Source organism: Saccopteryx bilineata, chromosome 6 (genome assembly GCF_036850765.1).
Source record: "Saccopteryx bilineata isolate mSacBil1 chromosome 6, mSacBil1_pri_phased_curated, whole genome shotgun sequence".
Classification (NCBI taxonomy): Eukaryota; Metazoa; Chordata; class Mammalia; order Chiroptera; family Emballonuridae; genus Saccopteryx; species Saccopteryx bilineata.
Genome location: NC_089495.1, coordinates 117,915,599 through 117,987,398, shown reverse-complemented (window position 1 = coordinate 117,987,398; position 71,800 = coordinate 117,915,599). Strand labels below are relative to the sequence as shown.

Here is a 71,800-nt window from a genome sequence, read left to right as displayed (position 1 = left end):
TCCCCCCGCAGAGATAGCGGACCCTCTTGGTTTATGGCAGGCTGGTATAAACCATCAGCATGCAATTCTGCCTCTTAGCTGTACAAGGTGCCCTAACAGAACTGCGGTTTGGGACTCAACACTCACTTCGGCCCTGTGGGAGAGAGTCGGAACCCTCTCCTGGTGTCTGTCTCATTCACTCCGCACTCACTCTCTTTCATACAACCTCCCCACCCCTGTGGAGGGTGATGAGTCACCACTCCTAACCTGTCCTGTGGAGAGTGATCAGTCAACACTCCTAACCTGTGGAGGATGATCAGTCACTACTCCTGAGGGTGATCAGGCCTCCCTTCTGCCCAGTGGGGCAGGACCTCAGCTAGCTACCCTGTGCCCAGTATGCCTTACCGTGGCTCTGACATGTTCTCAGTTTCTCATTCCTCTGTTGTCTGGTTGTTGCTGGGGCCAGCAGATGGGGTTTCCCCATTCCATCCTATGAGGTATCCACACAGGGAAATCTCTGGTGTGCACTCAGCAAGCACATCTACAGGGCAATTTGGGGGCTCCCAGTGGGGTATTTGAAGTCTGTCAAACGCAGGCGTTATTCCTCCTTGCTTCCCAGCCAATGCACCAGAAATCTGTTGCAGGAAAATGACCCCAATGGAGGAGACAATCAGGCAGCTTAATTAATAGAGGAAAGAGAGTTTATTAATAGCCAGCAGAGCATCGTGGGGCCAGTAGCACCATAGCATGAGCTCCCCAAATTAGGTTTTCTTATGGGTTATATTAAGGTGGCCAACTTTTTTACAATGAAAAGGAGGACAAAAATAAGTGGAAGAAAACAATATTGTAAATAAAAGAAACATTTTATTCATTGCAACAATAATATACTATAATATGATAAATGCATGATAAAAACGTTTGTAATATTTTATGTTGTAATTATGCTTACCTGCCTATTAATTTTTAATAATAATTGTAAGAAAAAAGTACTCATTTAGATACAAGTATGTCACATCACACGCAATGGATCGACTCTGCATCAATCAAATATGGACATTAACAGATTAGTCTTCCATTATCAAAAAGGAGGACCTGTAGGAGGACACTTTTCATGGGAGGGCAGAACTTACAAAAGAAGGACTGTCCTCCCTACAGGAGGACGATTGGTCACCTTAGTTTTATACCTTTACAGTACCTAAGCAATGGGCACGTGATTCCTTTGTTTAAAGCAGGGGTCCCCAAACAGCCTGCGGGCCGCATGCGGCCCCCTGAGGCCATTTATCCGGCCCCGCCACACTTCCAGAAGGGGCACCTCTTTCATTGGTGGTCAGCGAGAGGAGCATAGTTCCCATTGAAATACTGGTCAGTTTGTTTATTTAAATTTACTTGTTATTTTAAATATTGTATTTGTTCCTGTTTGTTTTTTTTTACTTTAAAATAAGATATGTGCAGTGTGCATAGGGATTTGTTCATAGTTTTTTTTATAGTCCGGCCTTCCAACGGTCTGAGGGACAGTGAACTGGCCCCCTGTGTAAAAAGTTTGGGGACCCCTGGTTTAAGGTTTCCCAGGACTCAAGGAGAGGGGAGGGGAGTTTCAATGGGGTCAGCGAGGAGGAAGGGGTTTCCAGATCACTGGCCGTGGCTACATACAGATCCTTTTCTTGCTTTGTGTTGCAAGCGGCTCCAAGCAACCATTTAGATAACTATGGGATGTAGTTAATTTATAACTGGCTGACTCAGTTAACCCTGCTGGCTCCTTTCCCTCGTATTCTTCTGGTTTCTCCCCTCTCAAGGGAGAAGGGAAGTATGTTCTCTCCTCAGGAGAGTAATTCAGATGAACTGATATTTATATTTTATTTATTCATTTTTATTTTATTAATGAGAGCGTGTAAGGCCAGTGGCCGCTGCCATTGTGAATATGCAGGTTCTCATTGGATTTGAGCAGATGGTAAAGAAGCTATGGAACCAGAAAATGGTGGGCCATTCCGTTTATTAGAGTCTCATAATGGCGGGTGAGCAAACAGGCAGGGAAGATCGCTTCCGTCTCACTCAGGGCTCCTAAAGCCCTGACTGATTCTCTGGACTCTCCCTCTGGACTCCTAGGCTCCCCCTACCAGCCTCAGCAGTCCTTAGTCAGACAGGCTGGGCTGAAATACCAGGGCTCCCAAACCCCTCAGCGCTCGCTCTCTCTGTTCTCTCTGCTCTCTCTCTCTCTGCACTCTCCAAACAGGCTGGGGGAACCCCTTCTCCAGCAAATAATAGCAAACAATGGCCCCTCCCAAGTAAGAAGGCAGTCACAATTTGCAATCTGCTACCCTGAGGGCAAGCACCTGCAGCCTTCTACAGACTACACACACACACACACACACACACACACACACACACGGCGCTGACCAGGCCAATGCAAAATATATATATATATAAGCGAGCAAATTTAAACATGCTTGTTTCATACTTGAAACACATTTTTGCCCAACAGAGCAAGAGAAGAACACTGACAAAAACCAAATGGTTAGTAGCCATAAGGTAGAGCAGGCTGTCATCCAATAAGTCCAGAGAAAGTTCTGGTTAAAACCCAGTTACATTTTCAGTTAAGGAAATCAGGAAAGATTTTCTTGCAGTTTTTGCATTTACCCTTGAAATTTAGATTCAGTTTTAATAGGCAGGGTTTGGGAATATTTTAGGAAGAGAAAACTGCATGAGTCAAGACACAGAAGGAAACTGTAAAACATGCTCTAAGGCACAGTTTTCCAACTGCCTGTCTGCAAACTGATGTGCTCTGCCAGAAATCTTGTGCCAGTCTGCTAAAGAGTTAAGCACTCTGATGACGTCAGGAAAACCCATGAAGAATAAAAGATCAACAGCTTTCTATCTACTGTTTCAAAATCCCACTCTTTCATCCAAGGAGCCCTCTTCCAGGACCATAAGCCTCTTGAAGTCAGGGACTGCGTCTTCAATGTTGTAAGCTCATTGTCTAGCATAGTAGGTACTTAATAAAAGCTGACTGAACCTGACCAGGTGGTGGCGCAGTGGATAGAGCATTGGACTGGGATGCAGAGGACCCAGGTTCAAAACCCTGAGGTTGCCAGCTTGAGCACAGGCTCATCTGGTTTGAGCAAGGCTCACCAGCTTGAGCCTAAGGTCACTGGATTCAGCGAGGGGTCACTTGGTCTGTTGTAAACCCCCTGGTCAAGGCACATATGAGAAAGCAATCAATGAACAACTAAGGTGCTGCAACAAATTGATGCTTCTCATCTCTCCCTTCCTGTCTGTCCCTGTTTGTCCCTCTCTCTGTCTCTGTCACACACACACACACACACACACACACACACACAAACTGACTGAATTATAGGATGTAACTTATACTTGTGACAAAGGAGCCAAAGATGGCCCTGTACATTGGCCCTATACTGTTCACTTCTCATGTGGGCCAGGACCATTATCTCAAAAGCTTATCGGTACCAAACTTAAATTCTGCCATATCCAATTGTTTTAAATATAGCTCAGGCCCTGGAGAGTTGGCTCAGTGGTAGAGCGTCAGCCCAGTATGTGGATGTCCTGGGTTTGATTCCCAGTCAGGGCACACAGTAGAAGCAGCCATCTGCTTCTCCACCCTTCCCCTTTCCCCTTCTCTCTCTCTCTCTCTCTCTCTCTCTCTCTGTCCCTCCCACAGCCATGGCTCTATTGGTTTGAGTGCATTGGCCCCAGGTGCTGAGGATGGCTCTGTGGAGGCTCCATCTCAGGCACTAAAAATAGCTCAGTTATGAGTATGGCCCAGATGGGCAGAGTATCAGCCCCAGACAGGGTTGTCAGGAGGATCCTGGTTGGGGCACATGCAGGAGTCTGTCTCTCACTTGAGGGAAAAAAAGAAAAGAAAAACATATGTATAAAATCTCAAATAAGGATACTTTTTAGAGCCTGCCTGCTTTGCATATCCCACAAATGTACACCCAACATGAGTTAGCCTTAGATAAACAAACCTGAGACTATAAAACCACAAGTCACTGCTGCCTTCAGAGTTTTTCTGACCCAGAGACTCCCCAGCATGCTGCAGAGTGACATCACCTCTCTCTCCCCAAAAGTTCCTTGGCATGCTTTCTATTTGGGGTGGTGTCCCCATACCATTGTCTCTGGAAGTTCTCATGGTTAGAGATTACTTTCCATCCATCTCTCCACATCTCAGGGCAAATTTCTCAAAACACCACCCAAATAAATCTCATTGTGTGCTATTGCCACCTTGTGGTCATATCATTTCCCTGATCAGCTCCCAAATCCCTGAACTCGCTGTAATACTTAACCATATCTGTGCCAGAGAGGAAGCATACCGATTCGTTAAAATCGCTTTCTCAAGTCAATGTTTCTTTTCCTTTTTTTAGTTTTTAATTTTTTTCAATTGCAGTTTACATTCAATGTTATTTTTGTATTAGTTTCAGGTGTACAGCATGGTGGTTAGGCAATTTATACTTTACAAAGTGTTCCCCGATATTTCCAGTTATCCAGCTGGCCCATCCATGGTTATTAAAATATTATCACTTGTATTTCCAGTGCTGCACTTTACACTCCAATGTCTATTTTGTAGCTACAAATCTGTACTTCTCTATCCATCTTTTTCACCCAGTCCTCCAACACCCTCCCATCTAGGAACTTTCAGCTGTTCTCTACACTTTGTTCATTTATATTGTTCTTTAGATTCCACATATAAGTGAAATTATATGGTATTTACTTTCTCTGACTTATTTCACTTAGCATAATGCCATCTAGGTCCATCCATGCTGCCACAAGATTTCATTTTTTCTGGCTGAGTAGTATTCCATTGTGTAAATGTACCACAGATTTTTTTATTCACTTATCTACTGATGGACATCCGAGCTGCTTCCAAACCTTGGTTATTATAAATAACATTGCAAAGAGCATAGGGGTGCATGTATTCTTTCAGAGTACTGTTTTGGGTTTCTTTGGATATATTCCTAGAAGTAGAATCACTGGGTCAAATTTTCATTTTTAATTTTTTTGAGAAAACTCCATACTGTTTTCCATAGCAGCTACACCAATCTGCATCCTTGCCAACATGTATGTTATTTGTGTGTTTATTGATAATAGCCATTAAGATGGGTGTGAGGTGATATCTCCTTGTGGTTTTAATTTGCATCTCCCTGATAATTAGTGTGACATTGAGCATCTTTCATATGTCTATTGGCCATCATATGTCCTCTTTGGAGAAATGTCTATTCAGGTCCTTTGCCCATTTTTGTTTTCATTTTTGTTTTTTGGGGGTTTTTTTGTTTGGTTGGTTTTTTGTTTTTTACAGAGACAGAGAGAGAGTCAGAGAGAAAGATAGATAGGGACAGACAGACAAGAACAGAGAGAGATGAAAAGCATCAATCATCAGTTTTTCATTGCGACACCTTAGTTGTTCATTGATTGCTTTCTCATATGTGCCTTGACCGTGGGCCTTCAGCAGACTGAGTAACCCCTTGCTCAAGCCAGCGACCTTGGGTCCAAGCTGGTGAGCTTTGCTCAAACCAGAGAGCCCACATTCAAGCTGGCGACCTTGGGGTCTTGAACCTGGGTCCTCCGCATCCCAGTCCGATGCTCTATCCCAGGGGTCGGGAACCTATGGCTCGCGAGCCCGATGTGGCTCTTTTGATGGCTGCATCTGGCTCGCAGACAAATCTTTAATTAAAAAAATAATGTTAAAAATATAAAACATTCTCATGTATTAGAATCCATTCATTCCCTACCGCTCATGTTTATGGTTGCGGGTGGCTGGAGCCAATCACAGCTGTCCTCCGGGACAACACTAAATTTTTATTGGATAATGTGTAACGTACACGGTCCTTGTATGGCTCTCATGGAATTACATTTAAAATATGTGGCATTCATGGCTCTTTCAGCCAAAAAGACCCCTGCTCTTTCCACTGCGCCACCACCTGGTCAGGCCCTTTGCCCAGGTTTTAAATTGGATTGTCTTCCTGTTGTTCAGATTTATAAGTTCTATTTTGGATATTAACCCTTTATCAGATATATTGGCGAATATATTCTCCCATTTAATGGATTGTTTTTACATTGTGTTGATTGGGATTTTTTTTGAGTGTTTTTTTTTTTCCTGTACAAAAGCTTTTTAGTTTGATATAGTCATTTGTTTATTTTTTCTTTGTTTCTCTTGCCTGAATATGTATATCAGCAAAAATGTTGCTATGAGTGATGTCTGAGATTTTGCTGCCTCTGTTTTCTTCTAGGGTTTTTATGGTTTTGCAATTTAAATTTAAGTCTTTTATCCAATTTGAGTTTATTCTTGTATATGGTATAAGTTGGTAGTTTAGTTTCATTTTTTTGCTTGTACTTGTCCAATTTTTTCAACATCATTTATTGAAGAGACTGTCTTTACCCATTATATATATTCTTGCCTCCTTAGTCAAATATCAATTGGCCATAAAAATTTGGTTTATTTCTAGGCTCTTTGTTCTGTTCTATTGATTATTATGACTGCTCTTATGCCAGTATCAGACTGTTTTGATTGCAATGGCATGGTAGTATACCTTGTTCTTTCTCAAGATTGCTGAGGCTATTTGGGTTCTTTTTTTGGTTCCATATAAATTTTTGGAATATTTGTTCTAGATCTGTGATATATGGCTTTGGTATTTAATAGGAATTTTAATTTGAATCTATAAGTTGTTTTGGGTAAGGTGGACATTTTAATGATCTTAATTCTTCTAATCCACAAACACAGTATATGCTCCTACTTATTTGTATTGTTCTCAATTTCTTTCATCAATGTCCTATAGTTTTCAGAGCATAGGTCTTTTACCTCGTTGGTTAAATTTATTCCTAGGTACCTTATTTTTTCTGTTGTTGTTCAATAGTAAATGAGATTGTTTCCTTACTTTCTCTCTGCAATAGTTTCTTATTGGTGTATAGAAATGCCACCAATTTCTGCATATTAATATTTTATCTTGCTACTTCATTGATTAGATTTAGTAAGTTTTGGGTGGAGTCTTTAGGGTTTTCTATGTATTAATATAATATCATGTCATCTGCAAATAACGAGAGTTTTACTTCCTCCTCTCCAATTTGGATGCTTTTTATTTCTTCTTCTTGTCAGATTTCTGTGGCTAGGACTTCCAGTACTATGTTGAATAAGAGTGGTGATAGCAGACATCCCTCTTGTTCCTGATAGGGGAGACACTTTTACTTTCCGTCCATTGAGTATGCTGTTGGCTAGAGGTCTGTCACATATGGCTTTTACTATGTTGAGATATGATCCCTGTGTTCCCACTTTACTGAATATGTTTAACCTAAATGAGTACTGTATTTTATCTAATGATTTTTCTGCATCTATTGATATAATCATATGATTTTTATCCTTCATATTATTTATGTGATGAATCATATTTATTGTTTGCAGATATTATACCAATCTTGCATCACTGGAATAAATCCTACTTGGTCATGGTGTATGATCTGTTTAATGTATTGCTTGATCCAGTTTGCTAATATTTTGTTGAGAAATTTAGCATCTATGTTCATAAGAGATATTGGCCTATAGTTTTCTTTCTTTATAGTGTCTTTTTCTGGTTTTGGAATTAGGATAATGCTGGTCTCATAAAATGAACTTGGAAGTTTTCCCTCCTCTTGAATTATTTTTTAAAATAGTTTGAGAAGGATAAGTACTAATTCCTCTTTGAATATTTGGTAAAATTTGACTGTATGGCCACCTGGTCCAGGACTTTTGTTTGCTGGGGATTTTTTAATTACTGCTTCAATTTCATTAGTTATAATCAGTCTATTCTGGTTTTCTGGTTCTTTCAGATTCAGTTTTGGGAGATTGTGTGTATCTAGGAATTTATGCATTTTGCCTAGGTTGTCCAATTTGTTGGAATATAGTTCTTCATAGTATTTTCTCACAATCCTTTTTATTTCTCTGATGTCAGTTATTGCTTCTCTTCCTTCATTTCTGATTTTATTTGGTCCTCTCTTTATCTGATGGGTCTGTTTAAAGGTTCATCAATTTTGTTTATTGTTTCAGAGAACCAGATCTTGGTTTCATTGACTTTTTGTATTGTTTTCTTAATCTCTGTGACATTAATATACACTGACCTTTATTATTTCCTTCCTTCTACTTACTCTTAGCTTTGTTTGTTGTTTGTTTTCTCATTCTCTGAAGTGTAGGGTTAGATTTTTTATTTGAGATTATTCTTGCTTATTTAAGTAGGCTGACAAAGCTATGAATTTCCCTCTCAGGACTGCTTTTGCTGTGTCCCATAAATTTTGGGTTGTTGTGTGTTTGAACTATGCTCTTTATAATCTATTAAGTAACACTTTCATATGGTTCTACCTAATATTTGCACTATAGCAAATCAAAAAATGAATGTCCATTTCCTCTGGTGGTGCTTGTCTCTGAAAACTTCATGGGTTGTTCTATGATTAAGAACTTGTTTCTTTTTTGTTGGAGAGTTCAGATACTACCCTTCACAAATTCTTTTGACCCTTTGAAGTTCTGTTTGGTATAACACATTTTGAGTTTGAGATAATACAGATAGCATACATTATTCAGAAGGTTGGAATAGAAACATATACTTTGATTCGCTTCAATTTGGAACCAATTATATAGTAACAACAAAATCGATATAGACAATGTTACTAGGTTAATATGCAATATTGGTACACCATGAGTTTTAGCTCCATAATACTATGTCTGTGCCTAATGTCGGTATTAGAGCCAATCGCATCAAGTCAGGATAGTAAGACGCTAGATTTCTTTGGCAAGTAGAATGGGGAAACTGAGACAAATAACTGAACAAACTGGCCAAGAAATTTCCAGCCCTATACAGAAGCTCACCTCCCTAGAGATCACATCTAGGCCTCAGTTGTATTTTAGTGCAAGGCCTAGAAAGCAGCAAAACCAGGTAGGTGATCCCAGGACCAGCTGCAATGACTGGTCAGCAGAGATCACAATCCTAAAAGGGCACACCTCGAAAAGCAGATGAATACTCTATTTAAATCCTTCCCTAAACTCTCAGTCTTTAAAAACCCTCAAAACAAAGGACCCAACACAAATTCCATCCCAGGGCCATGCCTGGTGCCTTTCCCTACCCATGTTCCTCCCCCACAGGTGAGTATCTCCTAAACTCAAAGGGTCCCCATGAGACTTGCAACCAGAAGAGCAATGGGCAGCAGCAGTTCATCCTGGGCTGACCCCCTGAACGCGTCTCCAAGGTTCCCTTTGCTCTGACTTCCCAGTGTAGGTTCATTTCTTTCTGGTAAAATTTCTGAGGAGTTGGGGCAGCCACACCTAGGCTCTCTTCTGTTGTTTTCCTCTATTCTAGGCCCTTCCTTGTTTCTCTGTCCCCAGCTTTGATAAATTTACTTTCAAAATCATCTGGACTCATGTTGTGAAATTTTTCCTGCGTGAAGTCAAGAACCCACACACTACCAGCTGACCCTAGGCCAACCCAAAGGGCTAGGTCCCCTTTCTGGTAACACCATGATATTTCTGGACAGAGTAATCTATTATAGATCTCCAAGTTATTTCCAAGGAACCTTTAGAGCCTGCATGGCATCTCAAAAGGTTGTCTGTGGATGTCTTAAAAGACTAGAGGGGCCTGACCAGGTGGTGGCACAGTTAATAGAGCGTCAGACTAGAAGGTAGGGGACCCAGGTTCGAAACCCCGAGGTCGCTGGCTTGAGTGCGGTCTCATCTGGTTTGAGCAAGGCTTACCAGCTTGAACCCAAGATCGCTGGTTTGAGCAAGGGGTCAGTCGGTCTGCTGTAGCCCCCCGGTCAAGGCACATATGAGAAAGCAATCAATGAACTACTAAGGTACTGCAACAAAGAATTGATGCTTCTCATCTCTCTCCCTTTCTGTCTGTCCCTACTTCTTCGTCTCTCTGTCTCTGTCACACACACACACACACACACACACACACACACACACGGAATAAGGGCTGCTTTGGGTTGAAAGTGATGACTACTCTAACACACCAATATAAATATTGATGTAAATTCATTTAAGGGCAGAGGGAGGGGGTGGGATAGAAAAATTTTACGCAAAAAATTTTATTTGACCAGTTGATCACTTGCCTATGTAGTACAACACACTTCATTTCAGATCTGTTTTACAGATCTGTAAGACAGAGTTATACCCATAGGGAGGTTCTGAGAGTGAAGTGAGGGAATATGTACACCCAGTCCTTACTTAGGGCAATGCTTGATACCTGGGAGATACAAATCAATTGTTAGTTCCCTTTCTCCCCCTTTCCTCATATGTGTAATCCTTCTTTACTGTCCCCCATCTCAGTAAATAGTCCCCAGAGGCACATCTGACTCATTGCTTAACCCCCAAATTTAAAAGACATTTTTTGAGGGGAGGGGAGAGAGAGAGAGAGAAACAGACAGGGACAGACAGACAGGAAAGGAGAGAGATGAGAAGCATCAACTCATAGTTGCAGCACCTTAATTGTTTGTTGATTGCTTTTTCATATATGCCTTGACCAGGGGTTCCAGCCGAGCCAGTGACCCCTTGCTCAAGCCAGCGACTTTGGGCTTCAAGCCAGCGACCATGGTGTCATGTCTGTGATCCCACACTTACGTGCTCAAGCCAGCAACCTCAGGGTTTCAAACCTGGGTCCTCTGCTTCCCAGGCTGATGCTCTGTTGACTGCACCACTACCTGGTCAGAACTTTTATTTTAAAGAATCAATGTACAATAAAACAATTTGCATCCCTTGCAACTACGTAAGTCAGATTAAAATGTTTGATTAAGCTAAAAATGAGGAAGACAGTACACAGTCACAATTTTTCAGAATTCTTTTAGGGGGTGTAAGAGCAAATTCATTTGAAACTTCTGTATTAATGCATACTTCCCTAACAGGTTTTACTCTTTGGGATGACCTTTGTGAGATTTGTGGCAACTCCCAAATGACCCCTAATTCTACATTTAAAAGCCTCCCCCAGTAGCCATTCAACAGTTCGAATCATTAATTTTGATTCAGAGGAGTAATGCTTCACTTGGAATTAAGTTCAACAAGTCACATAGCTAGTCTTAAATGCTCAAGGCAGTGAACATATATTACATACATACATATACAAATATTGATCAACTTATGACCTATGCAACTTATGACCATTCGACTTTATGACCACAATCGCTAGCCATGACTGCTCCGCGTCTGACAGCAAGCGTTGCCCAGCTGGGCATACGACAGTTAGGACCAGCTTCCGGCAGCACTACCATCTCCGCGTGCACCATTTCAACTGTTATCCCAGACTCAGTATAGCAATTTGTGTTTTGTGTCTTGGATATTTTTCATCAAACCCTTCCCACGATGTCTACCAAGAGGAAATTGTCTTTGCAAATATTAAACCAGTTGTACTGGTAATGCAGTGTTTTACTTAAACCTGAGGAATGTAAAAATAAGAAACAAAATGGTGTAGAGATGATACAAATGGCATAAAATGAACAAAGAAAATTATGATATATAAAAATAATGAAAGAAAATTATGATAAAATATGACTTAAAGATTTTTTTTTTTTTTTGTATTTTTCTGAAGCTGGAAACGGGGAGAGATAGTCAGACAGACTCCCGCATGCGCCCAACCGGGATCCACCCGGCACGCCCACCAGGGGCGATGTTCTGCCCACCAGGGGGCGATGCTCTGCCCCTCCGGGGCATCGCTTTGCAGCGACCAGAGCCACTCTAGCGCCTGGGGCAGAGGCCAAGGAGCCATCCCCAGCGCCCTGGCCATCTTTGCTCCAATGGAGCCTTGGCTGCGGGAGGGGAAGAGAGAGACAGAGAGGAAGGAGAGGGGGAGGGGGTGGAGAAGCAAATGGGCACTTCTCCTATGTGCCCTGGCCAGAATCGAACCCCCCACACACACACACACACCAGGCCGACGCTCTACCGCTGAGCCAACCGGCCAGGGCCTGACTTAAAGATTTTTATAACATCATTTCACAGTACTGTACATATAGCCTACTCAACCTACGACCAAATCGTGTTATGACTGGTCTGTTGGAGCCAATCGTGGTCGTAAGTTGAGCACTAGCTATACGTAAAGGCAGGTCTATTTCAAGAGTATAAGGCCTGTCACCTATAGTATTTTCCTAATTTCAAAGAAAGATAAGAGTATGTTCACTCTGATTTCCCCCTTTCAGCCTTCAGTTAATCATCAATGGTATTAGCATAACTGCTACTTATCCTTAGGAGTGAGGAATTTAAGTTTTTACCTTATCGCTGCAGACTTTTAGCGCGCGCGCGCACACACTCGCACGAGCACGCGCACGAGCACGCACGCACACACGCGCACGAGCGCGCACGCACACACGCACGCACACACGCACGCACGCACACACGCGCACGCACACCCTTACTGAGACTTCTACCGGTGTATGTGGGCTCTTGGAACTAAGTGTCCTCTTTGGGTGCAGGAGTCACAAAGGTCAGGTTCCAGGACACTTGAGGTACTTGGCCTTTGTTCCCCCACGTGCCCTGTGCCCAGGGTACCCTCCAGCCGCCCCAGTTCAGTGCCCACTACCCGCCTTGTCCCTCCAGCGGTCCCTGCTCCGCTCGGCAGAGAGATTGCGCAAGCGCGGGGGCCACGGACGGGTCCACACTGAGCCGCTGGCTCACGTGGGCTGTCTGGGCCTTTCGTCCCCGCTGCTTTCCTGCCCCCACGGTTCGGGTGGTGACTCCAGGACTGACGGCTTCCCACTCACGACGTACAAGGCCAAGGTATACCGGACTTAGGCTGGCCCGGCTGTTGCCAGTCTGCGGGATAATCGCCCTACGACCTGGGCCGTGACGCGGGCCACAGCGGGCGGGGCTGCCGCGACGTGCGCGCTCGGGAGGCCACAGCGGGGAATGCTTTGTGAGCCCGCCCGGCTCAGGCGGCGGTGGAGAACCCCGGGCCGGTGGGGCAGGGCCTCGCAGCAGCGCTGCCTCCGAGGAAGCCGGGCTTTGGCCTCGGGACCCGCAGGTAGCTCTCCAGCGGCGCGGAAGCGCCCAAGGTCGGAAGGCGCAGGTGGGCGGTGGCCGGGGGTGCCTGCGCTGTGCGCCCGCCTGGGACAGGGCGGTGGGGGGGGGGGGGCGGCGTGAGCGCGCGGGGCCCGTGGCCTGGCTAGGCCGACGGAGGGGGGCCTCCGTCCCAGCCACGCCTGGGAGGAAGGCCGAGCGCTTTTGTCCGGGGCGTGGACGTGGACCTGTGAACCTGGCAGCGAAGGCAGCAGTTTGGAGAGACAGCAGTTAGAGAAAGTTGCTCTTAGCAAACCCTCATCTCGTATTTATGGAACCTCGGCGCGCCGTGCCCGCCTCCTCCCCGCGTGGCTAGGATGGGCAGCCCTGCGTGTATATCTGCGGAGTCGCGTCCCCTCAAGCAGAGCTGTTGACACAGCGGGCTGCCCCGCCCCCACTGCTTGTTCTGGCTTCGAAATTCGCCTCGATTATTCCCTCTCCCCAGAGCTCGCTGCTTGGTGAAAGGTGGGGACCCTTTCTTTACAGAAAGGTAGGCGGGCACAGAAGGGACACTGGGAAGGGACAGCGCCACGTTACTCTCCCGAGTGCGTTTGTCCCCGCCGGGTATGGGTTAGCGCCGCGGGGAAGCGGCCCTATGCCTTTCTAGTTGTAGGGAGCGCTGGTCCTGGAACGCGCTTTGGAATGCGTGCAGGTCGTGAGGCGGCGGCCCCTGCGCTGCGGGGGGCCGGGCCACCTGGCGGTGCTGGCTCACCCTGCCTCCTGAACCATGGAAGTTGGCTTTATTGTGTTGTAATGTAATCGGTTTGCGTGGAAGATTGTTACCTCTGAAATGCGGCCTTAAAATATTTAAGAACTAGACTTTTCTTTGAAATTTCCGAACGCATTAGCAAAACGTAATAGAAGAATTGCCCCAATTGTAAAGAGCGATGTTTTAAATTCCCTCTACTTTTCTAACTACCGATCTCATTTATATGAAACTTGTTTGAAACTGGAACCTGTCTCTTAAAGTGCGTTGCTTCTCGCCTGTGGCACTTTCTGAAATGTCACTATGTGTAGCTTCCCTAACCAGCCAGAAGGGGGTGGTGAGCCGAGGAAAGGATTGCATAGCAGGGGTCCCCAAACTTTTTACACAGGGGGCCAGTTTACTGTCCCTCAGACCGTTGGAGGGCCGGACTATAAAAAAAAACTATGAACAAATCCCTATGCACACTGCACATATCTTATTTTAAAGTAAAAAACAAACAAATAAAAAACAACAACAAAAAGAAACGGGAACAAATACAATATTTAAAATAAAGAACAAGTAAATTTAAATCAACAAACTGACCAGTATTTCAATGGGAACTATGGGCCTCCTTTTGGCTAATGAGATGGTCAATGTGCTCCTCTCACTGACCACCAATGAAAGAGGTGCCCCTTCCAGAAGTGCAGCAGCGGCCGGATAAATGGCCTCAGGGGGCCGCAGTTTGGGGACTCCTGGGCCATAAAGCTATTTGTTAGAGTTCCTTCTTTTTTTTTGAAAAGATCCAGATAGGGCGTTAGAGCAACTTCTGCTGCTTTCTGTAGGGAGATAAATGCCATATTATTAAAGAGTACTTGTGACGTTGACCTTTTAGATAGGTTATTTTTTCATTGTTGTGGGATTGAATTAAGTTGCCAGCTTATTAGTTCAGAATTTTACTTTTGCTCCTGAATTTTAAAACACACACACAGAAACACAAGTTTGAAGCAGACATTATACTTCTTTTATTAGGACGTTAAAAAAAAATGTTCCACTGGTATCTGGGACCAGGTTTTGGTTAATGACTTAAGACAGTTATGTTAGTGTAGGTTTTTGGGTTTTTTTTAATGCTTCTATCTAAATGGAGTTCCTTTGTTAAGACTTCTTTCTGCCTTCAAGTGCTACCTATTAAGGCTTAGGCCAAATTCCTTTCTACCATAAACACCCCAAGTTTCATTCACCCTTTCCTCACTCTGTTCATTTGTAAGCTTAGGAACAACTTTAGCTTTGGAACTAGACGTTTTATTATACTACTTTCCTGTCAAATAGTTGTGGTCCCTGATTCTTTGAATATCTCCTCATTTTACTAGCTTTGCCCTTGGGCAAGCTGCTCAGTATTTATGACATTTTCTACGTCAGATGTTAACATCCAAGGATTTAAAAATTAAATGACTCTTGGAACAGTGCCAAGTACATCCAAAGAGTTTAATAAACTTAGTAAATTATGGTGCTTCCTAGGGCCAGAGACCGTGTGCACCTTATGTTTGCAGTTGTAAAGAGATAGTAGTGACTGGTTTTAGAGCCATGCTTTTAATTTGCTTGTGAACTCCCAGGATGATTTTTGTAAAATTGTCCCCTTCCACACGTTTAGGTTGATTTATTACCTATGTAGTTACAAAGGATGCATTTCCCCACATGATATTGATGTTTGTATAGCATAAAACTATATCAGCAATTTAAAACATGATATTTTACTTGGTCCCTTTTTCCTGAAATTGTACTTTGATTTTTTTTATTTATTTTTATTTTTTTTTTACTTTTTTTACATAGAGAGTCAGAGAGAGGGATAGATAGGGACAGAGACAGGAATGGAGAGAGAGATAAGCATCAATCATCAGTTTTTCGTTGCGACACCTTAGTTGTTCATTGATTGCCTTCTCATATGTGCCTTGACCGCAGGCCTTCAGCAGACTGAGTAACCCCTTGTGTTGGGGTTACCTTGGGTCCAAGCTGGTGAACTTTGCTCAGCCAGATGAGCCCGCGCTCAAGCTGGCGACCTCGGGGTCTCAAACCTGGGTCCTTCCGCATCCCAGTCCGACTCTCTATTCACTGTGCCACCACCGGGTCAGGCTGTACTTTGATTTTTAATGCCCCAGAAAATTATCTTAATGTAATTTCTTTTTTTTTTTTAATTAATTTTAACGGGATGACATTGATAAATCAGAGTACATATGTTCAGAGAAAACATCTCCAGGTTATTTTGACATTTGATTGTACTGCCTTCCCATCACCCAAAGTCCAATTGTCTTCTGTCACCTTCTAACTGGTTTTCTTTGTGCCCCTCCCCTCCCCCAACTCCCTTCCTCTCCTCCCCCCTACCCGGTAACCACCACACTCTTGTCTTTGTCTCTGAGTCTAATTTTTATGTCCCACCTATGTATGGAATCATATAGTTCTTAGTTTTCTCTGATTTACTTATTTCTCTCAGTGTAATGTTATCAAGGTCCATCCATGTTGTTGTAAATGATCCGATGTCATAATTTCTTATGGCTGAGTAGTATTCCATAGTATATATGTACCAAAGCTTTTTAATCCACTCGTCCACTGACGGACACTTGGGCTATTTCCAGATCTTGGCTATTGTGAACAATGCTGCCGTAAACATGGGGGTGCATTTCTTCTTTTCATACAGTGCTATGGTGTTCTTGGGATATATTCCTAAAAGTGGGATGGCTGGGTCAAAAGGCAGTTCAATTTTTAATTTCTTGAGGAATCTCCATACTGTTTTCCACAGTGGCTGCACCAGTCTGCATTCCCACCAGCAGTGCAGGAGGGTTCCCTTTTCTCCACATCCTCGTCAGCACTTATTCTGTGTTTTGTTGATGAGCGCCATTCTGACTGGTGTGAGGTGATAATTTCATTGTGGTTTTAATTTGCATTTCAGTAATAATTAGTGATGTAGAGCATTTTTTCATATGCCTATTGGCCATCTCTATGCCCTCTTTGGAGTAGTGTCTATTCATTTCTTTCGCCTCTTTTTTGGATTGGATTGTTTGTCTTCCTGGTATTAAGTTTTACGAGTTCTTTATAAATTTTGGTTATTAACCCCTTATTAGACGTATTGTCAAATATGTTTTCCCATTGTGTAGTTTGTCTTTTTATACTGTTCTTATTGTCTTTAGCTGTGCAAAAACTTTTTAGTTTGATATAGTCCCATTTGTTTATCCTGTCTTTTATTTCACTGCCCGTGGAGATAAATCGGCAAATAGTATATTGCTGCGAGAGATATCAGAGAGCTTACTGCCTATGTTTTCTTCTAAGATGCTTATGGTTTTACGGCTTACATTTAAATCTTTTATCCATTTTGAGTAGTTTATTTTTGTGAATGGTGTAAGTTGGTGGTCTAGTTTCATTTTTTTGCAGGTAGCTATCCAATTTTCCCAACACCATTTGTTGAAGAGGCTGTCTTTACTCCATTGTATGCTCCTACCTCCTTTGTCAAATATCAGTTATCCATAAAAGTGTGGGGTATTTTCTGGGTTCTCTGTTCTGTTCCATTGATCTATATGCCTATTCTTATGCCAATACCAGGCTGTTCTGAGTACAATGGCCTTGTAGTATAACTTGATATCTGGAAGTGTGATACCTCCCACTTTATTCTTCCTTTTCAAGATTGCTGAGGCTATTCGTGTTCTCTCTTGGTTCCATATAAATTTGTGGAATATGTGTTCTATATCTTTGAAGTAAGTCATTGGTATTTTAATCGGTATTGCATTGAATTTATAAATTGCTTTGGGTAATATAGACATTTTAATGATGTTTATTCTTCCTAACCATGAGCACGGTATATGCTTCCACTTGTTTGTATCTTCCCTGATTTCTTGTATCAATGTTTTATAATTTTCCGAGTACAAGTCTTTAATCTCCCTGGTTAGATTTATTCCTAGGTACTTTATTTTTTTGGTTGCAATGGTAAAGGGGATTGCTTCCTTAATTTCTCTTTCTGACAGTTCATTGTTAGTGTATAAAAATGCCTCTGATTTCTGAGTATTAATTTTATATCCTTCCACCTTGATGAATTCATTGATGTCCCAGTAGACAGTAGAGCCCAAGCTCTATGTTGATCAGGCCTCCCTGATTCGACTTCCCCATGCAGTTGTACACTCCTGCTTATCAGCAGGGCTGGCAGCCTCTTCGAGACTACTCTTGAGGCGGCTATGAGGATGCTACTGTTAAATGCCACCGGAGGAAAGATACGACCGACATACAAATTAGTTGCAATAATCACACAGGCAATTTAGCACTCACAAATCCTTTTGGCGTGCCTGGGTACAGCTTAAGGGGGCCCTGTCGACAAGCTCCTCTCGGCTGGCTTTGGTCAGAGCTCAGAGTGGCGTGGAGACAGTCCACAACAACGTTGGAGTCTGGGCAACTACTGCAGCACCGGGGGGCTCAGCTTTAGTACTCTTTCTGGCTAGCACCTCCTAACAGGTGTCAATCTACAGGATTATCACCTCAAACCACCTTTTGGGAGTTCCTCACAGGGAACCCCCTTTATGTCAATCTACTGAAATGTTTACATTAAACCACTTTTTAAGATGTTCTTATTTTCATTAATTTACAAAGTTAATGTAAATAACACCAAGCCACTTCTTATCTATGTATAACTTCACACACACATACTAACTGGGCTCAGCTTGAAAGTCAGAATCTGTTTATCACATTACAGAGTTATGGCACTAAGCCACTATATTAATTCCTATCCAATTGGCATAACTTTACTTAATTTTAATAATTATTTTTAATAATATCCTTTTAATTACTTTTATATATCTTCCATATTTTTATATCTTTCTATATTTAATTACTATAACCTTATATTACTACAACATTTGATCAGGTCCAGTAGTTTTTTGACTGAGACTGTAGGGTTTTCTATATACAATATCATATCATCTGCAAATAATGATAGTTTTACTTCTTCTTTTCCAATTTGGGTGCCTTTTATTTCTTTTTCTTGTCTGATTGCTGTGGCTAGGACTTCCAGAACTATGTTGAATAAGAGTGGTGAAAGGGGGCACCCCTGCCTTGTTCCTGATCTTAAGGGGATTGCTTTTAATTTTCGCCCATTGAGTATGATGTTGGCTGTGGGTTTGTCATAGATGACCTTTATCATGTTGAGGTATGTTCCCTGTATTCCCACTTTGCTGAGAGTTTTGATCATAAATGGTTGTTGGATTTTATCAAATGTTTTTTCTGCATCTATTGAAAGTATCATGTGGATTTTCTCCTTCCTTTTGTTTATGTGATGAATCACATTGATTGATTTATAAATATTGTACCAGCCTTGCCTCCCAAGAATAAATCCCACTTGATCATGGTGTATGATTTTTTTCATATATTGCTGGATTCGGTTTGCTAATATTTTGTTGAGGATTTTAGCATCTAAATTCCTCAGAGATATTGGCCTATAATTTTCTTTCTTTATGTTGTCTTTGCCTGGTTTTGGAATCAGAATTATGCTCACTTCATAAAAGGAGCTTGGAAGTCTTCCTTCCTCATGAATTTTTTGAAATAGCTTGAGAAGGATAGGAGTTAATTCTTGTTTGAATATTTGGTAGAATTCACTTGTGAAGCCATCAGGCCCAGGACTTTTCTTTTTGGGGAGTTTTTTTTATAACTGTTTCAATCTCATTTGTTGTAATCGGTTTGTGTAGGTGTTGGGGACCGAAATATAAACAGGGTGTTTTTATATCCAGGGGACAGGTGCTGGGCCTAACCACCCATCTCACCTGCCCAGTTAACAAAGAGCTATACCTGATTATTGCTTATCCCACCCATGTTCTCCGGAAGAGGCTGGAAGCTAGTTTCTTATTGGTGCAAAGTTAGATCTAAATGGTATGGTGGGGGTTGTCTTTGAGTTGTCTTGGAAACAGTTGAATTTCTAATGGACCACGTTTTTTTCCCAGCATAAAGATAGACAGATGAGCTTCTAGGGGCAGCCATTGCATCGGCTTAGGAGCAGTAGAGACTGCTCGCTGTGTGGTCCTCCCAAACCCATCTTTATGTATGTATCTTTAATTCTCTGTCTGTCATTTATTTAATTCCATACCTTTTCCCATTCGAGGACCCCAGAACAGACTTGTCATGGCTGGACTGTGACATTTAGGTTTTCTGATTCTTCCAGATTAATTTTTGGAAGATTATATGTTTCAAGGAATTTGTCCATTTCATCTAGGTTGTCTAATTTTTTTGGCATACAGTTCTTCATAGTATTTTCTTACAATACAGTTTTGTATTTCTGTTGTGTCAGTTGTTATTTCTCCACTCTCATTTCTAATTTTATTTATTTGAGTCCTCCTCTCTCTTTTTTTCTTGGTGAATCTGGTTAAAGGTTAATTGTTCCTGTTTACGTTTTCAAAGAACCAGCTCTTGGTTTCATTGATTCTCTGTATTGTTTCTTTAGCCTCTATGTCATTTATTTCTGCTATGATCTTTATTATTTCCTTCCTTCTACTAGCTCTGGGCTTTACTTGCTGTTCATTTTTTAGTTCTTTTAGATGCAGGGTCAAGTTGTTTATTTGAGCTTTTTCTAGCTTTTTAAGGTATGCCTGTAATACTATGAACTTCCCTCTCAGGACTGCTTTTGCTGTGTCCCATAAATTTTGAGTTGATGTATGCTCATTATTGTTCGTTTCTAGGAATTTTTTTATGTCTTCTTTGATCTCATTGTTAACCCATTTGTTATTTAATAACATGCTATTTAGTTTCCAAGTGTTTGAGTATTTTTCAGTTTTTCTGTTGTGGTTGATTTCTATTTTCATGCCATTGTGATCAGAGAAAGTGCTCGATATGATTTCAATCTTCTTAAATTTGTTGAGGCCGCTTTTGTGCCCTAACATGTGGTCTATCCTAGAGAATGTACCATGAGCACTTGAAAAGATTGTATATTCTGCTGCTTTAGGGTGAAAGGTTCTGAAGATATCTATTAAATCAAGTTGATCTAGTATGCCCTTTAAGTCGGCTGTTTCTTTGTTAATTTTCTTTCTTGAGGATCTATCTAGTGATGTTAGTGGGGTATTGAAATTGCCTATTATAGTATTGCTGTTGGTCTCGCCCTTTAAATCCATCCAAGTCTGCTTTATATATTTAGGTGCTCCTGTATTAGGTGCGTAGATATTTATAATGGTTATATCTTCCTGTTGTATTGCTCCCTTTATCATTATGTAGTGACCTTCTTTATCTCTTACTATAGTCTTTGTTTTAAAGTCCATTTTGTCTGATATAAGTATTGCTACCCCAGCTTTTTTTTCATTTCCATGTGTGTGAAATATTTTTTTCCATTCTTTTATCTTCAGTCTATGTGCATGTTTTGTTTTAAGGTGTGTCTCTTGTAGACAGCATATGTATGGGTCCTGTTTTCTTATCTACACAGCTACCCTATGTCTTTTGATCAGATCATTTAATCCATTTATATTTAAGGTTATTATTGATATGTAATTGTTTATTGCCATTTTATTCTTTAAAACTGTATTTCTCTTTTGCTATATTCTTTTTCTCCTTTGATCTGTTTACAACAGGCCCCTTAGCATTTCTTGCAGCATTGGTTTGGTTGTAGTGAATTCCTTGAGTTTTTTTTTTTTTTTTTTTTTTGTCTGGAAAGCTTTTTATTTCTCCTTCAATTTTAAACGATAGCCTTGTTGGATAAAGTAGTCTTGGTTGTAGGCTCTTGTTTGCATTACTTTGAATATTTCTTGCTATTCCCTTCTGGCCTCAAGTGTTTCTGTTGAGAAGTTGGAAATCATCCTTATGGGGGCTCCTTTGTAGGTGACAGTCTTTTTTTTTTTCCAGCAGCTTTTAATATTTTCTCTTTATCATTTAGCTTTGGTATTTTAATTATGATGTGTCTTGGTGTAGATTTCTCTGGGTTTCTCTTTAATGGAGTTCTCTGTGCTTCTTGAACTTGTGAGATGATTTCCTGCCTTAATTTAGGGAAGTTTTCAGCTATGATATGTTTGAACAAAGTCTCTATCCCTTGTTCTTTCTCTGCTTCTTCAGGAACCCCTATGATGCGGATGTTATTTCTCTTCATGTTGTCACAGAGCTCTCTTAGAGTTTCCTCAGACTGTTTGAGTCTCTTTTCTTTTTTCTGCTCTGCTTTCGTGCCATCATTTATCTTGTCCTCTAACTTGCTGATCTGATTCTCAGCTTCATCTATCTTGCTTTTAATTCCTTCCATTGTGTTCTTCATTTCTGATATTGTATTTGTCATTTCTGACTGATTCTTTTTTATTTTTTCAATGTCCTTTTTATATTTGCTATCTCCATATTTAGGTGTTTGTAATGACCATCTATTGTTGTTCTAAGATCTTTGAGCATCCTACCAATCATTATTTTAAACTCTACATCTGGTAATTTGGTTATATCTGACTCATTCAGGTCCTTTTCTGGGGATTTCTCTTGATTCATTTGTGTTGCATTTCTCTGCCTTCTCATTTTGTCTGTGTAAAAGAAGGTTTTGGCCACTGGAGTCCACTGGGTGTGGCCTCTGTGTTCCCTAGGTATGGTCTGTCTGCAGGCCTGCCATCCCCTCTGCTGCTGCTGCCTAGGGCATTTGGGTCTTAATGTAATTTCTTTATGCTTGAAAGTTTTTTATTGTCATACATATTTTAATAATAGTTTTTAAGTTGAAACATTTTAGAAATTTCTTCTGACTTTAACTCCAAAAGTTATTTTCATCTAGGTTGAGTTATTAGAGGTAGTAATAGCTGGTCAGAAAATTAGAATGCCTGATGGGTTTTGATATAATAATTAAATATGAAAAGGAGACATTTAGTGGAAATTTGTCATAATGAGATGGATAATTAAAGTCTTCTAAATTAAAATCAACAACATTATTAACAGAAAGAGTTCATTCACCTGGAGGTAGCAGAGCCAAACACCAAGCACTGCAGTGGAGAAGGGTGCCACTCAGGAGAATGGGAAACTAGTGCTCAAAATCCCAAACTCCCCTATGGCCTATATGTAGGTTACAGATTATACAGGGCAAAGTTACAAGACACATTGGTATGGATTAGGGGGTTGGAGGTCATGCTGGGAGTTCATTGGTCAGAGGTTAAAGGTAATAATTTCTTTAGGTCTTGAGGATAGTTCTGACATCCCTCTGTCTGGTTTCATGGGAAAGTAGCCAGGGGGTTGTTCTACCTTATGAGTTAGGAGCTGAAACACAACTTAGGTCAACTATCTTTAGCTTGCCATAGGTTTCCACTGTGGGATCTTTACTTTGTCTTCTACTTCTTGCTGCCTTCTGCCTCCGGCTTGCTGATGAGCCAAGGGGAGAGACTAGGACCAGACCGGGCACGGGGGGTTTCTAGAGTTTAGATTTAAAGCTAAATTTAATCAAAGTCTTAAATACCTTTGATTTCAGTACCTTTGACTTTTTTTGTGTGTGCAGTTCCACCTAGGGAGCTTTCTATCCTGGGATAATGAACCATAGTAAAAATAGGAATGTATGTGAGGTATGACTGTTTTGTGAAGTGGGAAGGTTGTGAATGGATCTTGGGAGAGAGAAAAAAAATCAGCATGGTAATGAGGCTGCAGTCCCCACACTCAAGCTAGGCAGGTCATGGTTAGTGAGGTTTACCAAATGGGAGCTGAGGAATCTGGAAGCTTTTTTCTTAAAAGTTTTCAGATGCTTCAGGGGTACACATTCCGGTTTGAGCAGTGGTTATCAGCAAGGATGGTTTTGCTGCCCAGGGTACATTTGACTAAGTTCAGAGAGTTTTCCATTGTCATAGGGTATCAAGTAGATAGAGATAAGTGTGCCTCCTTGAACAAAGTCTTTTTTTTTGACAGAGAGAGACAGAGAGAGGGACAGATAGGGACAGACAGACAGGAAGGGAGAGAGATTCATTGCTTTTATTCTCATATGTGCCTTGACCAGGGGGCACAGCAGAGCAAGTGACCACTTGCTCAAGCCAGCGACCTTTGGGCTTAAGTCAGTGACCCATGCTCAAGCCAGCAACCCCAAGCTCAAGCTGGTGAGCCCATGCTCAAACCAATGAGCCTACACTCAATCCGGCGACCTTGGGGTTTCGAACCTGAGTCCTCCGCATCCCAGTCTGACGCTCTTATCCAGCCCAAAATGCCAATTATACCAAAGTTGAGAAACTCTGATCTAGATGATTAGTTTTGGAATCAGACTAACTCTGTAGGGGGATGGCTTAGTAACATTTTTTTTGTAATGTTTCAGGTAAATATTTTAGACGTCGTGAGCCATATATGATCTATGTTGTACATTTGTTTTTTGTTTTTTGGGCTTTTTTTGTATTTTTCTGAAGCTGGAAATGGGGAGACAGTCAGACAGACTCCCGCATGCGCCTGACCGGGATCCACCCGGCACGCCCACCAAGGGGCGATGCTCTGCCCATCCGGGGCGTTGCTCTGCCGTGACCAGAGCCACTCTAGCACCTGAGGCAGAGACCACAGAGCCATCCCCAGTGCCCGGGCCATCTTTGCTCCAGTGGAGCCTCGGCTGCAGGAGGGGAAGAGAGAGACAGAGAGGAAGGAGAGGGGAGGGGTGGAGAAGCAGATGGGCGCTTCTCCTGTGTGCCCTGGCTGGGAATCGAGCCCGGGACTTCTGCACGCTAGGCCGATGCTCTACCACTGAGCAAACCGGCCAGGGCCAATCATCAGCAGTTTCAACCGTCCATTACTTCATTGGAATTGTGACATCAGACATTCCTTTGTGGTTGGTCACCTGCCGCAAGCTTGAAACGAAACTTGTGTTGGCAGGGTTAAAGAAATGAAACCTAAGAGTTCATATTTGAATTTTCCTTGCGTATTCAATGGAAAATATCTTCAGCCATGTGCAATTTATATTTCTCCCATAACATTGAAATGGAATCGTAAAATATTTAGTAGTGTGTTGCTTTTATGTCCAACAGATGGCACTGTTTTTCAAAAACATGTTTTTACCTGTCACAGGTGTGAAATCTATATAATAGTAGGTATATAAAAACATAAAAACACATGCATATTCGAATGCAATGTTGTGCCAAAATTTCAAAGCAATCGGTGAAGAACTTTCAGAGATATAAGATTTTGAACAAACGAACATTTACGTTTTTATTTATATAGATTATACAGTAGTTTTGCCTACTTTTAAACTTTAATTGTATAGAATTATTCATATATTGTGTAGTCTTAACATGCAGTCTTTCTTGTTTGGCTTCTTTAGCTCTCAAGAATTGGTGAGATTTGTCGGTGTTGTAGGCGTTGGTTTGTTTATTTATTTTTTAGTTCCTGTGCATTATTGCATTGTAAAAACATACTACCGTTTCTCCCTTCTCCCGTGGGTTGGTGTATGAGTTGTTTCAAATTTTTGGCTTTTGTGAATGAAGCTGCTATCAATATTATCATACATGTTTTTGGTGTGCATGTTCATTCATTTCTCTTGGTTATGTACAAATGAGGGGAATTGCTGGGCCATAGAGCAGGTGGATGTTTAGCTTTAGTAGAAATTGCCAGTTTTCTGTCGTGTTTGTAGTACCATTTTTCACTTACATCAGCAAAGTTTGAGAATTCCATTTGCTGTCTTCTCTAACACTTGTCAGTCTTTGCAATTTTAACTGTGTGGTAAGGTAAGCGTGTGGTCACACTGACCTGGATTTTGGATTTATTTCCCTGAGGGAACAATGTGTTGAATACTTTTTGTGTGCCATTTGAATGTTCTTTTGTGAAGTGTTTGTTCATGCCTTTTTCTCATTAAAAAGAACGGTTATGCCTTTTTAATGATCTTCTTAGAGATTTTAATGGAGTTTTGGGAGGGAGCTAACTGCATGTGAGTAGCCTGCCAGCTTTAAATGGAAGTGGGGTTACTTTAAAGCTTCATCCAGCTATTTTTTTTTCATTTCTGTCATCTCCAATGTATGGTTCAACCTCATTTATATTATAATGAATTTTAGAATGACACTTTGGTTTCAAGCTTAAAGATAAGTGATTAAGACATTTATTTTTTACAAGAAACTGGAACAAGAAAATTATTCAGTAGGTGTATTCTGCCTTATTCCTCTTCTGTTTTTATTTAAAATGATATTTAGGACCAAGTGCATTGTTTATCCATTCAACGATTGCATACAGAGTGCTTTCTCTATGTCAGATCTAACAGTAGGCTTAGGGAATAAGCAGTGAACAAGACAAACAAGGCTCGGGTCCTCTTGAAGTAGATTTAGGTAGAAGAAAATAATAAGTACACAAACAGCTAAGTAAGATAATTGAAGATAATTTCCTGTTTTGCAGAAATGGAGCAAGAGCCACAGAATGGAGAACCTGCCGAAATTAAGGTCATCAAGGAAGCATATCAGAAGGCCTTTTTATTTGTCAATAAAGGACTGAATACAGATGAGTTAGGTCAGAAGGAAGAAGCAAAGAACTACTATAAGCAAGGAATAGGACACCTGCTCAGGGGAATCAGCATCTCATCCACAGACCCAGAGCACGCAGGTCCCGGGTGGGAATCCGCTAGGCAGATGCAGCAGAAGATGAAGGAGACGCTGCAGAACGTGCGCACCAGGTTGGAGATTCTAGAGAAGGGTCTGGCCACCTCTCTGCGGAACGACCTTCAGGAGGTGCCAAAGTTATACCCAGAATTTCCCCCTAAAGACCTGTCTGGAAAGTTACCGGAGCCTCAGTCCTTGAGTTCCCCTCAGCACGCGGAGGTAGATGGCAGCACCTCGGCGGCCAGCCCCGGGGCGGCGTGCACCCCTGCTGCTCTGTGCTCGCAGCCTCAGAGCAGTCCCGCCGAGGCCCCGCCTGCTTACACGCCCCAGGCTGCCGAGGGGCACTACACCGTGTCCTACGGGACGGAATCTGGGGAGTTTGCCTCCGTGGGAGAAGACTTTTACAGGAACCATTCCCAGCCACCTCCTCTTGAGACCTTAGGGCTGGATGCAGATGAGTTGATTTTGATACCAAACGGAGTGCAGATTTTTTTTGTAAACCCTGCAGGGGAGGTTAGTGCACCTTCATATCCTGGGTACCTTCGGATCGTGAGATTCTTGGATAATTCCCTTGATACATTCCTAAACCGTCCTCCAGGGTTTCTTCAGGTAAGCCAAAGAGAGATGTAAGCATAATTTGAAATATGTGCAAAAATAACATTTTTGTTTGTTAACATTTATAATGGGTACAGGCAATAAGTGCAAAAGGAAAAGATCGTTGTAAAGCCTAGTTCCATTTAAATACATGAAATTTATGAGCTTTGAATGCCTGTTTGTGTTTGATAGGCTTTTTTTTAACACACAAGGTTTTGTTTTAGTATTAAATTTGTTATTCAGGTCTTCAATTTTTAATTCTTTAGAGAAGAAACCTAATCTAATAACTTTAAGTTTAAACAGGATTTATGTTGATATATAACTGTAAATTCCCACAGATGGGGCCATGCTCCAGCTGAGGGGCTGAACTGGGCTAACCCTGGCTGTTGGGCAAACAAGTATGTTAGGCTTGCTCCCTTGTACTTTGCCTCATTGGTGCATAAGCACGGGGCAGCACCACGTGTCTGGGTCAGGCTGGCATTGTAGATTGACTGCCGCCATTGGGAGATGCCACTTTTTGCTGTTGTCTGCCCAAGAAGGGGTCCCCTACCATCGGCCTGTTTGCCCCTCAGCCCTGAGAGAGGGAAGCAGTTTTCCCTGCCTGCTTGCTCATTCACAGTTGCAAGACTAATAAATGGAATGGCCCACCATCCTCTGGTTCCACAGTTCCTTTACCATCTGCCCAAATCCAGTGTGAACTGCATGGCTGTGACCACCAGCCTTATACTGGTCCAGAGTCTAGAAGAGTGGATCTCACCCAGGGATGATCTCCCCTCCCCTGGGACATTTTGACAACCCTGAAAACAATTTTCACTGTCATAACTGGGAGGAGGGAGTATGCTGCTGCTATTGGCATATGATAGATGGAGGTCAGGGGTGCCACCAAACATCTAAATCAGATATCTTCCAATCACAAAAAATTATCCAACCCAAAATATCAGTCATGCCAAGGCTGAGAATCCTGGTCTAGAAGATGAGGCTGTGATGATAATTTAGAATACAGTTTTAACATTCTGAGCAGATCAGTTTACCTGGATGTCCTTGGTCTGAGAGCAAGGGCTGATAAGTAAAGGCTTTGTTAGGGCATTGTTGTGGATTACTGAGGTGTTCTGAAGGTGGCAGGACAGTAACATGTTTTTAAAAGCGGGGACATTGGTACAGGTGGATAGGTTCTAGAAATGAGGACTCGGTATACATTGGGTGGAACAAAGGTGTTTACGGGGATGGGAGATTATTTGAGCAAGGCAGGTAGGTGCTTTTGTCCACAGCCCAGATGTGGTTTACTCACATCACTGGTTGTCTGAGTTCATTTTCTTTTTTGGTTTATTCTCTTTTTAATTTTTACACAGCTTTTACATGGAGTCAACTTGAATGTTGTATAAAGGTAGTTTGATAATTACTAGGAATATGTGAAGAACATATTTTGGGGCATTGTTGAAAGCAAGACTTAATACTAGACAGAAAGAATATTGTGAAATCTGTAGGCTATTATATGAAAGAAGTCTTGAGGTGAAAAAGAGTAGGGTTAGCCTGCAGGCGGTGGCGCAATGGATAGAGCATCAGATTGGGACCCAGAGGACCCAGGTTTGAAACCGCAAGGTCTCCGGCTTGAGTGTGGGCTCATCCGGCTTGAGCACGGCTCACCAGCTTGAGCGTGGGGTTACTGGCTTGAGCTTAGAATCATAGACATGACCCCATGGTCGCTGGCTTCAGCCAAGGTTGCTGGTTTCAGCCCAAGGTTGCTGGCTTCAGCCCAAGGTTGCTGGCTTGAGCAAGGGGTCACTGGCTCTGCTGTAGCCACCGGTCAAGACACATGTGAGAAAGCAATCAATGAACAACGAAGGTGCCTCAATGAAAAGTTGATGCTTTTCATCCCTTTTCCTTCCTGTCTCTTTCTTTCTCTGTCTCTCTCTCTGTCACACACACACACACACACATACAAATCTCAAAAAGGGTCGGATTATTTACTAGGGTTTACGAGGAGGCTTTTAAGAGCTTCTAGTTTCTGCTGATCTGATAATGGAGCTGCATTGCAGCAGAGGAGCTCCTGGAGCTGTGGGAAATGAACACCAGAAACACCGTACCTGGTTACATGAGATTAGCCTTTAAAATGACTCGGTGTCCAGTAAAATTTGTCTTATTTTAGTGCTTTAAATTTTGTTTTTAATTATTTTGTTATCTCCTATTTTTGGTCCTAAATAAAAAAGTAAAATTACACCAAAAATTTAATTTGTCTCTTTAAGGGGCTCTTATTGTTGTCTTTAGATATTTGTAGTATTCTAAAAAGCAATTGATATTTGCATGTTTTAAAAAAAACAAGCACTAAACCAACTAGGTATTAGAAGTTGAATATATAACTTCTAAGGCTGCAAAAATTACTATTGGCCTAGTTAGGAAATTGGAAAATAATTTGCTTTTAAGTAGACAGACTTAGAATTTTAGGGCTTCTAAGAACTATTTTGCTCTTGGTTTTAGTTTCAATACACTTTTTAAACCTATTAAGTTTGTAGTCAATTCACATAGAACGTGGACACGAGGGTGCCGTCTGAAAGTGGAACTGGGCAAAATCAGCCAGTGGTAGATGTGCTCATCAGCCTGTAGGAACCTGCTGTGAGGAGTGCCTGGAACATCTTACTCGAGATTTCGGGATACTCCAGTTTAACCAAGCTGATAAGAAGGGAGTTAATAGTAGAGTTATCAAGGCATAGTAAAAACACCTCTCCGAAACTTTCCAACTTGAGTTATTTAAGTGTAACTTTACCATTTTTTAGTCAAATCCATATCTCTGCAATTACTTTAATATTTTTATTCAGATGTCTCGTTTGTTAAATTTATCCTAAACAGTAACAACTGTGAAATTGAGGGAAAGATGTATTTTTTCCTGATGCACATTAAAATACATAACTACTCAAGTTTAGTTAGTATACTTGAAGTTATTTCACATTCCACAGATGGTTATATATCATACTTTGGAAAATGCAGTATACAGTTTTATTGTAACTTGCCTGAAATTTGACTTTTTTTAAAAGATCGAGATTGACTTTTGAGATAACTAGAAAACAGAGAATCTGTGAAAAGAAAAAGAATTTCCAGATGTTTACTAAGCACTTTCCAGGAAAGAGACCTGAGTACTCTGATCCCTGACCATTCATTCTGTTGGACAGAGATGATGGTAGTATGAGAATTTTCCATCTGTTCATATGAAATCTTTTGTGTTCCTTATGTTCACCACACAGTATTTTGGTAACAGATTGTTCTAGCAAGTTCCTTCCTTCCTTCTTTCCTTTTTTCCTCCCTCCTACCTGCCCGCCTGCCTGCCTGCAGGGAGAGAGAGACAGGAACATGGAGCAGCTGCTTCTGCATATGTGCCCTGACTGGGAATCGAACCAGCAACCTCCGGCATCAACTGACCAAGCTGTCCAGCCAGGGCGTGCAGGTTTTTTAGTGTTAGGAAGAGCAGTGTCCTCGGTGAGGGGCACACTTATGTTCAGGTCACTCAAAGAATGGTATCTCAATGGAAGTGAATACATTTGGCTATTCCAATTTAAACTTAGTTTCTTCTGAATTTAGATCTCTAGGAAGAGAGCTTAAGTCTCAGTTCTCAGTGTACTGACAATGTGACCCTCCCAGGTGACTTTGCAGGGCAGCTTTGTGTCATTTTGACTTAACTTCGCAGCAATTGACAGGGTCAGCCAAACATTGTTGGCCAATAGGAATCCCCAGTTTGGGGTGCAGTGAAGAAGAAAATTGTATTCAGTGCACATAGCTCAATTGTGACACAGCAAACGCTGTGAAAATAGCACTGCTGTTAGGTGGCCTTACAGCCAGTCCCCTCTCAGGGTAGACAGAGCTGCTCTGCCTAGTGCTGGCCTGCTCTGCTTTTCAGTCTGTGGCGAAATGGGAAGGGCATTCCCAGAGCCAGGGGGAGCTGACTGATATAGACCCAAGTTCCCATGGGTCCCTGGTTGGTTTGCCCTCATGCAAATGACTATTTCAAATGAAACTTTCAATTTGATTGGACCAAATACTATCCTGATTTGTCAGAATAGAGCCACTTTGGTTGGTTGGAGCTGCAGCTCCAATTGGATGGGGGAAGCCTCAGTCCTCTGGGTTGAAACAGGACTCCAGGGACTCCTCTATAAAGCCTGGCTCAGGTGCCAGGAACACAGTGCCGGCAGGGGGTGCAGTGCAGGCTTCTCCCTGAAGCGCAGCTTCTGTGAGAGGCTCCTGTGCAGTAATGGCTGCCAGGCTCTGTTTCTTAAAATGTGAGCCCAGTTAGCCACCAGCAACTGTTCTTAGTCTTCTTTCCAGAGTCCCCAGTAGTAATGTGACTCAGTGTTTTATTCTAGCCTCTGTCACGGTAGGTTAAATTAATTGTTTCTAATTAAACAATACTAACCAACTTCATGGAATTTTGAGGATTGTATCAGTAAGTACATGTAGAGTACTTGAAAACAGTTTGATGTTATTTATTTCCACAAAGGGATGCCTAATTTGCATGATAAAGAAAACTTGCATTTACTTTGTCCATAATTTATTTAAAGCTATGCTCATTATCAGTTACTAGTTTAACAGTGGTCTATTTAAAGCCACCAGTTTTACATAGTGGAGCAATAACATTTTTATCACAGTTCTTCTGATTTTAAAATTTTTTATTTATTGATTTGAGAGAACGAGAAGGTGGGAGGGAGGTGGGAAGCATCAACTCATAGTACTATAGTTGCTTCTCATGGGTTTCTTGACCGGGCAAGCCCAGGGATTCAAACTGGGGTCCCAGTGTTCCAGGTCAACGCCTTATCCACTGCACCTCCACAAGTCAGGTTGAACTACAGTTCTTGTGACTGGTTTGCTGGAAAAATCACACTAGTAAATTGCTATTTTTTATTGGGGGCTTGTTGATGCTGGTGGTTCTATTAAGCCTTGTAAAATGCGTTTCAAACTTTGAAACGTGTATTTTCTGGTATAACAATTTAAAAACCTTAGTGAAAACATAGTTTCCTTCATTGATTTTTTTTTTTAAACTAATCCTTTTAGGTTTGTGACTGGCTGTACCCTCTGATTCCGGATAGATCTCCAGTTCTTAAATGCACTGTGGGAGCCTACATGTTTCCTGATACAATGTTACAAGCGTCAGGATGCTTTGTGGGGGTAGTCCTGTCTTCTGAATTACCAGAAGATGATAGAGAACTCTTCGAGGATCTGTTAAGACAAATGTCTGACCTTCGGCTCCAGGTAACATGTGGTTGTCTTCAAGATGAAAACCTACTTTAGGCGCTGGCTGGTTGGCTCAGTGGTAGAGCGTCAGCCTGGCGTGCAGGAGTCCCGGGTTCAATTCCTGGCCAGGGCACACAGGAGAAGCACCCATCTGCTTCTCCACCCCTCCCCCTCTCCTTCCTCTCTGTCTCTCTCTTGCCCTCCTGCAGCCAAGGCTCCATTGGAGCAAAGTTTGCCCGGACGCTGAGGATGGCTCTGTGGCCTCTGCCTCAGGTGCTAGAATGGCTCTTGTTCCAACAGAGTAATGCCCCAGATGGGGCAGAGCATTGCCCCCTGGTGGGCGTGCCGGGTGGATCCTGGTCAGGCGCATGCGAGAGTCTGTCTGACTGCCTCCCTGTTTCCAACTTTAGGAAAAAAAAAAAGAGAAAACCTACTTTAACATAAGCCCAGGTGGTTTCAATCCAGAGTTCACAATCTTCATCACTATTTACAGCAAATTCCAAACTTGTATTTCTGAACACACAAGCAAATTAGTATGCAATACATTGGGAGGAGATAAGAGCTATAGAAGAAAATGCAAAGCAGGATAACAGGAAACACAGGAGTCCTGGTGTGGGTGGGCCCTATAGATTTATATTTTTGTCATTATTTTTAACTTTGGTGTGTGTGTATGCTTATAGCAATATATATCCCTTAATTTGCCTTTGTATTTACACGTGATCTTCCTACTTTTGCCTTTCGCGTTGGGTGATCACTGCTTTTATAATGTGTTTGCCTTTGTCAGTGAGAATTTTTCCTTTGTGATATTTTCTTATTCATATTTACATTTTTAAGAAGACTTTTAGTACTGGTTTGGTGGTAATGAACTCATTCAGGTTTTTCTTGTTTGAGAAACTCTTTATCTCTCCTTTGATTCTAAATTAAAGCCTTGCTGGATAGAGTAGTCTTGGTTGTAGGTTCTTGCTTTTCATCATTTTGAATATTTCATGTGAATCTCTTCTGGCATGCAAAATTTCTGTTGAAAAATCAGCTGAAAGTCTGTAAATGAGAGTAGAGGAGACAGGCTCCTGCATATGCACTGACCAGGATACCCCTGGCAACCCCCATCTGGGGCTGATGCTTGAATCAGCTGAGCTAGTTTTAGTGCCTGAGGCCAACACTGGACCAGCTGAGCCATTGGCTATAGGAGGGGAAGAAGGAGAGAAGGGGGACTGTGAGGGGGACAAAAGCAGATGGTTGCCTCTCCTGTGTGACCTAACTGGGACTTGAACCCAGGATGTTCATATACCAGGCTGATGCTCTCTCCACTGAGACAACCAGCCTGGGCCAATGAGCTGAAAGTCTTAAGGGAGCTCCCTTGTACATAACTAGTGGCTTTTCTCTTAATGCTTTTAAGATTCTCCGGTTTTATCTTTGCCATTTTAATTAGGTTGTGTCTTGTGTCAGTCTCTTTGGGTTCATCTTGTTTGGGATTCTGTACTTCCTGGGCTTGTATGTCTAATTCCTTCACCAAGTTCAGCAAGTGTTCCATCAGTATTTCTTCACATAGGTTAATTCCTTGCTGTCTTTCTTCTTATGCAGCCCATATGATGATGTGAATGTTGTTATGCTGATGTTGTCCCAGAGGTCCCTTAAACTATCCTCGTATTTCTGGATTTATTTTCTTTTTGCTGTTCCAGTTGGGTGTTTTTCACACATTGTCTTCTAAATCCTATTCGGTTTTCTGCTTCAACTAATCTGCTGTTGATTCCACCTAATATACTCTTCATTTTAGTTATTATAGTCTTCGTTTCTGACTGGTTCTGGTTCTTTTTATGAGTCCTTTTTTTTTTTTTTTTTTTTTGAGGTGGGGGAAGGAAGAAAAAGAGCAAGGAGAAAGAAGCATCAACTCATTGTTCCACTTAGTTGTACACACATAGATTGCTTCTCATATGTGTCCTAACTCATATGTGTCCTAATTCAGTGGTCCCCAACCCTCGGCGCGGACCAGTACCGTTCCGTGGGCCATTTGGTACTGGTCCGCAAGAGAAAGAATAAATAACTTACATTATTTCTGTTTTATTTATATTTAAGTCTGAACAATGTTTTATTTTTAAAAAATGACCAGATTCCCTCTGTTCTGTTCGTCTAAGATTCACTCTTGATGCTTGTCTTGGTCACGTGATACATTTATTCGTCCCACCCTAAAGGCCAGTCTGTGAAAATATTTTCTGACATTAAATTGGTCTGTGGCCCAAAAAAGGTTGGGGACCACTTAATTGGTCTCAAACTGGCAACCTCAGCACTCTAGGATGGTGCTGTATCCACTGTGCCACTGGCCTGGGCTTTTTTATGATTTCTATCTCCTTTTTATTTATTACTTTATTATTTATTTATTGTATTTTTTCCAAAGTGAGAAGTAGGGAGGCAGACAGACAGACTCCCGCATGCGCCCGACCGGGATCCACCTGGCATGCTCACTAGGGGGCGATGCTCTGCCCATCTGGGGCGTCGCTCTGTTGCAACCAGAGCCATTCTAGCACCTGAGGCGGAGGCCATGGAACCATCCTCAGTGCCTGGGCCAACTTTGGTCCAGTGGAGTCCTGGCTGCGAGAGGGGAAGAGAGAGACAGAGAGGAAGGAGAGAAGAAGAGTGGAGAAGCAGGTGGGCGCTTCTCCTGTGTGCCCTGACTGGGAATCTACCCCAGCATTTCTACACGCTGGGCCAATACTCTACCACTGAGCCAACTGGCCAGGGCCTCTATATCCTTTTTAATGTTTTCTTGTCTTTTGTTGAAGTTCTCAGAGATTATTTCTACTCTCCCCATAAGTTCATTGAGTATCCTTATAATCAGTGTTTAGAACTCTGCATCTAGTTGGTTGGTTGCCTCTGTTTTATTTCGTTCTTTTTCTGGAGTTTTGTCCTATTGCATTTGGGGCATGTTTCTTTGTCTCCTCATTGCTGCTACCTTTCTATGTTTGGTTCTATGTATTAGGTAGAGCTGCTACATCTCTGGTCTTTCAGAGTGGCCTTTTATAGTAGGTATCCTCTAGGACTCAGTGGGATAGTTTCCATGTTCACCTGAGCCAGGTGCTACAATGGGCGTGTCCCTTGTGTGGGTTGTGTGTGCTCTCCTGTTATAGTTGAGCCTTTATTACTATTAGCACGTCAGAGGGTCGGATTGACCACAGGCTACTGTAAATAGAGCAGAAGAGCTTTTGTGTGGGAGGATGACCCTACAGAGCAGGATTCACTGTATCTGGTTTCTGGGATTGGCAAATCCAAGCACCTTTGGGTGCTTGAGTGTATGGTGTGTGTGGCTGATTGGGTAGTGCTCTGGTGTGGTTCTGGGTCCTCTTGGAGGGGACTCTGGTACTTGCCAAGTCAGCTGATTCTTTGTGCTCAGTCCTGGGCTCATTGGTAGGAGCTATATACTGTTATCTGCTGTTGGTAGCTGCTTGTGCTGGACTTGGAGGGGCCTAGGAGAGGCTATGTTGCGAACTAAGGCCAGCTGCCACCATTACCAGGCTTGGAACTACTTTGCAAGAAGTACAGGGCATGCTGAGGCCATTTGCTGCTTGTTTGGGATTTGTGGACCTTTGAAAGATTTTAGGGAAGTCTGCAGTGTGGGCAGAGGACAGCCACTTGTGAGGAATAGCTGCTGAAAGAGGTTCAGGAGGTGCCTGAGTTGGGTTGGGCAGGATCTCAGAGAATCCTGAGGGTGGGGCAAGAAAAGTATTACTCAGGATAATAGAGACTTAGATATGGTACCCAGTGGGGGGGAAGGGCTAAAATAAGGAACTGAGGCACCTGCCAGCACTTCTGTCTGGGAGAAAGCTGCCCCTCCAGCCCTTGCCCTCAAGCCAGACAATTCAGTTCCTCCCTGTTTGTCCCTGGTGTTTTTTCAAGCTGTTGTCCCTTTGTTGGAGCTGAGGGCAAATACCTGTGAGTGTACAAAGACCCTTTAAGAGCATCCCTGGGTCTACTTCAGTGCTTTGTCTCACCTGCAGGGAACCACCACTGATTTTCACAGCCAGCTATTGTGGGGACCCCTTGCTCCTCAGAGCCTCCACACCCAAGATATTCTCCTGTTCCCATCCTCAACATGTGGATGTGGGAGCATTCCCATCCTCAACATGTGGATGTGGGAGCAGTTCATTCCACATCTCCACCCCTCCTACCATTCTTAACCTGTCTTCTTTTCTTTATATTCTTAGTTATAGAAGTTCTGTTCAGATAGTCTTCAAGTGGTTCCCAAGGGTTATTCTATAATTTAGTTGTAAATTTGATGTGGGCATGGAAGGGTGCAAATACAGTGTTTTACCAGCTCTATCATCTTGACCAGAAGTACATTTACAGTATTTTTTTTTTTAGCAAGAGAGAGACTGAGACAGAGAGAGGGACAGATAGTGACAGATAGACAGGAAGGAAGAGAGATTAGAAGCATCAGTTCTTCATTGCAGCACCTTTGTTGTTTATTGATTGCTTTCTCATGTGTCTTGACCTGGGGAGCTCCAGCTGAACCAGTGACCCTTTGCTCAAGCCAGCAATCTTGGACTCAAGCCAGTGACCTTTGGGCTCAAGCCAGTGACCATGCGGTCATGTCTATGATCCCCCATTCAAGCCAGCGACCTCGTACTCAAACTGGTGAGGCTGCACTCAAGCTGGATGAGCCCATGCTCAAGCCAGCGACCTCAGGGTTTTAAACCTGAGTCCTCTGTGTCCTAAGGCGATGCTCTGTCTACTGTGCTACCGCCTGGTCAGGCTACATTTACAGTATTTATTGAAGAAAATGCACATGTAAGTGAACTCACCAGACGAAACCTATGTTAAGAGTCAACTATAGTTTCCTTTGATTTCGGTTCTGAAAGATTATTCCTGTCTTCTTAAAAAGTAGAATATGCTCTGAATCTACATCAATATTTAAATATCAAAGGTGATGGGAGCACATCACCAGCTGAGTGAAAGGTCATCGTTGTCTCAGCATCAAGTTGTGTGAACTATGTATATGAACGACCTATTCAGTGATCAACATATAGCATAGTCCGTGCTAAACATTTAATCTGTGTTGACAGAACACATGATCCCCATACAGAAGTGTGTACAGCCTGTGTGCTCATAAGAGGAGGTAGGAACATGGTGAAATGGATGTGGGTATAAGTCTCAGCTTTGCTGTTTAGCAGTAGAATGGAGTGACAGTCTTGCATACCCCAGATCTAACACTCAGCTGCTTTTCCCTTCGCTCCTGCACTCATTGAACTGGTATTATTAGGCTTTAGGAAAGAAATTAAACTTTTAGGTTATATGTTTGCATACTTCTTTGTTGAGTTTCATGTTTTGGTTGCATGCTGTTTTTACTTTGCTCTGTTGTCCCAAAGCTCCAACTGTAAACAAAAGTTAGTTACTAGCAATAATTTTGACCAGTCTCTTTCACTCTTAAGTAATCATTCAGCAAAGTGCATACCCGCAGACCCCCTTTAGTATTAAGTGCAAAAAAAGGTCATCCATCAGCTTTCTAGCAATGCAGAGTGGTTAAACTAGACAGAGTTTGGTTCATTGCCTTTATACTTAAGCTTACATAGGTTTCTGAAAATGTATTGTTATATAATTAAATTCAGATGTAGCTGCATCTGATTTAATGATAGCTTAGACCTGGTATAAATTTTTTATTCTTTGTCTTTTGAAATCTGGTTTAGGTCATATGCTGTGCACTAACAAACTCACAAGTTTGAGGTTTGGTGATTGGATAGAGGAACACAAACAAAAGTACTTGTATTTGAAATAAGACTATCAAACCCTGACATTTAACCAGATGTGTTATTAGCATAGAGGAAAGTCAGTAAAGTTAGTCCTCTACTTCGTAGGCCAACTGGAACCAGGCTGAAGGAGAAAATGAATTCCAGATCCCTGGCAGAGCAAGACTGCCCCCTGACCACCTGAAGGAAGCCAGTAGCTCCGAAGTGAGACAGCCGGGCCCTTCAGTGGACCCAGGCGGTAAGGACGTGCCTCATAAAGGAAAGCGGGGTAAAAAGGTAAGGGGAGAGCAAGGAGGTGCGGGGGGAGTGTACGTTTCACCAGTTTCCATTATGTCTGAGATCTTGTCCCTATTTACTAAAGAAAACCACTCTTGGAGTCACAGAGTGATTACTGGTAAACATCATCAGTTTTAGTATTTCCCTTCCTAAGTGTTTGTTACTTAAGTATTTTAAAAGACATTCCATGTTTTGAGGGATAGCTTTTGTTTTGCAACTACTTGAAGAATATTTATATTTTCATGAATGATGTACGTACATTTTTAGTTTGAGTTGTTCCTCACCTTCCTATGTATACCAGGATCTTGGGACTAGGTGTGCTTTTTCTCAGACTGCCATTTTTATTCAGTTCCTTATGCGTGGGTGGTCAGCAGGACACAGAGTGGGTTATTTAAAACATTTGGTAGATATTTAGTAGCTTCTTATTTCATTTCTTAGATTCTGAGTATATGATATGCTGTAAATGGTAAATCTGGATCAGAGTTAGTGAATATTTATTAAGTGCTAGAATGCTGAGCATAGTGGGAAAAATTTTAATTTTTCACCTCAAGGAATTGACTCTCCAGTGGGGAGGACAGATTAGCAAAGAGATCATCTCCGTCCAGTGTGATTATTAGATGAAGGCACATAGACCGTGGAGAAAGCCGGGTTGTACTTTTTGTTTGATGTACAACTAGCCTCATAACTACGAGAGGGCGTGTGGCTGTGGCGGGAAGCAGCCAGGAGGCTCCCCCTGAGGGCACGGCAGCTCTGATCAGTCCTGACAGGTGAAGAGTTGGTCAGACAGAGAGCAGGTCGCAGGTTATTCTAGGCAGAAGTAGTAATATACACAAAATGTATAAAGAAAGAAAGCATTGTGTGAGGATTGTTTACTATTGTATTGCTACTGTTAGTGCTCAGTAATTAATTATCTTTGAATTAATGACTATCGGATGACTATTCTACATTTACTTGTAAAGTGCCACTGTGGTTTGCATTGAATGTCTTAGACGAGCTTTATGAGGACATTGGGAGTCCTAAATGGTCCCAAGAAATTTATTTTTTTTTAAATTTAAGTTAATGCCCACTAAACACAAATTCAAAATGAACAAAAAACGTATATGGTGAAAAGTAAGTTTGCTTCCCATCCCTGTCCCCCAGCCCCTAGCTCCCAGCTCTGCACTGCTGTTAGCTTCCCATCCCTGTCCCCCGGCCCCTAGCTCCCAGCTCTGCACTGCTGTTAGCTTCCCATCCCTGTCCCCCAGGCCCCTAGCTCCCAGCTCTGCACTGCTGTTAGCTTCCCATCCCTGTCCCCGGGCCCCTAGCTCCCAGCTCTGTACTGCTGTTAGCTTCCCATCCCTGTCCCTGGGCCCCTAGCTCCCAGCTCTGCACTGTTGTTAGCTTCCCATCCCTGTCCCCGGGCCCCTAGCTCCCAGCTCTGTACTGCTGTTAGCTTCCCATCCCTGTCCCCGGGCCCCTAGCTCCCAGCTCTGTACTGCTGTTAGCTTCCCATCCCTGTCCCCGGGCCCCTAGCTCCCAGCTCTGCACTGCTGTTAGCTTCCCATCCCTGTCCCCCAGGCCCCTAGCTCCCAGCTCTGCACTGCTGTTAGCTTCCCATCCCTGTCCCCGGGCCCCTAGCTCCCAGCTCTGTACTGCTGTTAGCTTCCCATCCCTGTCCCCGGGCCCCTAGCTCCCAGCTCTGCACTGCTGTTAGCTTCCCATCCCTGTCCTCCAGCCCCTAGCTCCCAGCTCTGCACTGCTGTTAGCTTCCCATCCTTGTCCCCCAGCCCCTAGCTCCCAGCTCTGCACTGCTGTTAGCTTCCCATCCCTGTCCCCCGGCCTCTAGCTCCCAGCTCTGCACTGCTGTTAGCTTCCCATCCCTGTCCCCAGGCCCCTAGCTCCCAGCTCTGCACTGCTGCTGTTAGCTTCCCATCCCTTTCCCCGGGCCCCTAGCTCCCAGCTCTGCACTGCTGTTAGCTTCCCATCCCTGTCCTCCGGCCCCTAGCTCCCAGCTCTGCACTGCTGTTAGCTTCCCATCCCTGTCCTCCAGCCCCTAGCTCCCAGCTCTGCACTGCTGTTAGCTTCCCATCCCTGTCCTCCAGCCCCTAGCTCCCAGCTCTGCACTGCTGTTAGCTTCCCATCCCTGTCCTCCAGCCCCTAGCTCCCAGCTCTGCACTGCTGTTAGCTTCCCATCCCTGTCCCCCGGCCCCTAGCTCCCAGCTATGCACTGCTGCTGTTAGCTTCCCATCCCTGTCCCCAGGCCCCTAGCTCCCAGCTCTGCACTGCTGTTAGCTTCCTATCCCTGTCCCCGGGCCCCTAGCTCCCAGCTCTGCACTGCTGCTGTTAGTGTCCCAGTGTTCTTGCAGGTGTGATTTATGCATATTAATACATATTCAACACATATTCATTTTGTGAGGATATTTATGTACATACACATTTGTAGAATTTCAAACACAAATGGCAGTATGTAAGACATACTATTTTGTTCCTTGCTTTTTACTTCAGTATATTTATAAATTTTTTCCATATCACTTAGGACTTCATTTTTTAAAATTTAATATCTGGTTTAAAAATGAAATCATATGGGCCCTGGCCAGTTGGCTCAGTGATAGAGCATAGGCCGGGCATGTGGAAGTCCCAGGTTTGATTCCCAACCAGGGCACACAGGGGAAGTGCCCATCTGCTTCTCCACCTCAGTCGCTAGAATGGCTCTGGTTGCAACAGAGCAATGCCTCAAAGGGGCTGAGCATCGCCCTCTGGTGGGCATACCGGGTGGATCCTGGTCGGGCGCATGCGGGAGTCTGTCTGTCTGCCCCCCCCTCCGTTTCTCACTTCAGAAAAATACAAAAAAAAAAAGAAAACCATATGAAAGGGAATACGCACACACACACACACATACATTGAAAAGCTTTATTCCCACCCTTGTTCATGTTTACAACATTGCCCTGACCCTCTGTAGGTAATCGCATTTCTCTTCTCTTTACAAAAGGTAACATCATATAGTGTCCTGTGTTTATTTTTTTATTTAATAAAAAATTGGGGCATTCTTTCCATGTCAATAACTGCCTCAATTTTTTTTTTTTTATTTACAACTACCATGTATTTCAACTATGACTACATCTTAGTGTCTTTTACCGATTTTTTATTGATAGGTATTTGGCGTGATTCCAGTTTTTTTGCTATTATAAACATTAGTTCAGTGAATAAGTTTGTAAGTCTGTTGATTGATAAATTTGTAAGTTAATTCATCAGGTAAATTCTTAAAGGTGGGGTTATGGAGTCACAAGAGAAATGCATTTGTAACTCCGATAGATTTCACTGAATTGTCCTCCTTAAGGGTCATTCTGTTCAGCACTCCCAGCAGCAGTGTATGCGAGTGCCTTTGTCCGGAGCCTGGCCGGCAGAGGTGGGTGGCTAGCATTCTGTGTTTGGTAGTCTGGTGGAGGAGGAGAGCAATGTTGGAATATCTTAATTTGCACTGATTTTATGATGAGTGATGCCCATCTGCGTAAGGGTTCTTTGAATTTTGTTTTCTGTGTGATGTCTATTAATGTCCTTTATCCATTTTTATTACTGAGTTTCTCATCTTTTTTTTTCTCAGTTTCTAGGAGCTCTATATATTTTAGAGATATTGGCCCATTGTCAAATATTTTGTACAAATTTGTATTTAAGTTTTTACTTAAAGTGGCTCCTTCCCCCATATAGAAGTTTTTGTTTTGTTTTTAATGTTTTTATATTTTAAATGAAGTTCTTTTTATGTTTATATTGGGCTGTTTGATTTTTACGTTATTTTATACTATGAGGTCCGAGTTAGCCTGCTCCTAGGTTCTTAGAATGAATAAACTTAGTGTTGAGATTTTGAGTGTTGGCTGTAGTACTGTACAACACTGTTGAATGATAAAGTACAGGCATTTTGTGTTCCCCATTTCTATTCAAATGGAATGACTCATTCTGTATTTATATATTTTCACTTACTTTTACTTGATTGCTGTCAAAATCAGTTTTTTGGGTACATCCTTTCTCACTGAGTCACTTAGCAGAAATCTCCGACGCTTACTGAGTACCAGATACATACTGGGGGGTGATAGCAATACGGAGGACCCAAAGTCTAGTCAAGGAAAGAAAAATGTCAACTGAAATATGATTTGTTAAATGCTGTATTGAAGGTGTGTTGATATATAAATCTCACTTTTACCTTATAGAAGACCAGAAAGTTTCACCTCCATGGCACTTGTGGTATTGCACTGTATGCTATAAAATGTACTGGTAACCGGGATGGCTGGAAATACCTTTATTAATTATAGCTAGTATTTGTTGGCTTAATGTTCTATTACATAAGGTTTATAACTTTCTCCTCTCTTAGTATGTTACTGTTTCACATTTTAAAACATGTCTACTATTTAGGCTAAAGGTACTTCAAGCGAAGAGGTTAATCTGAGTCACCTGGTACCCTGTGAGCCAGTGGCAGAAGAAAAGGCAAAGGAGTTACCTGAATGGAGCGAGAAGGTGGCTCAGAACATTCTGTCAGGTAGCACAGTAATGTTAACATTTCCCCCTTTTGTGTGAAACCTTTGGAACCCTTAAAAGAATATATAGAAGAATATATAAAAGAATATATTAGGAAGATAATATTTTATATTTTGGTTTTAAATTATCAGTTTATAAACACTTAACCAACAATAGAAGGAACTAGTGTTTAGAATGTCACGTATTGCCATAAGGGTGTCAGTTCTTGGTCTGTTCTGCTCTTGGGAAAATGGATAGTGAAAAGTTTTAGGAATGCCCAAACTCTCCAATAGCTCTAAACATAAAATTAGTTATTTTCCCTTTCCCTTTGAAATTCCTTCTTAATCCTTTTATTTTCTCCCCTTCTTCCCTCTCCTCTACCAAAAAATGGTAAGCTATTCCTCTGTCTTTGGGAGCAAGGCCGCCCTCCCTAACCACACAGGAACACAAGTGTGAGCAGGTCTGAGAGGGACAGCACGCAGTCTAGGGGCGGGTGTGAGAGCACAGCACGCCGTCTGGGAGCGGGTCTGAGAGGGACAGCACGCCGTCTGGGAGCGGGTCTGGGAGGGACAGCACGCCGTCTGGGAGCGGGGCTGACAGGGACAGCACGCCGCCTGGGAGCGGGGCTGACAGGGACAGCACGCCGTCTGGGAGCGGGGCTGACAGGGACAGCACGCCGCCTGGGAGCGGGGCTGACAGGGACAGCACGCCGCCTGGGAGCGGGGCTGACAGGGACAGCACGCCGTCTGGGAGCGGGGCTGACAGGGACAGCACGCCGCCTGGGAGCGGGGCTGACAGGGACAGCACGCCGTCTGGGAGCGGGGCTGACAGGGACAGCACGCCGTCTGGGAGCGGGGCTGAGAGGGACAGCACGCCGCCTGGGAGCGGGGCTGACAGGGACAGCACGCCCTCTGGGAGCGGGGCTGACAGGGACAGCACGCGGCCTGGGAGCGGAGCTGACAGGGACAGCACGCCGCCTGGGAGCGGGGCTGACAGGGACAGCACGCCGCCTGGGAGCGGGGCTGACAGGGACAGCACGCCGTCTGGGAGCGGGTCTGGGAGGGACAGCACGCCGTCTGGGAGCGGGTCTGGGAAGGGACAGCACGCCGTCTGGGAGCGGGGCTGAGAGGGACAGCACGCCGCCTGGGAGCGGGGCTGACAGGGACAGCACGCCGCCTGGGAGCGGGGCTGACAGGGACAGCACGCCGTCTGGGAGCGGGTCTGGGAGGGACAGCACGCCGTCTGGGAGCGGGGCTGACAGGGACAGCACGCCGTCTGGGAGCGGGGCTGACAGGGACAGCACGCCGTCTGGGAGCGGGGCTGACAGGGACAGCACGCCGTCTGGGAGCGGGGCTGACAGGGACAGCACGCCGTCTGGGAGCGGGGCTGACAGGGACAGCACGCCGTCTGGGAGCGGGGCTGACAGGGACAGCACGCCGTCTGGGAGCGGGTCTGGGAGGGACAGCACGCCGTCTGGGAGCGGGGCTGAGAGGGTCAGCACGCCGTCTGGGAGCGGGGCTGAGAGGGTCAGCACGCCGTCTGGGAGCGGGGCTGACAGGGACAGCACGCCGTCTGGGAGCGGGGCTGAGAGGGTCAGCACGCCGTCTGGGAGCGGGGCTGAGAGGGTCAGCACGCCGTCTGGGAGCGGGGCTGACAGGGACAGCACGCCGTCTGGGAGCGGGTCTGGGAAGGGACAGCACGCCGTCTGGGAGCGGGGCTGACAGGGACAGCAGGCCGTCTGGGAGCGGGGCTGACAGGGACAGCACGCTGTCTGGGAGCAGGCTTTACTCTCTAGTGTGGTCAGAAAGGGCTCCAGACCAGTTATTTTAAAACCAGAATGATCATCACCGACCTATGTCTTTCTTTAACCCTTTGAGTAGTGAGTTTTTTCATGCTTACTGACCCCTGGGAGTGAGAGTTTTGTTTTTTTTCTTCAAAAAATGAAATTAGTTCCAGTTACAGTTTTATTAACTTAAAATCATGTTTGTTTGATAACCAATTTATGGGAACAAGAAGAACATACATTTGCCTTTTTTAATGTTGCCTTATACATTTTTAAAATAAAAATTTTTGTATGATCATGCAGGCATGAGGATGTACATGAACATTCGTACTATCAAAAGGTTAATTGGGGCCCTGGCCAGTTGGCTCAGTGGTAGAGCGTCGGCCTCGAGTGCAGGAGTCCCGGGTTCGATTCCCGGCCAGGGCACACAAGAGAAGCGTCCATCTGCTTCTCCACCCCTCCCCCTCTCCTTCCTCTCTGTCTCTCTCTTCCCCTCCCGCAGCCAAGGCTCCATTGGAGCAAAGATGGCCTGGGCGCTGAGGATGGCTCCTTGGCCTCTGCCCCAGGTGCTAGAGTGGTTCTGGTCGCAACAGAGCGACGCCCCGGAGGGGCAGAGCATCGCCCCCTGGTGGGCAGAGCATCGCCCCTGGTGGGCGTGCCGGGTGGATCCCAGTCGGGCGCATGTGGGAGTCTGTCTGACTGTCTCTCCCCGTTTCCAGCTTCAGAAAAATACAAAAAAAAAAAAAAAAAAAAAAGGTTAATTGGTTAACATTTTACTGTTTCAACTGTTTTAGTTCTCAGAATTAGACCACCTATTTGAGTTTGGAAAAAAACATTGCCAGTCATATTCAGTAAGTCAGATTCATGACTCATTAAAGGGATCTTCACCAGTATTTAAACCACTGTCAGTGTAGGTTTCCACTTGGAATAAAAATTCATTGAAATAATAAAGGTGTATAATAATAATAAAGCAGGGAAACATCTTCAACATGCAAAACCAGCAAGCTAAAATAACTGAAAATAACCAATTAGGTAGGAGCTAACAAAATATTTTGCCCAGTGTTAAAATATTGCTGGAGACAAGAAGAAAAGATAAAGCTAAATTTTAAAAATATGATTGTAACAGTTAAAGTTGACCCTTACAAGGGATTTTTCCAAAAATTGTAAAGAAAAACCTTTATTCTTCTACATTGTCCCTTAACTTGACAAGCTGCTCAGCTATTATAGGTTAGTGTTCATGTAGCTGTGCCCATGTCCACACGTATGTACATGATTAAATTCAAAGGTCCTTTTCTTAAGTTTTTTGAGTTTATACAGCTATAAAATTGTCCATTTACTATCACTGTGTAACAAACCATCTCAAACTTAATCTCCTGAAGTAAGAAACATTTGTTTATGGTTAGGAATCCTGAGGGCCAACTATTCAAAAGGTCCTAGCAAGGATGGCATGTATTTGCCTTACGGTATTAGGGCCTCTGCTAGAAGACCAGGCTGACCAGTAACTCTGTAGCTGGGGGCTGTCACCACCTGAAATTCCTTCAGTCCTACAGCTGGCATCCAGGTTGGTAAAACTCAAAATCTGGGACTTCCCAATGGAGTGCCACATGTGGCCTGTCCACGTGGCTCAACTTCCTCAGCATGATGGCCTTACGCTAGCCTAGCCTCTCTGTGGTAGCTCAGGGTTCCAGCGTGAGTGGTCCAGCAAACAGGCACAAGCTGTATTACCCTTTCTGACACATTCTTGGAAATTCCCAGTGCCACACAGTCAAGGGATGTGACATAGACACCCTTCCCCCTCCATTCTCAATGAGAAGAATGTCAAGATCTTGTTGAGAGAACATGTGAAATACGAGACACTGGTTTTGGACATCTCTGGAAACTCATCTACCACAGGCTGAGGCCTTCTAGTGCCACACAGATTCTCAGGGCTGCGAGATGTCCTTAGAGCCAGCTCATCCTGGGGAGAGGTCTCTTCAGCGATTTTAAAAGAACTCTCCGTGTCTTTGGGCTTGTCACTCTTTTTCTTCTCATACTATGTCCTTAGGGACAGAGTTCTGAGCACCCTCACAGCTGGGGATGTTAAAACCATGTCACTGCTGATCAGTATGGCTCCTTGTTTGCTTTATAATAAGTGGAATGAAAAACAACTAGCTCAAGAAATACTTAAGGCAAAATGACAAAGACAGGTGCAGAAAATACCAGAGTAAATCCAGGGAAAATTATGATTTGTCAAGAGACTTTCTACCTGATTCACACAGGCTTTATACAAAGTACCGTATTCCCCCATGTATAAGATGCTCTTTAATTTTGGGGTCCAAAATGGAAAAAAAAAATGTATTAAAGTTATTGAACTCAAGTTTTATTCATCATAAAATTTATACAACTCCTCATCACTGTCAAAACTCCCATCCATTAGCTTGTTCTCATCTGTGTCTGCTGATGAATCACTGACTTCAACAATGAGCGCAAAATCAAGTGTGAAAAAGTGGGAAATGCAAGTAAAAAAATCTATAACCACTGTATAAGATGTACCCAATTTTTAGACCCCAGTTTTTTTGGAAAAGGATGCATCTTATACATGGGGAAATACGGTATCTTAATCGAGTTGATTCACCTAGCCCATGATTGATTCCTGTTCACTTCTCAAAGGATGAGTACAGTCAGTAGAAGTTAGTCTTGTTTTATGAATATAAAAGGTGAAAAAAAGTGAAGTAAAATTGCCTGAAATGTACCTGTGTAGACTATTGGCTTGAGAAGCCTGGACTTCCATTTTACGAAGGTAGCTGCCAAACTTGTTAGATGGAATAGAATCTAGCGAGCTAATTTGGGAGCAGGTAGATGATTGGTAATAAAGGACTGATTAGGTTAGATTTGAGTTATGTCATTTTAAGTCATCTATTATCCTATCATTTATTCAGTAACCATTCATGGCCTGTTCTATATCAGCATTACCTGGAGACACAGGATGCAAATGTGGGTAGAATAAATCTATTGCTGACACTACACATGCCATTTAAAAGCTCTAATAGCTACCAATGAAATGCTGCATTTCCTTATCTTCCACTGCAATGTCTACAGTTCTAATGTATGCTCATCCATGGTGAGAGCTTCTTTACAGTTTGCATCAAGTATTTTTTTTCCCTTCTTTTCCAGGTAAGAGGAGAGAAATAGACTCCCACATGCACCCCAGCTAGGATCCACCTGGCAACCCCTGTCTGGGGCCAATGCTCTGCCCATCTGGGGCCGTGCTTATAACCAAGCTATTTTTAGCACCTGAGACAGAGGCTCCACAGTCATCCTCAGTGCCTTGGGCCAATGTGCTCGAAGCAATCAAGCCATGGCTATGGGACAGGAAGAGAGAAAGAAAGACAGAATGGAGAGGGGTAGAGAAGCAAATGGTTGCTTCTCCTATATGCCCTGACTGGGAATTGAACCCAGGACATCCACATGCCAGGCTGCCACTCTACCAATGAGCCAACCAGCCAATGGCTGCATCTAGTATTTCCCTTAATTAGGCCTATGACTTTCCACGGATCTCATCTCCATGTATTTTTGCAGTCATTGATGGATTCATCCCTCGTTTGTTGCAGAGGTCCACTGTAGTCTAGTCTATTGGAGCTCTCCTCTGCTTCATAGTCAGTTAATTTTATGGTATCTCAGTCTTCTTTCTTCAACTCCAGCTGGTTTTTACTTCTTAAAACATTTCAACCTGTAACTTAACTCTAGAAATATAATTTTTTTCAATAGTCATCTTTAATCCCTTTAATTGTTACGGGAGCTCATAGATGGAACCTGGTTTCCTGGGTTTGAGACCTGATCCGTCCAAGGGCAGGACAGTGGTGGTAGGGTAGACATGTTGGCTGAAACAAGAAGAAGCACATCACTTTTTCTAATCAGTTATACTTGGCACTTTTGGTTGGCTAGCATTTTTAAATAAGTCTGGTTTTCAGATATCACTGGAGACCTGCTCACTTGTGGGCTGAAATAATTATGTAAGAACCATGGCACAGACCTTGGGGGACAGTACTGAAGAATTTTTTATGTCCAGCCTTAAAAACTTGTTTTGAAGTATTATGAAAAAAGGAAACAGTTAAAATTGAGTGTTCTCTCTAGAGCAGGGTTACCTTCCTCCGCTCTTAGGGGACCTTCTCTGCTCCTGGATCTTTTCCTGCTTCTCTGTCTCTTTCCTGCTATGCCCGCACAGGATAGAGAAGTCTCCGCCACCTGCTCTCTCTTCCTGGGTGCTGCCAGCGCCCAGTAAAGCAGAGGACGGGAGCCGCCTCTGAAGATGGGAAACGCTCACACCGTCTGGGCCTCTCCCTTTTCTTCTCTCTAGATCTTCTCCTCATGCATTCCTTCGGTGTTCTCTTGTCTTTGTCATGCAGGTTTATGTGCAAGCTACAAAGTGCTGAGACCCCGCGGTTGGGGTTTAGGATTAAGGGAGGAACAGGACCCCTGCCTTATGGCTTTGGACTAAAGCCAGCAAGCAAGAGCTCTGCCTTGGTGCTTTAGAGACAGGGCCTTGGTTTCCAATGAGCGTTATCTGTGTCTGCACCCTGAAGGACACCCTGGGCACAGCGTGGTGCCTGGGCTAAGGAAGAAGACCAGGATTCCTGGGTGCTCTAGCCAAATCCCATCATAGTGGCGCTGCAACCCCAAATCTGTCCCTAACAGTATTGTGGTGAGCAGGGACACCCACACGTGATAGTGGTAGCAGAGTTGATACAGAGCTCTTAATAAGGGTACGTGATATAAGTATTAAAGATGAATTGACTTGCAAAATGTGTATAATTCCAAGCAGAAAACTGTTAAGTGCAGAGTTGGCTTGAAAGTTCATGTCATGTTTGGCATCTAATATTTGAACTCCTTAGAGATTTCTTTTTTCCTGCTGATCAATTAGTTATTAAAGGGTTTAAAGGTATAATCAGCCTATAATATTGTGCCTTAAAATTTTTTTTTAAGGTGCTTCCTGGGTGAGTTGGGGTTTAGTCAAAGGTGCCGAATTTACTGGGAAAGCAATCCAGAAAGGTGCCTCTAAACTTCGAGAACGGATTCAACCAGAAGAAAAGCCAGTGGAGGTTAATCCAGCTGTGACCAGGGGACTTCACATAGCAAAGCAGGCTACAGGAGGAGCCGCCAAAGTCAGCCAGTTCCTGGGTAACGTAACTTTAGATGACTTCTCTTCAATTAAATGAAAAATAATGTCATTCAAGGTACTCTGAATGCTTGCTTCAGATGGTTTAACTTTAAAGAATTAGGACAAAGCAGTTTGACCATCCAACTCACAGTAGGCTCTGTAGACCTGGCAAATCACCTATCAGAGAGCCTTAGCAGTGTTTCTGAGATTGGCATACCAGCTGATGCGGAATCTGCATTTTATGAGCCCCCTGGGTGGTTCTTGTATTTGTATATAAGATGTTTGAGAAACACTAGGTAAAGGTGGTTTTGATTATGCTGGGGAGCGTCTGTGCCTTTGACAAGGAACAGTCCTGAATCTGTGTTGGCTGTCCTTGACTATGACTCATTATTTCAAGGCAGTTCACTGTATGACGGTTGAGGGTCAAGAGAAGGGGATGTATTGTTTGAGTAAAGTGATTTAGTGTATCTGGTGTCAGCCTTCCCAACCAATATGCTTTTAACCCCTTCTTCTTTGACAGCTCTCAGTTTGGCATTTTAAGATGGTTTAGATAGCTTCTTAATGGATTATCTTTACATTTTGTAAGATTATCTCTTTGGTATTTAATTTTCTTTTGAATCTGATTGTGGTTTGTTTACTTTTATATAGACTTAAATACTTGAGTACCATTTCAGTAAGATATTTGCAGATAAGGAGAAGAATTACAAATATACTTAGGAGGAAAACATGGACTGTGAACTGCAGCAGTCAGGTAGACGAGGCGAAGGTCTCTCCTTTCAGCACACTGCCAAAAAGAACATGCATTTAAGAGGCAAGATTAACACATCAGTAGGCTCTGCAGACAGGTCTCTACACCACACAATAGCCTTTGTTTAAAAAATAGCCAACCTTGGTCCTCGTCCTTACACAGAAATGGTAACATGCAGTAAACAACTTGAGATGCTCGTGGAAGATTTTTGCTAAATAAGAGTAGTAAATTCAAGGGAAGAATACTATTTTTGAAAGTTGGGTGTCTTTTTTTTGTTTTTTATGGTTGTGTTAGTTGATGGCGTTTGCACTGTAGCCAGCTGTGTTGGCAAGGAGCTAGCCCCTCATGTCAAGAAGCATGGGAGCAAACTGGTTCCAGAGTCTCTCAAAAAAGACAGAAGCGGGAAGTCTCCCCTGGATGGCGCTATGGTCGTAGCAGCAAGCAGTGTTCAAGGTAACAGAAAGGCTGGAAATTTACTAAGGTCTGTTTGCTATAGGCTGTTTTTACTTACTTTTAAATATATTTGCAGGATTTTCAACTGTCTGGCAGGGATTGGAATGCGCTGCTAAATGCATTGTTAATAATGTTTCCTCAGAAACTGTCCAGACTGTCAGATACAAGTAAGTTAAATTTTATCACTCACTTATTCATTCATTCATTCATTCATTCATTCATTCATTCATTCATTCATTCTTGAGAGAGACAGGGAGAGAGAGAGAGAGACAGGAACATCAAGCTGCTCTTGGATATGCCCTGACCAAGGAAATTGAACTGGCAGCTTCCGTGCCAGTACAGTGCTCCAGTCAACTGAGCTATCTTGCCAAGGTTTTATTTATTGATTTGTTTTTAGAGAGACAGAGGGAGGAAGAGAGAGGGGAGGAGAAGGGCAGCATTCATTTGTTCCACTTAGTTGTGCATTCATTGGTTGCTTCCCATGTGTGCCATGATCAGGGATCAAACCCACACCTTATTGTTTCGGGACAGCTGAGCTAACCAACCAGGGTGAATTTTATCACTTTAATGACTAAATCTCTTACAGCCTTTGTAAGATCAGGACCATTAAAATGACTGCATAGTTATTTTGGGGTGTTTTGGGGTTTTTTTGCTTTTTTAGTAAATTTAATTTCTTCAAGTCAAAATTTTCTAAAATATTTCATCACAGACCTTTCTTTTCCCAAACATCATAATATCTCACTGAACACTTGGAGAAATGTTGGTTTAATATAGTCAAGACATCTGCATGACTGCTCAGTCCTTGGAAAGGATGCTTTACAGCCTTTCTCGGTAAACAGGTCCAGCTCATGACCTTGATTATTGAGCTTCCTAAAATTAAACCACATTAATTTTTTCATTTTCTCTGTCCAATGTTCTGTAAGCATAGAGTGACCAGCCACGAGCTACTGCACCATCGTTGGTCGGAATAGACTTCTGCTTACCTCTATTTCATTGATTGCATAGTTATTTTTAATAAGTATCTGATAACTTTCTTTTAACTCACTATTTTTATTGAGAAGAATATTTTTAGCAGATTAATGGAATTATTGTGATTTTTTCATTACCAATTGTTATAAATATCTGTTCATCACTAATGCAAAAAAATAGATTTATGTATAAAAAGCTTTGAGTTTTTGTATACTTTATTAACTGTATGTTCTCAGTGGGTGGTATTTGCCTATATTTTGATGGGAAAAGATTGAGTGATAATTAAACTGTTTTCCTGTGTTAATATACCTCCATCTATGTACAAAGGATGTTAACTCTTGTCACATCTTGCTTGAATCTGCCACTATACATTTGTATTGGAATGGACAGGTGGTATGTCTTCTATTTCATATATTAAAGAACAAACAAAGAAATTAATGATTTGTCTAAGCTCATCTGTTAAGTGGTGGAATTAAAGATAAGACTTAAAATAGGATGTTCTGATTTTACCTCTTTACCCTGTCTTTAGCCCAAACCAAACTAGAGGGGTCAGGGTCTGAAAATTAAATCTAATATGAGGGACCCAAGCTGCTTTCTTAGTTTTGAATTAGTTTAGACTGTCTGTCATGCAGTATCTGTCTGCAACTGCCTTGATGGGACGTCAGTGCAAGTTCAGTATCTAGGGTTGTCTCCTCCCTCTCCAGCAGGTATTTGGATTCCTTGCCATCACAGTACTTCACCACTGGCCTAGAAAATGCTAACTTAATTTCCTGTCTGAGTTACTTTGTTGGGTCTGAGGCATGCATATTTTTTAATCAAAGCAATGTGGCACATTATCTTGGAGTGTTGATTTTACCAAAATATTTTGAAAAGAAAGTACAGAGTAGATCTGAGATTCTTTTGATGGATATGCAAAACCCGTCTCCTGCTCACGCTGTCTTGCTACCTGTGGCATTGACCTGGGGGTGATACTCTGTGTTATGCATCTAAAGTTACTCTGATGGATCAGCTGTAAATAGAAAAATAGTTTCTTTTGTTGCAAGAGCAAGAGAAGATCAGAAGTGCTTTTAAGACCCAAAGTGAATTATTTGAGATCAAAAGAGTCATTTGTTAGCACAGATTAGGCAGTTATATTAGGAAGTGCTCTGTTGGGTTTGGCCATTTCCTGCTTGATTGGAAAACAAGTGCTGACCTAAGTGAATGGAGCCACGGGGTTCACATGCTTAGGGAAGTGCAGGACTCTGGCGTAGGTTTTGTACTTTGGGTTCCTTAGTGAGGAGAACTTGATATGACAACTAGGATATTTTAACAGTGGTTTTGAACTGCATTGTTACCGAGAGAATGGCTATTCTTCTTATCCTTTCCTCTAAAGATTCACGGAGTGAAAAAAAGCAGGTAAGTGGGAAGTTAGGTACGTTTGTATTTCTAACTATAAGGCTACTTTACTCTGAGCAGTGATTTGAGTAGAAACTTGGAAAGATGGGAGGGGCAGTGGGTAATAAAGGGTTTTATCCAAGCCATAGTGCTTTACCACTCATGAATAATCTGGCCCAGAAGTAGAAATCATCATTTAAAGAGAACAAACTACAAGTATTAAATCAGGTGTTTACCACTGAAGAAATGGAAGAGCTAGATATTCTTTCATTTAATTCTATTCTCGTTTATTTACAATAATTCATATTTATTTATGTGTGACTATAAATGTAATAAACTTATATTTATTTATATTTATAAATTTTCATTTATTTACACTGAAAAAGTATTTGATAGAATGAGCATTTGTGCTTTTCTACTTTAACTGATGATAGTATAAAATAGAAAATTTATGTTCTTATTATCTATGATAAATTCTCCCAAGTAATTATTTTAAATCTGCCTTAATTCTGTGTATTATATTTAGGAGAAAAACAGATGTCTTATATAAATTTTCTCATCTGCTTTCTGGTGATAAAGCTGATACATAGATTATCTTCTTAATTTAGACATATTTAGAAGTCAATTGTGTTAGGAGAAGTATATTTTCTGTGTCTTTTATGCTTTTGATTATAATTCAGGACCATCTTCATTGATTATGAATGGTTTACCTGAGGATCTAGACAATTAATAATTAAAGACACTCTTAAAAATTTTAGGTAAATGTATAGAAACTATTATTATTCATTAAGACTGTTCATTTTCATTAGTTGCATTAATACTTTTGTCTCATATTTGATTTAGGAACATGAAGACCTACAAAAACAACGAAAAGCAATAAGCACTTTAAACCTGTTGTATTTAATTGCAGTGTAGGATCTACTAAATAATTTATCACTGTCCTACATAGCTTCTAAATTCAGCTCTACTAAGCACCTTTTGTTCCACTTTAAATTGTTTAGAGGAAAATAATTTAAGTAAGTTAGGTTTGTTTTTGTGTTCCAATCAATAATATTTATCGTAGAAAACACATTTGTAAAGAATAAGCTTAGTAAAAATATTTTCTTGTAAGTAATTTACTCTTTTAAAGGTACAGTGTTTTATTGGTTTGTTTAGTGAATTTTAATCCAAATTCCCCTTAAATTTGAATTGGGTAAAGAGGCAAATAAAGCAGTATAAACAGCGTTACCCGAGTAAAGGTGTCGGCATCTAGGAAATGGACTGGAAGCCCGCGAACTGCAGAACAGTGGTTATTGATTCTCATCCGAGTTAGAGCCTGCACAGCAGCAGAGGGAGGACAAGCCTCGCCACACCGGGGGTCTAAGCCTGACACGCTGTTCTTAGTCACGGGCTCTGATGCTAGTCCAAGGGCCAGTGAGTGCTCCTTCGCTCCAGCAGAACCATTTGGGGAGCTTTTCAAAAATTCAGAGTCCTGGGCCAAGCTGTAGTGATGCTGGTGTATTAGGTCAGAGTTGAAACCTAGGAAGCCAGCTGCGTTTTTATTATATTTAATATATTTATTTTTAAATAAATTTAAACATTCAAACCCATTGAGGCTGACTCTTTTGGCAGATGTCATATCATCCAAAACCATCTCTGTGTAACCATATACTCAGGAGTTGCCTCAGATAAGTCTTCTCATTTCTGTTGGTAACTATAACAAATATGTCAACACCACATTATGTCTTTCACTTATTTTTTATTGTCTTCTAAATACTCTCAGTTCCTTTAACAAGTTCATATGAAGTATGATTTCCAGATCCTTCATTCGTCAGTGTTCTCAAGACCTGGAACTCAGAATCGAATCTGATATTCCGCAGGTGTTGTGGCCAGATTGAATGCAGTGGGGCCTGCCAGCCTTTTATTTGGTCATACGTAGTGTTTGATAAACACAGCACATAAGACGAAAACTATCTTTTTAGTAGCTATTGCTTTATTGACCCATAGCAAAGTTGGTATTTTATAGTGTATCTTTTATTTAAAATCTAAACTTTCATCTAATTTTTGTACACTTGATTTTTGTACCTGAAATTAAGAGCTTCACATGTATGCACGCTTAATTCCACTTTGTTAGTTTTGACTCAACATTAGTCTGTTCTTCATTCTGGCTTCAGATTTCCATGTGTGTCCTGGTGCCCTTCATTTTGTATTATCTGTAGACTTGAAAGACATGTCTTCTTTACATCTTAGGTTCTAAAACTTTTCATGAATAAAATCTGATCACATGCTTACTCTAGCCTCTCCTCCTGCTTGATCTTTCTCTAGGATTTCATGCTTGCTAAGACTGCTGTCTGCAGTTCTACCAGTGTGTTCTCATGTGGCTCACCTATCAGTGTTGTCTTACCGGACTACTCAGGGTTGCTGTCTTCCACACTTCCCCGGTGAATACGGGTTGTAAGGTGGACTGTCTGCTGTAGCCCTTTCTGCATTTCCTGCACATCACCTCTCCCTGTGACACAGTTTCCGCCTGTATGCCGGCAGCTCTCAGTTACATTCCGGTTAGCTTTTCATCTTCAGGCTCATTGTATGCCAACGACATAACCACTGCAGCCATTCAGTCACTCAGGTTATAAGTTGAATCCCATTGACTTATTTAGAGCATACTTTATATTCATAGTTTTAATTCTTTAATTGGTAGGTAATGTTACTCTACATAAAATCTATTTTAAAACCTCTACTTAAAATTAACTTTTTAAATTTTTATTGATGGGGGAGAGAGAGAAAAACATCAGTGTGTTGTTCCACTTATTTATGCATTCATTGGTTGATTTTTTTTAAGCAAGAGAGACAGAGACAAAGGGGCAGATAGGGACAGACAGACAGGAAGGGAGAGAGATGAGAAGCATCAGTTCTTTGCAGCACCTTAGTTGTTCATTGATTGCTTTCTCATATGTGCCTTGACCAGGGAGCTACAGCTGAGCCAGTGACCCCTTGCTGAAGCCAGCAACCTTGGGCTCCAGCCAGTGACTTTGGGCTTCAAGCCAGTGACCATGGGGTCATGCCTATGATCCCAAGCTCAAATGGGTGGGCCCATGCTCAAACAAGATGAGCCCTCGCTCAAGCCGGCAACCTCAGGATTTTGAACCTGGGTCCTCTGCATCCCAGGCCGATGGTCTAACCATTGCACCACCACCTGGTCAGGCCACTGGTTGATTCTTGTATGTGCCCTGACCAGGGATTCAACCTACAACCTTGCCATATTGGGAAGATGCTCTAACCAACTGAGCTAACCTGGTCAGGTCTACAATTAACTTTTCAAAAAGTAACAGATCACAAATAAGCTTTATCTTTTTGCTAGAGCTAGAATTTCGAGGAGTTTTAACAGCGTAGTTTGGAGATGAAGGAAGGAAAGCACTGAGCAGTTACTGATTGAGGAAGGAAGAGCAGATGCCTGCCAGGAATACTGACTCTAGGGCACCCTGGGAAGCAGAGGTGTAAAAACAATCCACAGGACTGCTGAGCTGCTTTACAAGGTCTTTAAAAGTAATTATGCTGAACTGTTTTATAGGGTCTTTAAAAATAAACATTTAGTACTGTGGCGATTTTAATGTGCTTTAACATCTCCCATGTATGAAATAAAGAAGAAATTGAAGTGCAGAAGGTCAAGGCTTCACTAAAGCCATATGGCTAGTTATTGACAGTTGAAATTAGAACCTAGTTTTCTGACTCTGTTTGATACACTTTCCCAAACCAACAGGGATTGCTGCTGAAGTGGAGACAGCATTGGAGGAAGGACGAGGAAGTTAGCAGCCCCGCACAGACCCCTTGTCAGTGCCTTATTACAAAGAGTGTTGCCTCTAGGGTTGTGTCACATAGTGCAGTGGTCCCCAACCTTTTTGGGCCACAGACCGGTTTAATGTCAGAAAATGTTTTCACGGACCGGCCTTTAGGGTGGGACGGATAAATGCACAGAATAAAATTATGCAACCGGAGTAAAAACTGGTATTTTTAAATATAATTGTCGAACTTACGAGACAAGCGTCAAGAGTGAGTCTTAGACAGATGTAACAGAGGGAATCTGGTCATTTTTTAAAAATAAAACATCATTCAGACTTGAATATGAATAAAACGGAAATAATGTAAGTTATTTATTCTTTCTCTGCGGACCGGTACCAAATGGCCCATGGGCTGGTACTGGTCTGCGGCCCGGGGGTTGGGGACCACTGACATAGAGGAACGAGAACATGCAGAGGTATCAGACTGTGGGTAGGATGGGGAACATTCCAAACATTCAAAAGTGCAAGTTTATGAATCTGGAGAGGATTTCCTGTTACTTCATTGTAGCTCAGTCTGGAGAGATAAGCCCTAAGAGAATTAACAGGTTGTCAGGGTCACTCTTCCGTGGCTGAAACCGCCACTACGTCTTTCTTCTCATGCAGCCTTAGCCATCTCATGACAGTACTGTGCCTGGGGCCTGGTGGCCATGGGAATGCCGTGCGTTCTGCAACCTCAGCAAGTCCTACGGGGTACTGAGGGGTTACACTCAGTACCAGAAAGCACTTAGGGAAGCTTTTCTGTCTGTTAACTAGTGAGAAAACCCTAGTCAAGACTGGTCTGGATGTCCAGTTTGACAGATGGTAGGATCAGCTGGGCTCTGGCTACAGTGAACATGAGGTTGGAATCCCCATTCAGGAGCATTGTAAGATCGCTTCACTTTCTAGCACTGAGTGAAAAAGTCCAGCATGCATAAACCGGTAGGATCACAAAGACCTGTGCTAGGCTAGGCTAACAGCGATAGAAGGTTAGTTCAGAGGTCAGATCTGGTGTTAGTATAACATGTCCAGATGCAGGTAACAAAGCACCTAGGAAACTTCAGTGTTTCCTGAGAAAATTGTCAAATTTTGCCTTTGTATTTTTAATTCTTTCCAAGCAATCCTTTACTTGGGGAAACCTATGGAAAAGAAGAGCTTTAAAGTCTGGTATTTAGAAAAAGGTAAAGAGTAAAACAAAACTGGGTAAGTTTTAGTATCCTTGTATAGGATCTCAAAATGTATTTTCTTATAGAAATGGTATTAAACACAGATTTTATTGTCAGTAATAACCACTTTTGTATAGTGCTTCATAATTCCTCAAACACTTTGCTATACGTTTTATCTTCAGGAAACTATGAGATTGATAGAGCAGGAATAATTATTTCATTCAACAAATTCTGAATGTCAGGCACAGATGGGAGTGCTTAGGATGCATTAATGAACAAAGCAAAGGGTCTCTTGTAATGGGGTTTATATTCTCCTGATACAGCAAGCAAAACAAAACCAATGGGCATAAATAAGGTCTATATTTTGAATATATGGCAGATGTTATAGACCAACAAAGAGCAGCAGTTTAAGGGGTGATTGACAGGCAGTGGGGGAGGCATGTGGATAAGGCTAATTAAATAGATTAGACACTGAGAAGGTGATAGTGAGCTGACTTGAAAGCGAGGCAGTTAGCCAGGCTGAATGTATACCTGGAATGAAAGTAGTCTTGACAGGTACCTCACTAGCCAGTGCAAAGGTCATAAGGCAGCGCCTATGTGCTTGGTGGGTTCAAACTGCAACAGGAAGGCCAGTGAGTCCACAGTGGAGTGGAGTGAGGGGGAGACAGTATTATAGAATATCTGCTTAAAGATGAACTCAGGCCTGACCAGGCTGTGGCACAGTGGGTAGAGCATCGGACTGGGACACAGAGGACCCTGGTTCGAAACCCTGAGGTCGCCAGCTTGAGCAGGTGCTGCAACAAAGAATTGATGCTTCTCACCTCTGTCCCTTCCTGTCTCTTTGCCCCTCTCTGTCCCACTTTCTGTCTCTCCAACTCTGTCACACACACACAAAAAGATGAACTCAGATTCTGGTGGTTGAAAAGACTTAACCAGTCTACCAGTCTAGTTAAGGTAGAACTCGAAATCTTGTCATAACTAGATTCTCTGTGTCCTGCACTTGCTTCAGTGGGAATTCTCTCAGTATTTCCAGAAGAGATGAAAAAAGGAAATAATGGCTGATGAATAATCTTTAATTCACATTTTATTCTTCAACCCAAACAATATAACATTACTCTCCACTAGCTTGAGTTTATTTTCGCATACTGTTTTTTGCTAGAGGAGAAAATACAGCCTTCATACAGTGTGATTCTATTCTTTCCTATGTTTTAAGTTATTAAGTTGAAACCTAACCTTTGATTTTGTTTTCAGGGATAACATGCTAATAGTGTTATCCCTGAACGCTCACTTTAATACTAATTTGGAAGACATTACAATTTCATCGTCCTTCCTCTGATCTCTCTGTTAAAGGTACGGACACCCTGCGGGGGAAGCTACACACGACGCAGTGGATTCTGCCATTAATGTTGGCTTAACTGCCTATAACATTGACAACATTGGCATCAAAGCGATGGTGAAGAAAACCGCTAAAGAGACCGGACAGACGATCCTTGAGGACTACAAACTAATTGACAGTTCGAAGGAAAGAAAGCAAGAAGGAGGCGCAAATGCACACGTGAAAGGGGAGGAGGAGGAGCAGACGGAGGAACTGGAGAAGAACAGGGCCAAGAAGAAAGATAAATAATGGACATGCTGTGACTCACCTACACCAAAGCCTTACAAGATGTATGCAGTTCAGAGACAGACGTGGAATTCCCCACGGATTAACCAGTATTTAAAAAATGTATTCATCTCTGCGGAGTGGCTGCTTAAGCTTTATGGCCTGTATCCTACTTACAAGGAAAAGAATTGATACCTGGCCTTTAGCAATATAGCTATATTCTCAGTAAGTTTATTTTTTTTAAATGTGACTAACGTATTTTTTCAGTTTAAAACAACACTAATCATACATGTGTCCTCATTAAACCTGATGTGAAGCTATTTTTGTATTTGCTATCTTTTAGAAAGCAAAGTAGGAAATTATTATATATTTACATAAAATTTAGCATCACCTTAGTTTTATTTGTATGGGGGAGGAATGACTTAAAATATGCCTTCCTCTTTTTGCACTAATTGTGGATTTTTTTAGGTGCTTGTCAGAATTTTCAGTATGTAAGCTAAACAGAAATTATATTCCTAAACTAAACTAATTCTTAGATAACATTTAAAAGACTTTTTCCAAATAGGTAATAGACTAATCATGAAAAATAAAAATAAGGCTCTATAAAATTATTTAGTAGTTTCCCTCTTTATTAGGAAATGAGATGGTCTTTTTTATTTAAAATGAATACAGATAAAGTCTTTTCGATTTATACTAGTGTTGATCTATTAGGAACATGGGAAATTTGGGAGCAATGATTGATATTGTATTAAAATTTGAAGTGATTATTAAGTTGCTTAATTGGACAAATAAAGCACTTTAAGAAAGCATTTTACCATATCTACTTCTATGAGTTTTTCCAAAAGGCTAAAAATTTTTAAAAACAAATATAAATAGTAGTGGGTTTATGGATGATAAATATATATATTTTTTGGAGTTCAGTCATTGGAATTTTATACATTAAAAAGTCAATAAATTATTAGAATGAAAGGGTTTTTATATAATTGAGGTAAAGAATGTGAAGACATTAGGCATAACAATTTCTACTTTGGCAGAAGACAGGATATTCACAGACCTATAAACTATAAATATGTAGGTAAATACCTAATGGCATTTTATTTTTGTTGATTGTTTAAAAGATTGCTGTTTGTTTTCATAGCTATCATCCATTCTAATATTTTTTGAACCTTTTAATAGTTACTTAGTTTATTAGACTTTATTAGAAACTGTCCAAATAATGTACTTTGTGAATAGACTGTCTTTGAATTACTTGATGTCAGAGATATTCATGGGCTTGTATTTCAGGAACACATAGAATTGGAATCTTTCTGTAAGGCAAAGAATAATGTACTAGTTGAAATGGAAATAAAATTGAATTGGTAAATAGTTCCAGTCAGTCTCTGGCTTGTTAAAGAAACAGAATGACAAATAGTGGAATTTAAAGTTTAAAAAACCGCAAAAAAACTTAAACCGGAGGTCAGCAAAATTGGATTTGTCAAAAAGTATCTAGACGATTGTTCTCTTTCCTTACTTTGTTCACTTGGTTGTGGGTTGCCTTTTCAGATTAACAGCTAGACAAAAGTTTGATAAATATAGCTTCTGTATTAGATTTCAACAGTATATGTGTGTGTGTATTTTCTTTTTAACAAAAAGGCCACATACTAAACCTGACAAGCCCAGGGGTGGCCTACATGGTGGGCCTTACAAACTCAGACACTTCAGAAAGTAACTGCATAGGATGGTCTGAACATAAAACTTTCTAACTAAAAGTCAGTCATGGCCTTGGCCAGTTTGCTCAGAGGTAGAGCGTTGACATGGCGTGTGGAAGTCCCAGGGTCGATTCCCGGTCACAGCACACAGAATTGACCATCTGCTTCTCCCCTTCACCTTTCTCACTCTCATTTTTTTCTCTCTCTCTCTTCCCCACTCCTGGAACTAGGCTCAACTGACTGGAGTGCACCTGCCGCAGGTGCTCAGGATGGCTCCATGGAGCCTCTGTCTCAGCCACTAGGAAAGGCTACTTTGCCAGCATTGGCCCAGATAGGCATTGCTGGGTGGATCCCTGTCAGGGCATATGTGGAAGTCTCTCTCCCTTTCTCTCAAAAAAAAAAAAAAAAAAGCCTGTTACAGCAGCTAGTCATGTCCTAGGCAGTATCTTCCTTGACAAATATCAGTCTTCACCTTAAACTGAGCCTATTACACTTCTGCATCTACAATAACACACCTTTGGAATGTCAGAGCAATCCACTTTTCCAGACCCCTGAGGGCACAGTTGCCCACTAGAGCAGGAGACCACAGAACCCCTCGTTGTTATCTTGTTGCTCAGGTACCATCTCTGTATGCTGTGGTCATTGTTACTATCTATACCCACCAGTGTAAAAGATGTGTCTCATTTTGGTGAAAATCACAAAGATTTGCAAGAATTTTCCCTCTACCATCCCCAGCTCACTGTGTGTCGTCGTCCCGTCCCCCCCCCCCCCCCCCCCCCAGTCAGAGAAGAACGAATTCTGGCTAGGGAAGGAGAAAGGACTCCGAAGAGGCAGAGAATACACTGGGGAGTATCTGAGGGGAGAGGGCACCACGCCCCCCACAGCCTGCCTCGGGCTGAGCGCAGAAGTGGAAACACAGAATTTGCCCCACCCATCACTTAACTGTACTGACAGGAATTCTCTCAAATGGCATTTCCCTTTTCCATGAAATTGTGTTCTTTGAAAGCAGAGAACAGGCCTGACCTGTGGTGGCGCAGTGGATAAAGCGTCGACCTGGAAATGCTGAGGTCGCCGGTTCGAAACCCTGGGCTTGCCTGGTCAAGGCACATATGGGAGTTGATGCTTCCAGCTCCTCCCCCACTTCTCTCTGTCTGTCTCTCCTCTCTGTCTCTCCCTCTCCTCTCTAAAATGAAAAAAAAAAAAATTTTTGAAAGCCGAGAACATGTGTAGCATCCCTCACACATCACTTTGTACAGAATAAATCCAGTTGCTATTAATTGAACCGATTCCTCAAAAAGGCTTCAAATTATCTCACCTACAAATGTGGTGGTACTTTTGGACATTAAACACCTTCAGTCTAATGTGCAACTGTTACTAATCAGCCAGGATTCATGTTGTCTGTCACCCTTTTTTTTGCCAATTTCAGGGACAGAGAACTTGTGCTGTGAGAAAACAAGGTCCCATACTCACTTCTCAGATTGATGCAGAGAATGCAAAAGGCACCAGAGACATCAGAGACTGAGGCAGTGCATCTTTGAGCAGAAAGAGGAATGGGAACTAGGGTGGCACCAATGCAGACATATTAGGAGTAGAAGGCAAAACTGGTGATGACAGTTGTAATCATGAAATTTTAAGTTGTGCAGCTTTTAGCTATGTCTATGAACAGCTCTCAGATCTGCCTATACTCAAGGAATGATCTAGAATGGTGTAAGGCCAATGACCACTGCCATGCCCATGCAAGTTCTCATTGGATTTGGTCAAATGGTAAAGGAATTGTGGAGTGGGAGGATGGTGGGCCATTCCGTTTAATAAAGTCTAAAGTTTGGTAAGGGTGGATGAGCAAACGGGCAGGGAAGACCGCTTCCCTTTCTCCTCACAGCCCCCACCAGTCTCAGCACTCCCCAGCCAAATAGGCCCGGCTAAAATATGAGGGCACCGAAGCCCCTCAGTTCTCTCTCTCTCCCCCTCTCTCTCAATGAACTCTTCCAGCAAAACAGGCTGGGGGCGGGGGGGGGGGGGGGCAGGACCATTCACTGGCAAACAAGGGCCCTTTGAAGGAGGCAAGCAATCTCAGCTTGCAGTCTGCCGCGGAGTGCAAGCACACCAAGCCTTCCGCAGACCACACACACATGGTCCTGCCCGCGCCAATGTAAAACGCAAGCTAGCACACCGCAACACACTTGTTTCATACTTGAAACACATTGATTTGCCCAATAACTGGGAACTCCGAGTCCGAATTGGGGCAGTACATTATTAAGGTCTGCGCCTCTGCATACCCTCTTCACCAGTGCCCCAGGTGCGGTAAACTGAGGCAGAGAGGCACAGCCGTTCTCGGGCTCTGCATGTCTCTAACGAAGAAAGGCTAAGAGTAAAGTGAGCACAGGGCGGGGGCAGCAGTCCCGCGCACTCAGCCACGGGGCCGGACCGCGCACAGCGTCTTGGACACCCCGGAGCGAGGCCCGCCCCGCCCCGCTCCGACCTGCTTGCCCCGCCCCACCACCTCTCGTCCCGCCCCGCCCAGCTCCGACCCGCTCGCCCCGCCCCGCCCCGCCCCAGCCGTGCCCTAACAGAGATGCTTCGGTTCGCTGTAGCGATGCTCGTGACTGCCTTCTTCTTCCCGACTTCTTAGTGTGCTTTCAAATCTTGTGTTCTGACTGTGATCGGGGAAGGCGTGGGAGGTCTCGCCTGTGAGAATATGGAGGAAGGAACGGGCGACGGAGCAGGACCGCCTTAAGCAGGGGTCACTGGGAGAAACCCACGGAGAGTAGCTGGTTGGTGGCAGGCTCCCGCGGGTGCGGTTCCCTCCTCGCCCCAGGGTCCTTCCGAAGTGTGTCCGGCGCCTGGGACATCAGGACTGGGCCCGGCCCCGTGGGACACCGCGGTGCCAGCAGTGCTGGGCACATCTGACGCATCTCAGCCTTTTCACGGGAAGGATGCCTTTGCTCTTTGATTAAGCATTTGGTACCACAGATAGCGAGCGGTTCTGAGAAAGGATGTTCCTCCTCTAGTCTCAAACCAAGTGACCTGTATTTTGTGCGTGCACTACAATGCTGAAATAGAAGTTTGGTTTTGCGATTCCCCTAAGGTTAGGTTTTCTGTTTCAAATGACAGAGATGTCATTGGGTTATGCTTTTCTTTAATCCTTGTAGAAAAAAAAACATAAGAAGTGGTGACATATTGGAAAAATGATGTTCCTCCTATATACTTTTTTAAATGCCCAATGTTAGTGCTTTGTATTGTCTTTGAAACATTTTAAGTAATTTTAAAAACGACTTGTACCTCTATTTATTTATTTATTTTCTCAATTTAGAAATTTAATTTGGCCCTGGCCAGTAGCTCAGTGGATAGAGCGTCTGTGGGGCATATGGACGTCCTGGATTCGATTTCCAGTTAGGACAAATAAGAGAAGTGACAATCTGCTTTCGACTTCCCTCTCCCCCTTCTCTCTCTGTCTCCCTCCAGCAGCCATGGCTTCATTGGTTCCAGTGCCTTACTTCAGTTCAGTATTCTAGCATGGGCCCATGACAGCATTGTGGTTGGGTGGATTTAGGAGTCTGCCTCAGTATCTCCTATCCTCAACTGAAAAAAAAAAGAAATTAAATTTAATGGGGTGACATTGATTGATAAGAATACATAGGTTTTAGGTAAACATCTCCACAGCATTTGAACTGTTGATTGTGTTGTGTGCCCATCACCCAAAGTCAGATCATTTTCGATCAGGTATATTTGTATATTTGACCCTCTTTACTCACCTCAACCTCCCCCCCATATCCCCTCCCCCCTGGAAATCACTTCACTTTTATCTATGTCCATGAGTCTCAGTTTTATATCTAAAGACGGTGTTCCTTAAACAAAGTTGGAGTGATGTCAGAGAAATGGCACCGTAAGGAGTGATACCGATAAATCTCCCCAAAAATTCAACAAGATCTTCAACCAGAGACAGAAAAATCTATCCTTGGAGCCTCCAGCAGTTCCACACTAAATGCGAAGGTATGATTGAAAAATTGACTAAATATGTAATCAACCCTGAAGGAAATAAGATAGAGAAAGAAACACTCCGCCTTCCTCACTAACCTAAATAAGGGCTGCTTTCACTGGGAACTGAGAGTATAGGAACTGAGACGGGCATAGGGTGTGAATAGAACCAGGCTGCAGCACGGACATCCAAGCCAAGGAAAAACTGTGCTTTTGGCAACCCAGTCAACACAAGCTAACGCTCGCACCAAATCCAGACAAAGAAAAGCAAGTGGGGCAGCCATCTGCCCCATCTCCTGGTCAGCGTGCACAGATAGTGTGTGAAAGATCCCTCCTAGAGTCCCGGGACCTTTGTGTGGGCTTAATCCAGAGTCTTGGGGTCGCCCATGCGCCCTGAAAAAGCGGCACACGGGGAGTGAGCAGGGGCGAAATTCCCTACACTCAAACTTCCCCCAGCAGGGAGGGCACCTCACCCAGGGCGAGAGGCAGCGGCACAATATCCTGGTCAGCGAGCACAGAGAGTGGGCAAGAGATTCCCCCGGGAGTGGGCACCCGTGTTCCCGGACAGAGGGGCAGAGTAAGAGGCCTTTGCATGGGCTCTGATCAGAGTCTCAGTGTCACCCCTGCGCCCTGAAGAGTGGAGCGTGAAGCGAGATTCCCTACGCTTGAATTTCTCCAGGCGAGTGGGGTGCCTCACCCAGCCATACAAGCTAACAGACCCGTGAAAGATTAGCTTAACCCACAGTCTGCTCGCCTCCCAACTATGCGACCCTAACTGACAAGCTCCCTCTCCGGTCAGCGATCTAAGACAAGAGGGGAGATATTTTTTAGTACCTCTTGTTATGCTATGCACATAGGGGTGGGGGCAACCTCTAATTGGCAGAGCTTGCATACTCAGGGCTATATGTTAAAAAGAGGGATTTGGCAGCTTGTAAGTCCTCCTGCTTTGCAAACAGTGACTAGGGCATCTTCTACCCAGCCAAAACAGATTACAAAGTTCCAAAAGCCTGGGGGAAGGGGTCCCACAGAGTCCTGAGGCATTCGGGACGTGCCTAGAGGCGCACAGAAAGGCACCTTGAAAACAATTGGCTCCCAGCCCCACCTGATTATGCTAGCGGCTCTGACTGATTGAGCCTTATCCAGAGCCCTGCGCTGAGTGGGAATAGAGTGGGGATTTGCCAGCTCCTTGAGCCTCTTACTCTCCAGGCAGAGGCAGCAGCAACCCCATAGCTGGATCATCAGGCTGCTAATTCAGGAAGGAAAGACTAGGAGAGAGGCTCCGGGAACACGGACTCTCTCACTGTCGGAGCCTACAAATGCTAATGAGCTTCGACTGCCAACGAGACTGAAGCCCAATATATGACATCGCCATAGAGACTTATCAACTGCAAACCTCTACCTAAATGTGCCACAGGGGCAGAACTCAGGGTACAGAGTCACCGACCAGGAAGAGGGAGAGAAAAGAAAGAGCAAAAAGATAACCTCTCAAAATCCAGAATAATCCACAGACTTTATAACCTTTCCCATTTTATTATATTTGTTCATTTGTTTCTCTTACCTTCTTGTCTTGATTATTTTCTTCCTTTCCCAATTTGGTCGTTTAATTCTCTGCCGGTCTTACTCTCTCCTCTCCTTGAACTACACTACCCATAAGTGTTACATCTCCCATAATCTTTCCTTTCCTCTTCCTTTCTCTCTATGAGGGTTGCACTCCAAAAACCCTAAATTCTCTCTCTCTCTCTCTCTCTCTCCTTTTGTTATTTTTTCTTCTTTTTGTGTTTTCCTCTTTCTGTTTTTCTCTTTCTACATTAGTTTATTCTTTTCTCCTTTACTTTTCCTCTCATTCAATCCTCAATCACAAAAAATTATTTTATTTGGGACTCAAATTTTTCTTTGTGACGCTTTGGGGTTTTTTCACTTTGCTTTTTTAACTCACTAGTAGTGCTCCCAACCCTGGCTGTCCATTTTATCTAGTTTTTGCTCCACTAAATACAATAGTAATTTTTAAATTTTTTTCCATTTTTCCTATTTCCCTCTTATTCCTCTCATTATATCTCTTAGTTAACCATCACATAAAAGCAAATCATTTTATTCTTGACCCAAATTTTTTCCTTTTTTGCATTTCGTGGGTCCATACCCCCCCTTTTTTTTTATCCCTTTATCACTTCTCCCCAACTCAGGCCTCCATTATAGGTAGTTTTTGTTCTATTTAGTACAATAGAATTCACAGTTCAGCACAAGATTTTCCCAAGAAGGAGAGGAGAGGAGAGGAATGAAAAAAAAGGGGGGGGAGGAAATAATTTTTTCTATTTTATTATTTTTTTAACTTTTTATTCTTTATTAATTCTCATTAGTACTATCAACAAAACCACCCTCAGATGCCATTAAGGAAAAGGAAATTGAATATCTTGGATACAAAAGACAGAGAGGTAGCACAGATAGATGAGGAAAAATGAATGGAGAAAAAAATTAATAGATTGGAAAACTTGGAGCTAAATGACAGAGAATTTAAAATAGAAATCCTAAAAAATACTCAGTGATATACAAGAAAACACAGAAAGGCAATTTAGGGAGCTCAGAAAACAACTCAATGAACACAAAGAATATATGTCTAAGGAAATTGAAACTATAAAAACAAATCAAACAGAGATGAAAAACTCAATTCACGAGCTGAAAAACGAGGTAACAAGCTTAGCTAATAGAACAGGCCAGATAGAAGAGAGGATTAGTGAAAAAGAAGACAAGCAACTTGAGGCACAACAGAGAGAAGAAGAAAGAGACTCAAAAATTTAAAAAAATGAGAAAGCCCTACAGGAATTGTCTGACTCCATCAAAAAGAATAACAAAACAATAATAGGTATATCAGAGGGAGAAGAGAGAGAAAAAGGAATGGAGAACATATTCGAACAAATAATAGAATTTCCCAAGCCTGTGGAAAAAACTAAAGCCTCAAATTCAAGAAGCAAACAGAACTCTGAGTTTTATTAACCCCAACAAACCTACTCCAAGGCACATCATAATGAAATTGGCACAAACCAACAGCAAAGAAAAAATTCTCAAAGCAGCCAGGGAAAAGAACATATAAAGGAAGGCCCATTAGTTTATCATCGGATTTCTCAACAGAAACTCTACAAGCTACAAGAGAGTAGACCCCAATATTTAAAGTCCTGAAAGAGAGGACCTTTCAGCCAAGAATACTATACCCATCAAAGCTATCCTTCAAATACGAAGGAAAAATAAAAACATTCACAGATACAGAAAAGATGAGGGAATTTATCAGCAGAAAACCCCCACTCCAGAAATTACTAAAGGGGGTTTTCCAACCAGATACAAAGAACAAAACAAAACAAAACCACAAGTAAAAGCTCCACCAAGAAAATAAAACCAAATTTAAACAGTGACAACAAAAACAAACTAAAAAAAGGGGGGAGAGGACGGAAATTAACAGTAGCAAAGGACGATGGAGTACAGAAGTACTTACAAGATAGTGCATTACAATGAACAGGGTAGGAACTCTTTTCATTACTTAATGGTAACCACCCTTGAAAAAACCACCACAAAAGCACATATATTAAAAAGATAGCAACAGAGGAAAGAACTATGGAATATAACCAAACAAAAACAAAGGATAGAAAAACAAAAGAAGAATCAAAGAAGACACAAAACTAACAGAAAGCAATGTATAAAATGGCAATAAGGAACCCACAAGTGTCAATAATTACACTAAATGTAAATGGATTAAGCTCACCAATTAAAAGGCACAGAGTAGCAGAATAGATTAAAAAAGAAAATCCAACTGTATGCTGCCTACAGGAAACTCATCTAAGCAACAGGATAAAAACAAATTCAAAGTGAAAGGCTGGAAAACAATACTCCAAGCAAATAACATCCAAACAAAAGCAGGCGTAGCAATACTCATATCTGATAATGCTGACTACAAGACAGCAAAAGTGATCAGAGACAAAAATGGCCATTTCATAATGATTAAGGGGATGCTGAATCAAGAAGACATAACAATCCTTAATATTTATGCACCAAACCAAGGAACACCAAAATATATAAGACAGCTACTTATTGACCATAAAACAAAAACTGACAAAAATATAATCATACTTGGAGACCTCAATACACCGCTGATGGCTCTAGATCAGTCATCTAAACAGAGAATCAATAAAGATATATTGGCCTTAAACAAAACACTAGAGCACCTGGATATGATAGACATCTACAGGACATTTCATCCCAAAGTGACAGAGTATACATTTTTCTCCAGTGTACATGGATCATTCTCAAGAATTGACCATATGTTAGGCCACAAAAACCACATCAGCAAATTCAGAAAAATTGAAGTTGTACCAAGCATATTTTCTGATCATAAAGCCTTGAAACTAAAATTCAACTGCAAAAAAGAGAAAGAAAACCCCCACAAAAATGTGGAAACTAAACAACATACTTTTAAAAAATGAATGGGTCAAAGAAGAAATAAGCGCAGAGATCCAAAGATATATACAGACAAATGAAAATGACAATACGACATATCAGAATCTCTGGGATGCAGCAAAAGCAGTGATAAGACGGAAGTTCATATCACTTCAGGCCTTTATGAACAAGCAAGAGAGAGCCCAAGTGAACCACTTAACTTCACACCTTAAGGAACTGGAAAAAGAAGAACAAAGACAACCCAAAAACCAGCCGAAGAAAGGAGATAATAAAAATCAGAGCAGAAATAAATGAAATAGAGAACAGAAAAACTACAGAAAAAATTAATAGAACAAGGAGCTGGTTCTTTGAAAAGATAAACAAAATTGACAAATCCTTGGCAAGACTTACCAAGGAAAAAAGAGAAAGAACTCATATAAACAAAATCCAAAATGAAAGAGGAGAAATCATCACGGATATCATAGATATACAAAGAATTATTGTAGAATATTATGAAAAACTTTATGCTATTAAATTCAACAATCTAGAAGAAATGGATAAATTCCTAGAACTATACAACCTTCCTAGACTGAGCCAAGAAGAAGGAGAAAGCCTAAACAGATCAATTAGTAGGGAAGAAATAGAAAAAACTATTTAAAACCTCCCTAAAAATAAAAGTCCAGGCCCAGATGGTTATACTAGTGAATTCTATCAAACATTCAAAGACAACTTGTTTCCTATTCTACTCAAAGTCTTCCAAAAAATTGAAGAAGAAGCAATACTTCCAAACACATTTTGTGAGGCCAACATAACCCTCATACTGAAACCAGGTAAGGACAACACAAAAAAAGAAAATTACAGACCAATATCTCTAATGAATACAGATGCTAAAATACTAAACAAAATACTAGCAAATCAAATACAACAACATATTAAAAAAATAATACATCATGATCAAGTGGGATTCATCCCAGAATCTCAAGGATGGTTCAACATACGTAAAACAGTTAACATAATACACCATATCAACAAAACAAAGAAGAAAAACCACATGATCTTATCAATAGACGCAGAAAAGGCATTTGATAAAATACAACACAATTTTATGTTTAAGACTCTCAACAAAATGGGTATAGAAGGAAAGTATCTCAACATGATAAAGGCCATATATGATAAACCATCAGCTAACATCATATTAAATGGCACTAAACTGAAGGCTTTCCCCCTTAAATCAGGAACAAGACAGGGTTGTCCACTCTCTCCACTCTTATTTAATGTGGTACTAGAGGTTCTAGCCAGAGCAATCAGACAAGACAAAGAAATAAAAGGCATCCATATCGGAAAAGAAGAAGTAAAGGTATCACTTTTTGCAGATGATATGATCCTATACATCGAAAACCCCAAAGAATCCACAAAAAGACTACTAGAAACAATAAGCCAATACAGTAAGGTCGCAGGATACAAAATTAACATACAGAAGTCAATAGCCTTTCTATATGCCAACAATGAAACAATTGAGAATGAACTCAGAAGAAAAATCCCCTTCACGACTGCAACAAAAAAAATAAAATACTTAGGAATAAACATAACAAAGAATGTAAAGGACTTATATAATGAAAATTATAAACCATTGTTAAGGGAAATCGAAAAAGATATAATGAGATGGAAGAATATACCTTGTTCTTGGTTAGGAAGAATAAATATAATCAAGATGGCTATATTACCCAAAGCAATATACAAATTTAATGCAATTCCCATCAAAATTCCAATGACATTTTTTAAAGAAATAGAGCAAAAAATCATCAGATTTATATGGAACTATAAAAAACCCCGAATAGCCAAAGCAATCCTAAAGAAAAAGAATGAAGCTGGGGGCATTACAATACCTGACTTCAAACTCTATTATAGGGCCACAACAATCAAAACAGCATGGTATTGGCAGAAAAATAGACACTCAGACCAATGGAACAGAATAGAAAGTCCAGAAATAAAACCACATATATATGGTCAAATAATTTTTGATAAAGGGGCCAACAACACACAATGGAGAAAAGAAAGCCTCTTCAATAAATGGTGCTGGGAAAACTGGAAAGCTACATGCAAAAGAATGAAACTCGACTACAGTTTGTCCCCCTGTACTAAAATTAACTCAAAATGGATCAAAGATCTAAACATAAGACCTGAAACAATTAAGTACATAGAAGAAGACATAGGTACTCAACT

At 42.2% G+C, this 71,800-nt stretch overlaps 1 protein-coding gene, 1 long non-coding RNA gene and 1 other non-coding gene across 9 annotated transcripts in view; 2 read left to right on the top strand and 1 right to left on the bottom strand.

Annotated features, from left to right (window-relative positions):
- The window catches only part of LOC136308117 (uncharacterized), a 14,474-nt gene extending 13,829 nt beyond the window's left edge, over window positions 1-645 (bottom strand). Inside the window, exon 1 of the long non-coding RNA XR_010726049.1 lies at window positions 385-645. This is a non-coding gene — a long non-coding RNA (uncharacterized lncRNA). The remainder of the gene's footprint in view (window positions 1-384) is intronic.
- An 11,696-nt stretch (window positions 646-12,341) lies between these two features.
- SPART (spartin) lies at window positions 12,342-60,861 on the top strand. 7 transcript variants are annotated; one of them, XM_066236604.1, is made up of 9 exons: window positions 12,342-12,438; window positions 25,971-26,779; window positions 31,799-31,996; window positions 37,822-37,989; window positions 42,373-42,496; window positions 49,220-49,414; window positions 50,437-50,595; window positions 50,672-50,762; window positions 59,246-60,861. In XM_066236604.1, exons 2-9 carry the CDS (start codon window positions 25,973-25,975, stop codon window positions 59,517-59,519), a joined length of 2,016 nt encoding a protein of 671 aa, XP_066092701.1. In that variant the 5' UTR covers window positions 12,342-12,438; window positions 25,971-25,972; the 3' UTR covers window positions 59,520-60,861. The 7 variants fall into 7 exon arrangements, with proteins under 7 accessions (XP_066092701.1, XP_066092700.1, XP_066092698.1 ...); XM_066236603.1 differs by lacking the exon at window positions 12,342-12,438 and adding an exon at window positions 12,458-12,709; XM_066236601.1 differs by lacking the exon at window positions 12,342-12,438 and adding an exon at window positions 12,769-12,998.
- On the top strand, window positions 44,608-44,683 carry TRNAS-CGA (transfer RNA serine (anticodon CGA)). The gene has a single exon. It is a non-coding gene; the product is annotated as a tRNA-Ser (tRNA).
- Window positions 60,862-71,800: the final 10,939 nt, after the last annotated feature.

What these genes read in the sequence shown, in the direction of transcription:
- SPART (XM_066236601.1), top strand. Translation starts at nt 12,839, where the DNA reads ATGCTTTGTGAGCCCGCCCGGCTCAGGCGGCGGTGGAGAACCCCGGGC. An exon ending in TGTCTGACCTTCGGCTCCAG is followed by an intron (nt 31,997 to 37,821) that starts GTAACATGTGGT and finishes TCTACTTCGTAG; the next exon opens with GCCAACTGGAACCAGGCTGA. An exon ending in AGCAGCAAGCAGTGTTCAAG is followed by an intron (nt 50,596 to 50,671) that starts GTAACAGAAAGG and finishes ATATATTTGCAG; the next exon opens with GATTTTCAACTGTCTGGCAG.